We start from the raw sequence: 72,089 nt of genomic DNA, 5'->3' as shown, positions 1-72,089 counted from the left end.
AATACTCAATATATAATTTAAAGTTCCAGGAACATTTGGAACATTTTGCTTCTGAGCATCCTTTAGCAGTAGTTTGCTAGGCCTCCTCTACCGGAGACCGGGGCGGACTCATGAACGTAGCTATTTTAGTATGGAATAAGATTTTTAAGGCTCAATTATAAAATTGGACAGAGCCTCGTAATTGTTTAGAACGGCCCTAGTTACCATCTACATTGAAAAAATACATAGATTTTTAAGAGAGACATGGCCTCAAGCCATTGTTAGAGAGTGATAGCCTCAAGCTATTACCCTATCTTTTGTCAACCTTGCAATTTTCATTCGATATTCAAACTTCCATCTTTATTATACTTGCATTGTAACATCTGAAATTCAAAGGTAGATAATCAGTCCATTACAAAGTGTATGCTCTATATAGTATATCCTGTTACAACTTATAAATCTGCCAGTCATTTTAACTGGGAGGGAATCATTAGCTAATTTAATGATAAGATCACTAAAGAGACTTTCAAGATAAGGGAGTAAATAATTGGATACAAATAAATAAGCAATTCATCTGTTAAAATGGTAAATGAGATATTTATGTAAGGTTAGAGGATAATAGCTTGGTAAACTTTACATTTGTCTCCTCTAAAATTAAATTTTTCAAAGAGGCATTAAAACTAACTACTAATCAAATAGTTTTGAAAACAATATAGTTCCAGATTCAAAAGAAAGGTACCTGGATATAGGGATGAAAATTAAAATGCTTCCAAGTAGAGTACTGGCCATGATACCATTGCGCGACAAATCAACAACACTATTACCACCGTCACACCCTTTAAATCCATCTTCAGCAGGCATTTTATAAGAGAATGACCCCTACACGTACACATACAGCAACATGATAGAATGCCATGTATTAAGAGTGACAAAATGAAAATCACATAACATTAGAGAAAAATATCACAGCAATGTCCAGGATGCACACAGTATCAATAGTGACAAAATGATAGAATGCCATGCACTAAAAGAGACAACGAAAATCACAAAGCAATCAAGAAAACTTCACAGCAACATGATATATGTGTTTTATATGCTATTTTATCCCCCGTCCCACGGTCATTTTTATGCATACTTGAGCTCTTCGGGGCTATTTTTAATACTAATGTGTGGTTTCGAGTGTTCGAGTGTTCTGTAGAGTTTGGCATTTGTTTTGTAGGAATTTCCCCGATTTGTTGGTGATTTTTATGGTTTTCAGGCCACTACGAGATACCGAAGCTATGATCACATTCATGACCGTCGTTTGTAGCCCAAGAAGTAAATTTGGGCCACAAGTGTTTGGACCCCAAAGGAAAATAAGAAGGAAACTCGGCCAAGAAAAGACCGGGCCCGATCAAGCGGCCTATGGCCCGATCAAGCGAATGCTCATAAGGCGGTGTGAAGAAAAAGGCGGGCCCGATCGGGCGGCCCTTTGCCCGATTGGGCGCGAGTTTTTCCGGAGTTGTTAAGGATTGCGTTTTGAGTTAATTTTGGAGTTTAATATAAACTCTTTTGTAAGCTTTATTAGCTACGTTTTTAGATTACAATTTTCATTATTAAGCTTTTAGAGAGATTTTAGTGAGAGATTATTGTTGAACTCAAGTTTTCCCCTTTTAGTGCAATTTCATATTTCCTTCATTCGGTATTATTTCTCGTCTCTTTTATTGCTTTGTTTATCGTTTTGATTGTAATTGCTTTTGCTATTTTTGTGCTTTGATTTCAATCATGTCTTTTATATATGTTTTGATTAGTTTAGATTTAAATATGTGTGAGTAGTTAATCTCTAGGGTTCTTAGGGGATCCATGATTAACACGAAGGGATAATTTGTTATTATTGATTATTGATATTGCATGATAATTTCTTATTGGATTGCTTTAATTCTTTACAATTGGATTATGAATCGAGCAGATGTGATTTGATTGTAAAAGTATAGCAATATTATATTGAATTGATGAATCGAGCAGATGTTAATTTGATATTAAAGGTTATTTTCAATAAGAACTTAGAATTAATAAATTGCGAGAGCATGTTATATCTATGTTGATTAATAAATTGCAAGAGCCTGTTAATCATGTATGTTTGCAATATTAATTGTTGATTGTCATGTTTTATCCCGGAGTATTAATTGTTGGTGAATCTGTGACCCTAGGCTTTTTATTATTGGTTATTCCTTTAGATTGATTTCACACAAATCTTATTTGCTTCTTGATGATTTAGATTATAATAATTCATAAGTAATAGAAAAACGATGTTTTCCTATGGATTCGACCCTACTTCCCTATCTATTTTAGTTAGTGGTCTTAGGAATTACTTTTGATTGGTTGATACGACTTTAGTCTGTTAAAATTTGGCGTCGTTGCCGGGGAAACGGTGGTTTTAAGTCTGATTATTTTTGTTGTCTAGATTATTTTCTTTTGTCCCAAGAACGAAAGTTCTTTGAGACAGTTTTTTTATATTTGTTTGTTTACTTCTGTGTTTATGCCCAGAAGTTCTACATCAGGGAAATCAAACGTTCTTTTCATAGACAGAAAAATCTTTTTAGACTAGTACAAGCTACTTCCGAGGGTAACACACCTTTAGAACCCCCATCTGATTCTAGCGACACAGAAGTTTCTTCGGAACCAGAACCAGAAACCACACCTTGCTCCTCCACCAAATCTCGAGGGACTACAATTCGAGATTAAACCCCAGTTTATTACTATGATCGAAAGGAAGCAATTTGGCGGAGCTAAGAATGAAGATCCAAATCTTCCTATTTTGGATTTTTGTCAATATTGCAATATCATCAGACAAGCTGGGGTCACGCAGGACCAAATCAGGGAGATTCTTTTTCCTTTTTCTTTATGTGGTAAAGCTAAACTATGGTATAATGAATTGAATAAGACTGCTCTTGGTATTACTGACTGGAATTCTCTTGCTATGAATTTCTATAATAAATATTACCCTGCGGAGAGGAAAGCTTTGTTGAGGAGTTCGATCCTAAATTTTTTCCAAGAAGCGAAAGAAACTTTATATGAAGCTTGGGAAAGATTTAGGGATTTGCAGAGAGAATGACCCCATCATGGGATTTTACAGTGGTAGATAATCCAAGCCTTCTACAACGGGCTTGAAAATTCATTCAAATCAATCTTAGACTCAGTAGCTAATGGAAGATTTATGAATCTTCAAGAGGATGTGGCAGGAACAGTCATTGAAGAGATGGCAATTCATAATTCCCAATATGGGAATCCTAGAGGTTTTGCAAACAAAGGGAAATATAATGTCGAGTCTGTAACCTTTGTGCAAGCTCAATTAACCTCTATTTGAAATTAGATAATATTAGTACTGCTATTCCTGTTTCCGTAGCTAATGTTTCTACTGTTAATAATAATACTACTGATGCTTTTTGTGAAAATTGTGGAATTGTAGGACATTGGGCGCAAGATTGTAGGAGTTCTGTGGAACAAGTTAATGCTTTCCAACCCATACTCTAACACTTATAATCCTGGTCTTCGGAACCACCCAAACCTTTCCAACCGAGTACCAATGTGCTAAATCCTCCACCTCCACAACAACCACAACAACAAGCCCCACAGCAAGCAACCACAGCAGAAATATTACCAACATCCTAATCGGAGAACCCAACAACAAACTCCACCTCCACCCATTGATCCTGCCTGTGAGAAATCAAGACGATGTTAGCCAATATGTAAAAGCAGATGCAGAGTAGGGATGTGCAAATTGACTCGATCCTAGCACATAATAATATCATAGATAATCAAATTGCGCAACTTTCCTCTACTCTACAAACTCGCCACTACATCGTACAGATTACGCGAATGCAATTACTCTGAGAAGTGGTTCAAAATATGATGGGCCCTCTATGCCTAAAGATGAAGAACCTATCATAACAAAAATTGCTAATCCTGATTCTGCTATACCAAACACTGTTGTTACTAGCCCTGCAGGCTAGGGTAAAACTGAAACTAACTCTTCCGATGATATTTTGTAGGGTAAAACTCAAGATAAAGCTGGAGATATGCAGAGCCCCACCTAGAGGTTGTTAAGAATTTGCAGGTAACGGTTCCTTCACCGATTTAATTACAAGGTTCCTGCATATGCTAAATTCATGAAAGATATTTTGACTAGGAAGAGAGCCTATTAATCATGTTATGTTTGCAATATTAATTATTGATTTGGTGAACCTGTGACCCTAGGCTTTTTATTATTGGTTATTCCCTTAGATTAATTTCACACAAATCTTATTTGCTTCTTGATAATTTAGTTATAATAATTAATTAGGAATAGAATAACATTATTTCCCTGTGGATTCGACCCTACTTCCTTATCTATTTTAGTTAGTGGTCTTAGGAATTACTTTTGATTAGGTGATACGACTTTAGCCTTACACAACGTCCAAGAGGCACACAATATCAATAGTGACAACATGATAGAATATATGCAATTTTCAATGCCTAAACAGTTTCCATGAAACAATCTATAAAGAAGAAAAGACATAGTAATTACATGAAAATAACAATTCAGATGTGCAGCCTTAAACCAGAAAATGCCATTTTTCAAATAACGCCAAACCATTATCTCTAGAGATGAGACAAACATAAGAGCCATAGCGGCCCAATTGCATAGAATAAATGAATTGCTGCATACACTAATTTCCCTTCATCACCACTAAATTTGATAATTCTATTTGCTCCATTACCACTAAATATAAGTAAATGTAAGTTTTAATTTAACAAAGGTAAGTTTAGCAAAAATAAGCTTATGAGAATAGAGCCAATGTTGCTCCTTTGTTATGGATTCATGACTGACTTATTTTGCTCACACAAAGAAGACAGAAAATAGAGAAAAAGATTGAATCTTTCATTAATAATACTAAGTTTTTTTTAACAAACTAGTAGCTTTAGGTACCACTCTCCATATTAGTGAAAAGCAACCATTCACCAAGGTAAGACTTCTAAAAAACAATTACCTGCCTAATCAGTTCTTCTCTCTCACTATTTACATACATGGTTTCAATCCTAGGATGATTCTAGACTGAGCTTTTGTCTCATGTGCACAGGTGGTGTCTCTTGGTTCATTGCAAACTCTCACTTATAATAATTTGATGACATCTAAGTACAAACAATATTAGACTACCCGTATGCCCATCCCCTAGGTTGGTTCACTACAAGGAGCTTCCCGACAAAAAACACAACTGAGATACACTAAAGCACAAGGCACTGCAAGGTGCCAACAAAAGAGCATCTGAGTAGTCTTCAGACAACGCAGATCAAGAGGCACACACCACAGGATGCCTCAACCAAGTGCAAGGCTACCCTTCTTGCACATCTTGGAAGCTGCCTAGGAAAGGGATAAAAGAAAATAACGACTTGTGAGAGATTGACAGATTCAGAAGAATTTCCAGTCTTTAATCCATCTCATCAACTTGCTAAGGTATGGACTATTTTCTCGCTAGATTTTCTTTTCTCCCTCCCTTTCTCTATTATAGTAGATCATGTGTTTCCCACCGCCTCCCATTTGATTCTTCTTACTTTTCTTTTCAAACATAGCTTTCTTCTAAATCTTCATCCAGTTTTCTTTTTTCGTCAATAATTGCTGATAGAATAAACATCAATGGAAATCCCATCACTTCTTGACTTAGAGGAGGCAGTAGAGTGTAGGGAGAAGGACTTGGGCCAGATGCTGACTGGTTAGGAGGTTGAGGTCATGTGTACTTACCGCACTTGGCTTAACGCTTTAACCTTGTGAAACAGTCTAATAAAATGTTAATCCAGACTAATTCAAGGAGAATAACCGGAGAAGGAGTGAGCAATTTATGCACTTTGATACCATCCTTTGGTTTCACATCATCAAAATTTTCCTCAATCAGGACAAACAGTGGTTTTTTTTTTGTTTCTTTTGTTAATCATCTTCCAAGTACATATGTTTTAGATTTTCCATGATGATCCAAAATGATTTGAAGTCGGCTAACATGAATCGTCATAAGGAGTTGTACCATATAAAGGAAAGGGACATAACAATAATTAGTTGAAAGAGTTTGTAAACAGGTGAGTAAAGTGAGAAAAAGAAAGAGCATCCAAGAAAATATTAAGGGAGTTTTAAAAGAGAACCAAGAGTAAAATTCAAGAAAGTTTTAAAAGAGTGGTTAAAACATAGGGAGTAAAAAAAATAACATATAATGTTTGAGAAAACTTTAGCAAAGGAAATCAATACAGTTAATAAAACACTAATGGGATAAAATAATAAGAGTAAATACTAAGATAAATTTAAAAAGTATAGATATAAAAAAGAAATAAATAATCAAATCAAAATAATATTGTTTTGATTTTTTTTTTTTTATTTACAATAAAGATCAATACACATTTTAAAATAAACAATTATATGAAAGTAAAGCCTCATGTGAGTTGGCTCAGCTCCAAACGATCACCCAGTTTTGCTGCCCTAGGGTTAGTATCCATGAGAGCTAATGTACTAATCAGCCCTAATGTCTTGAGGACCAAGATAGCACGACTGCAATGTTTTTTCTTCTACAAATAAGGTTATACACCTTTAAGGGTATTTGAGGTATCTGAAATAAGGTTATACACCTTTAAGGTACTTGAGGTATCTGAAATAAGGTAATTTGGCCTAAATTTATTAAGGCCTGATCGATTCTGATATGAATCTTCTTGGTCTTATCTCCTAGTCTAAGCTTTGACCATATTTTAAAACTAATTTCTAGGAACATTATCATGTGGGGTCTCATTTGGCTCAACGTTAAATTTTAAACATCAATTTTCATTATTTCTACAAAAAAGTTATCAAAAATTTGTCTCCACAAAACATATATAAAATTACATAGTATGCAGGTACCATTGTGTCAGCAGTTCACATAGTATGAAGGTTCCCTTGTTTCAGCACTTCACAATTACACGGGCAAGTGCCAAGTCTAAGCATCACAAAAAGGAAATTTAATTTTCAGGCCAATCTAAATGGATATACATATAAAAATATATTTACTGCGGTCAGAATTTCTCCTCAACTACCTGCCCAAAACCTCAATAAAAAATAAAATACGATACTTCATAAAATAAATAAGTACACTATACACTTTTACAGATTAAACTATGTTTAAAATTATAGGTGAAACTTCTGTAAAAAGTATAGTCTCCGGAGGAATGCAAGGAATAATGAGAACAGATACTAAAAACAGCCTTTGACTTACCTTCTTGATGCTCATTGCAATCTCGCCTGTATAATATGAACAGCTCACTGTTAGGTTGCATTCAGGACTCGCATTGTCTGGGGCATTAGAGGAAACATGATGTTAATTGTCCTAAACATGTCATCTCCAAAAACAAGATACATTGAGGAAGAAAAAACCCCTACCTGATTAGCTAGATTTAAAACATTAAGCTTATTGCCTACAATAATGAAAAAATAAAGCTAACCTTCCAAATGAGTTGAGGATGTTAGAACAGCAATGCTTCCCTTACGATCCGAAACAAAGGCAGTGCTGGTATCAGTAAGGAGACAATCAGCAACTAACCTCTGACCAGGATCACAATAGATCTGCTCCAGTTTCTTTGCAGTCTTGTGTTTTTGGTCACGGAGACAAGTGTTAGCACATTCATAGAACAGTTACCAAAATAATGTTGAGAATCAATTTTTCATACCCAAAAGAAAAGGGAAATAAGAAAGAAAAGGTTATCACTAATCACAAACATACAATGGAGAATTTACTGGAAGAAGCCAGCAGTATTTACCTCATGATAATCATAAAATAGCACACCATCACGACAATCACCAACAGCAATCCTTGTGAAGTAAGCTGTCAATGAGACTATCATAAACCGCGTTCTTTCAACAGCATACCTTTTAAGTCTCTTGGGATTATCCTTTTGAAAGCCGCATACATAGAACTGAAAAATAAAAAGAAGATTGGATACTCAATATAGTCATGTACATCTAATAATCATCAGGATAAGAGGAAGGATAGCAATTTACAGCGTTGCCAGAAGAAGCTAAGAAGTACTCATCAAGGTAAGGACATATTGCAAGCACCACTCCAGGCCAAGTAATTGCACTAAGAAATTCTAGCTGCCAAGCTTCAGAATCTTCAAGCTTCGCTTCATCACAGCTATTATCATCTGGGCTACTGCAACGGCTGCTATTAGACATCCTTTCAGCAGTGTATCCAGCAGCTTCACAAACTGGCGAAATATGTTGCATAGATGAACTCGATTTCAAACGCATTGTCATTGACCCACTATCCGAATTGGAGAAGTGCTCTAGGCGGAACATAATTAATCGGCCCTTTGTACTGCCAAAGTTATGTCCAGTTAGGATGCACACATAAACAGGACATATTAAACTATTAACTCGAAAGTCATAAGAATCGGAAATGCAAAAGGGCAATTTTATAGAAAATAACAAAATTATCTCGAACCAGATCCAAGTGCAGTTTTAAAGCTGAACTTAAAGAACCCAAAAAAACAAAAAAAAAAAAAAAAGGTCAGAAGATAAGGAAATCCAAGATACGACTAACCTTTCAGCTTCTCCACTAGGCATTATAGCTGGCCCAGAAGATAAACTGGTTCCAACCAACAGAACCTGCTGATTCCCAACCTGCACAAACTCCATGCACTTTCCAGTTTCACCCACACCGAACTTAAAAGTAGAGACCACAGACCCACTAAGGGGATCTACACAGCATATATCAGAGGAAAACGGATCGATATCTAAATCAGTTCTCATAACGAGCAGCAACCTGCTCTCACTATGATACAAGACCTTTCGTGGAGTTCCACCCAGATGAAATTTCTGCACATTAAGCCTCTTACTATGCACCATCTCTACCTGCAACATCAAGTTGTTTCTACATTATTAGTTATCACCAGCAAAAGATGTGTCTAATTACAAAAATACTACTATTATAAAAACAAAAGTTGATGTTGCAGCAATATAGGTATGAGGTCCTACAATTAAATAGACAACAGAGCAATGTCAGAAGAAACAAATGTCCACGTATCTTTAAGTAAGGATATTTTAGACATAGGTCTTAAGATCAGCTTTAACCGCCAAATCACCAGACTGAATGAAGAAAGATTTTTCAGTGATATAAACAGAGAGGTTTTAATTTGTTTGAGGTAAATGACAGTTGGCTTTCATTTTGAGGATCCTTGTGTCCTTATCACAAGTGTTCCTATCAAACTCTTTATTCAATGACAGCTACACTCTTTAACAAGGCCCCATGTAAAAATGAATTAGCTACCAAGAAAATCTATCTGACTTAATTAACCCAGCATATGGACTATAAAGGGGAAAAAAATCTAATAACAGCCCTTACCCTGTTGATCCAATATACTACAGAAACAAACACTCACCAGATGTAGACAGTTCTCTGCTACAAATAGAAGTCCCTTTGGACATTCAGCTGAGCATACAGGAGTCACATAAGTTGAAGGTTCAAACGAGATTGAAATGTATGAAAGGCTGTGCCTAGCAGCTTGGACTAACCAAGGCCTGTCGCTGAGAGCAATAACATCAGCATCTAATGACTCACTGAGAGGAACAAGGAAAACAGGGGTAATACCAATCCGACGAATAGCAATTAATAGGAGATGAACAGGATCATTATCCTTTGGCCTTTCATAGGAGTTGACACCACTAAGCTGTGGACCAAGAACGGCTGGAGCTGATGCCTTTAACAAACCAGATTTTGAACACAAAGTGGTCCTATAACAGGGTAGATCAGATTCCCAGGATGTTGTAGGCCACTCAAAGCGTAACAACATTCCATTTCTTAACCCAGAGAGAATATACAGCCTATCAACCAGCACAAGCCTTACATCCTGCGGAATACACCCACTGATAGCGGTACCAGTCGTATTTGTCAGTGATATCATTCCAGCGGCAAGAACTCGTATGCCTTGACCATGCACATAAGATAGAATTTCCACAGATGGCTTGTGTGTACCAATCACAAATGGATTACCAATATCAAATCCAGCTGGGATAGGACCAGAATCTCTTCCTATACTGTGCATTTGTGGAATAGATATGCAAGACAATTCACTTTGAAGTCTAACATGTTGCATCTCACAGATTTCATAGTCATACAATGATAGCAATTTAACACCAAGAATTATAAGGAAACAAGGATTTGCAGTAGCAACAATTATCATCTTGTGTCCAACAGCTCCTAAGCTAATACCAACTTTATCAGGAGACCAGGAAGTACATGTTGGTGAAGACATCGGAATACCATCTGGATGAGCAACTGAAGTAGGCAAGCAAAGTCTGACATAATTTTGATCAATCTGAACCAATACATTATCAACAACAAGACCACATGCTAATGTACAGACATCAGGCTGAAAACCAACTGACTCTGTTACATCAGTGAAGCTTACACCAACTGACAACACCCTGGTTTCCTCAACAAAAGAAAGCACAAGAAAAGAGTGATTTGAATCTTTTATTCTCATCTTAACAGTCCATATAGCAGTTATTCCTTCATATATAGGAGCTGTCCTTACTAATCTTTCCAGACTTGCACCATTTCTGATTATCCTCAATGATCCTTCAGGAGCCACTCCACAGCAAGCAAACATTTGATCCTGCTTTTCATCGTGATAATCCATGACTGACATGTCTAGGATGGGAGCAATATTTTGAATCGGACCTACATAAGCCAGATATTCATCTTTCATTTCACCAACATCTGCCAATTTTAGGACCATGCCATTGTCCATCTCCACAATTGCTGCCAAATAGCCACCGGTGGTCCATAATAATGCTATACTAGGAAGACCAACAAAGAGACAATGAGATATGAAGACTTCAGGACCATCAGGGCCAAAAGTGATTTCAATATAAAAGTATTCCCCAGTATCCACCGAAAATATCATCCTTGGTTTCGTATTTGTTCCTGGTTCCCAACTCCATGAACTTACATACATAGGTACAGATTTAGCACTGTGCACATCCGCATCAATGCTCATGGGATCATTACCCTTATTAAAATCCATCCCATAATCCTGCAACTCTAGCAGAGCACGAGCAGCAATGAAGCCTTCATCGTCACCATCCTGCATCTTGAAAGGGTCTTCCATACAACTCTTCTCCTCACTTGGGTTGATTGGAGTACTCAGGTCTGTTCTTTGCACACAAAAAGGATTACAAGCATCACTAAGATCCATAAGTAAGATATCACCAACCCTAAATAAAAATGCAAGTCCCGGAGATCCATGAACTTCAGCAATAGTACAAGCTAAGGGTCCACTTTCCACAAACCTAGAAAGAATATGGATTGTATTCTCTCTGACATCCCAACCCAAAAGAAGCAGCTCATTCAAGGATGATTCCTTCCTGCAGATTATTATCGTTCTTTAAATTTGAGGGAAATATAAAGAATGACCTTGTCATCTCACTAGTAATCAAAATAACAAGATCCATGAGCATAGACAAAAAACAGCAATGTTTTCTTTTTTGGAATTTTTTATCATCATACCTGGTGACAAGAATTGCTAGTACAGGATTGTGCTCCTTGCTCAATTGGTCAGAATGCTTTGAAATAAAGCACATGCTCCAAATAGTTCCATTTATATATGATATTGGAGGTGTTGGAGCAGACTCTACACTTATTTCCTCTACAGGCAATGAATTGACCAAAATAGACTGGCTGGTTTGCTGGAGTTCTATGTCAATCAAATCATCCTCGGGTTCAGGAGGATAGGTTATTCGCTAGAACAAAGCAAAGGAATATTTCAACTTCATAAGAAAACCCCAAATAGAATATACTTAAATATAACAGAATAAACTTGCAGTACATTCCAGGATCAAGGATCAGCATATAGTAAACTCAAATAACTCTAATACCTTGTCAATCATATCAACATCGCTTGATTGTGAAACAGAAAAAAGAGCCACACGTTCTTCATAAGCACTAACGGCAATGTAACACCCTCTGGAACAAATAGCACAATTAAACACAAACACAATCAAAAACAAGAAATTGATGGAAAGCAGTAGAAAGAAGAGAGTAGTGAATTAAGGAGGACGAATGTGAACAAAGATTGAAAGAGAACTAGAATTAAGAAGCACAAGTAGGAAGAGAAATTTAAGCACAATATCAAGTTCATGGAGCACAAAATTAAAATTACAACCAGGAAATTGACACATGGTCATACACACAACACGTACACAAGATTATAGTATGCCAATGTATTAGTCAGGTTAACCAGATCAAACATCTAGGCATCCAACACTCAAACTAGGACTCTCGTGTCATTTGTGATACCAGTGAGTAGAGATGCATTTACTAAATAATCCTTCTAGTGCACCACCCATGGATAAATGGAAACCAGAAAAGCCCTCTGCTTTTAATTGACCGGTGATCCAGCATTGAATCCATCACGCTAGTTAAACAGTTAAGAGTGTAGCAAGAATCTAATTTTTGATGAGGCACCCTACATTTGAATCAGGGCAAAGCATGGCCTGGATATAGTCTCCAAATATGGCTATGAAGAGGTGGCAAAAATACATTGCAATAACTCCAAAGAAAATACTTACAAGGCATCAACAGCAAGCATTCTACCAATCTGGTGTCTTGAGTTGCCAGGGATTGAAAGTTGAACATGAGTCACTGGAAAGAACCTAATCAGTCAGCGGAAGCACAAATATAAGTCACCAACTAAACCATAATTAGTTCACAACAACGAGAAACTATAAATACATCCAATTTTTCTATTAAAAAGCAGAGGAGAACCCATAGAGGAAGGCTATAGATGAGAGTAGAACCTGTGCATTTCATTACAAAATGTTAGAAAAGAGAGCTTTCCAGAATCGGAAATGATAACCAACATGTCTTTCCCCATAACCTGCAGAAGGAATAAAATATGCATTCAATTACCCCGCAAGAAAAGAGATGTAGCCATTATGAGCATTAACACGAGGGTTCCTTATATCATGTAAACCTGTGAGTTATGTGTACGAAGTTTCTTAGTCCTGGGTAGAATAGCCATGTCTTTTATTACACCAAATACCGGTTGCTCGCAGATAGATTGCACCACGCCATCCTCACTCATTTCTACCAACTCAATAGATGTCTCCTGCACGATACAACCCATTTAGACATATTCTGAATAGACTACCAAGTGGCTATTCTTACTCAATTTAATAGACATGCATAAGACACAATTGCTTCATTTCTACATGGTAACACCTTTCTCTGACTTGTAAACAATCAAAATAGAATCACACGGAATATGCAATAAGACAAAATTTCTGCAAATGACCACTACATTTTACACAAATTGACAAAAACATCGTAGTAAAGAAACAAACAACCGAACTTAAAGAAAACACAACCTCATTTCACCATGATAAATATCAGTAGCGAATGAGAAAAATAACTAACTATAAATCAAAATCCTCTCATTGCCATTAAAGTATTATCACGAAAACAAATATAATTAAGGGCAACCGAAACAAACACAATGGTAGAGGTTTTCAATTTTCAACAAAAAGAAATAAAAAAACTTGTGTTTCATGATGCCAGTGAGTAGATGCAGTAACTGGGGAGTTTTCCCCCCTAAATTTTTAACACTAGTTCATTTTCACCACCAATACAAAGAACTTTTAACAGACAATAACACGGTTTTGGTAATCGATACAAAGAACACTAGATATGTCACAAACCAACCATTGTTAGCATGAAACTTAGTAACAATCACAGAAATCAATTCAAAATATTGAACTAAACCCCAATAAAAATTGAGCAAAACTGAATCAAAAATATAATCAAAACACAATAACAGGAATTAAATAATTCACTAAAATTAAAATCAAATCAAAGCTTGATTGAATTAAATTAAATAAGACCTTGCCGAAAACGATCTCATTGGAAGAAGGAGAACGAATATGGCCATGAACAACTTGAAGAATAACGGAGCTCGGAAGAACGCATTTAGCGAGATAGTGAGCGCCATTAGAAGGCTGAAATTCAGAATTTGATGCTGGTGTTGAAGATGATGATGATTCTGCTTCAGTGACCGCCATTTTTTTGGGAATTTCTGCAAGTTTTTTTAGGGTTCATAGATGATTTGATGTCGAATTCAATAGATTGACAAAAAAATTAGCTGTAGAAAAGTGAAAAATACGGATTTTTTATTTAATTTTGTAGAGATGAGAGAAGAATTTTTAGGGAAGAGAAGAATTTGGTTGGTTTTCTCACTCTTTTTTCCTGCTTGCTACGGTGTAGGAGTTTTTTTTTAAAAAAAATGCCAATTTTGTAATTTTGGAATACTCCCTATTATGGAGTGTAATAATATTAGTAATACTAGTTTGACTAATTTTAGGAATAAGATTAACGATTATAGTTTCACTAATAAATTCATTTCATGGAGCGATTTCCATTAATAACGCTAAAATGATATTTTTTATTATTATTATGAGCTTTGATTTTAAAGTAAATTCAATGTCCAATGATATCATTAGCAGATCTCTAAATAAAACCAATAATGATTTAACATATAAATTTGTCTTATATTCAAGTTATGAGTTTATATTTTATAATTGTTGAGAAACCGAGAAAATACATGTTCATAAGGCTAAGAAACATTCTTTAAAAATCAAGGGTGTTGTCGTCTTATTCAGATAATACGTAGGGGTAGTATTGTAAGTAAACCCATTGTAGGCCTAGCCCCTAGTACAAGCCCGAAAAAAAAGTTAGAGTAAGTGTTAGACAAGCCTAGCAAAAGAAACATGTGTAGTGGTGTACCCAACTTTATTGGGCTTCCAATATTTCAATAATTCTACTAGACCTACCTAGCTTCCTTTTATATTCTTTTATTATGAATCGTACAATTGCAGCAAAATTTAAAGGGTTTTTGCTTTGTATTTTATCCGTTTTTTAATATTTGCACATTTTTTTATGGCATTTAAGAAAAGTGGGATTTAATACACTAATGAGGTAAGAGCTTATTAGGAGTATAATTTAGTGGCCCATTAGCTTTAAATAAGGAAAATAGTACTACTTTTTCCAAAAATAACTTTTCAATTTTAGTGTGTTGCAGCTTGTTATTATTGTGACATTTTCATTTTAGGGAAGTATTGCAAGATTAAAAAACGGAGGAAGTATTTGGCTTAATTCATTATAATAAATTTGACAATTTTCTAATTTGCTTTAATTACTTTAGTAATTTAGTTGTGTACTTCTATATATATGTCACATGTTTAGTTTGATCGGCCCCCAAAAGAAAATTTTTCAAGATCCACCACTGTTGTAGGCTAGACGGATATGGCGTTTATCCCTTTCTTCCTCCCTTATTCCTCCTCTATTACAATCATCCCACCTCAAGCAACTTCATAGTAATGCGCCATCACCATCTATAGTGGTTAAAAAAAATACCAATTTTGTAATTTTGGAATGCTCCCTATTACGGAGTGTAATAATACTAGTTTGACTAATTTTAGGAATAAGATTAACGATTATAGTTTCAGCAATGAATTCATTTCCTGGAGCGGTTCCCATAACTAATGCTAAAATGAAATTTTTTTTTTTTTTCTTTATTATGCGCGTTGATTTTAAAGATAAATCCAATGATACCATTAGCAATTCTCTAAATAAAACCAATAATGAATTTACATATAAATTTGTCTTATATTCAAGTCATGAGTTAATATTTTGTAATTGTTGATCAACATTTAAAACGAGAAAATACATGTATGTTCATAAGGCTAAGAAACAATTCTAGGAAATCAAGGGTGTTGTCGTCTTATTCGGATAATATGTAGGGGTAGTATTGTAAGTAAACCCATTGTAAGCTAGACGGATCTGACGTTCATCCCTTTCTCCTCCTCCATTACAGCCATCCCACCTAAAGCGCAATTTCACAGCAATGCGCCTAAAGATTCCCCTGCCGCGAAGAAAGGCTTCGCATAAAAGGTTGATATGGCCCTACTCGATACTCTTTGTTACTAGGGTTTAGTTTTATTCTGCCACGAAGCGACATTGAGGGCTTGAAGCCATTAATATTGAGGAAGGTAGAAAAAGTGGAGGATGATGGAAGAAGAAGAAGAAGAAGAAGAAGAAGAAGAAGAAGAAGAAGAAGAAGAAGAAGAAGAAGAAGAAGAAGAAGAAGAAGAAGAAGAAGAAGAAGAAGAAGAAGAAGAAGAAGAAGAAGAAGAATAAATCGGCGAAAAGACGGAGAGACAGTGGTAGCTGTGATGGTTTTTGGGTGGTTGAGGTGGCTGTGATGATGGTGGAAGAAGGGTTTGTTTTATTAAAATAAAAATTGTAATAATAAATAAAAAATATAAAAAAAACAACACTTCAACACTGATTAAACAAGGTTTTGTTGATCAGATTGATCAACTGGGGTCGGCTCATTTATAACCACTACTAGTGATAGAGGTTTTTATTAATAAAACCGCTAATACCAATAGAGCCTTAGAGGTTATAAATAAAACATCTATTGGTATGGGTGATAGCAATTTTATTTTACGTAAAACCTCTATCGCCAATAGTGGCTTTAGGTTGGCAAAAAAAAAAAATGAAACACTTCATCGAGCTCTCGTGGATGTTATGTGAAGAATTAATTTTGAGATTGATGTCGTAGAGGTTTTATAAATAAAATGCAACTAATATGTAATATGTTCATTCATTGCAAAATTCGAGGCATTGCTCGAACACTCTAACTTCTCTCCACTATATATATATATATCTCTCTCTACATTATTATTATTTGGTTTAAATGTATATCAGATTTTTTTATTTTTTTACCAAATTGTCGCTGGAGTTATTTAATTTAACAAATTGTCGTTAGGGCTCTGTTTTATTTACCAATTTGGTTAATTAGCTGAAGTCTACATTTGATAAAAGTTATTGATTATGAAAGATTTCTCAAAAAAATTCTTCTAAAAGCACCTTTTTGCGAAAAAAAAAACCTTTTAAAATCTTTTTGGTTAAAAAAACCACTACGTTCATTTTTTTAGCAAGCAGAAACCTGTGTACTTAATTACTCTCTAATTTCCTCCCATTGCTTCTAATTATCCTCTAACCCGCCTAATTATTTAATAAATAAATTTAATTTATATAAAAAAAAAACGTCAACCCCTAAACCACCAGCCAACCACCCTTTCCTCTTCCCCCTACCCTGGAAGCAGCCCCCTACCCGTCAGACCCGTCACCCAAATCCCCACACCTCCGGCGTTCTACCTCCATCGCCGGCTGACCCTCCCTTTCGCCCTTATCTTCGCCTGTGACCACCCAGGCACCCACCCTTCTTAAACCCTAACCTAGAGATGTTCTCCCCTTCTTAATCCTAACAGCGAATGAGGCGGTGCTTTGGCGGCGAGTTTTGTTGAGATTATCTTGGGAAAGGGAGGGAGTTGAGGTGGGAGAAAAGAGAGTTTTGATGGTGGTGGAGAGGAAAGGTTTGGAAGTTTGGAAATGGTACAATTTAAGGTTGAGGAGTTTGGTGGAGGGGGAGATGGATGTGGAAGGGAGGAGAGAGAAAGTGGCCGACGAGGGTAAAGCTAGATGCAGTGGCGGACCAAGCGTTGTTCACGCTAGGTCATGTAACCTAGAAAATGTAAGGGTTAAAAATAAATGAAAGCAAAAATATCACAAATGCAGCTCTGTGTTTCAACAACAAATGTTTTGAGTGAAATTCTTTCCTAGATTGGCAGGGATCAAATCCCATACCAAAACCCTTTATGGTTTTTTTTTCCCTATGTTTTGTTTTTCTTTTGTTTCATTTGATTTATATTATTGTTTGAGCCTAATTGTTTCTACTTTTCATTAAAATCAAAGAATATGTATGTTTTTTTATTTTCATTAAAATCAAAGCATATATATATATATACACATATATATGGTGAGAAGTATGCTTATTGTGATAAGGTGAGAAATATATAGATACAACGAAAATACATAATACATACATTAAAAGTATTTAAGAGATACATTATTGATACATCAAAAATATATTATAACTACATTATAGATACATCAAAAGTATTTAAGAGATACATTAAAAATGCATCAAAGATACATAAAAAATACATTATAATCACATTGGTATTTGGTAATGTATTAAATAATAGATACATCGAAAGCATATTATATATACATTGTAAATATCAATTAAATTGAGAGGAAGAAGCGAGCCATGAGTTTTGTTGGGGGACGTGGTAGTCGTCCCAATAGAGCACCCATTGTCAGCAACAACATTACAATTTGCAAAGTTAAGCCATCCATCATTATGTGAATTAATGCACATTAATGGAAGTTCGAAATAATTAAGCGAACCTCAAACTATCAGATCAATTGGGGCTAATAACAAATTTTAAAAAGGTATCGTAATATATGAAACAAATTAGCTATTGTAAGTCACTTTAATTAATTTGATTTAAAGTATGCAAGAGAACCTGCACAGCAATATTTTTATACAGATAAAGGCAGAGACGACGGTTGCAAAGTGGTTACTTCCAATATTGCGATGCGACGTTGCTGATCAGAGGAGAGAGAAGAAGTGTGAAGGATCGATGGCAGTGGTTGGTTTCTCCGCTGGAGTGATCGATGAACAACATTTTTGTTTCTTAAATAAAGTTTGTGATAACTACCACTTATGCCATTAATGAAGTGCGTTAAATATCAACCATTGGAATTGATAAATCTAAGGGTTGTAATTGTTTCTCACACTTCTCATGATAAGAGCACTTCTCACATGAACCTAAATCTATATATATATATATAGAGGAAGGCTCATGTAAGAACCCTCCTCTATATAAGAACCCAATTTTATATAAGAACCCAATTTTATAAGAACCAATCTCAGCCGTATATTAGTTTTGATCCAACCATCTAAAATGATCCTTTAGTAATGGCATTTCTGTAATTCTTCTTTTATGTTCTAATTTTTTTTTCCCACTCCTATGTTCTAAATTTAGTCTACTTATGTTCTAATTTTTTTTTCTTATGTTCTAAATTTAGTCTACTTATGTTCTAAAGTTTTTTTCCCTATGTTCTAAATTTTTTTGTTTTTTTTTTCTATGTTCTAAATATTCTTTTACCTATGTTCTAAATTCTTTTGCCTATGTTCTAAATTTAGTCTATTTATGTTCTAAAGTTTTTTTTTCCTATGTTCTAAATTTTTACTACCTATGTTCTAAAGTATTTTTTTCCTACGTTCTAAGTATTTTTTTTTTACATATGTTCTAAATTTTTTTTTCCCTATGTTCTAAATTTAGTCTACTTATGTTCTAAAGTTTTTTTTTTCCTATGTTCTAAATCTAGTCTACTTATTTACTACTCATATAACTTAGTGCTAATTTAATTTGTTTTATTGGTTTTTTTTTTAAAAATAAAACATTTGAAGTTTTTTTAGTTATTTATAAAGATAACCTATGTAGGAATTGAACCTACATCCTTTATGCATTTGTATAGTGCTCTTCCAATTGAGCTAATAGGTTTTATCATATGTTCTAAATATTATTTGCATATGTTCTAAAATTTATTACTTAAGCTCTAACTTTTTCAATCTAAGCTTTAAATATATGTATATTCTAAATTATTTTCCTATGTCCTACATTTTATTGTTTATGTTCTAAATTTTTCTGTCCATGTTCTAAATATATATCCTATATTCAAATTTTTTTGTCTACGTTCTAAATTTATTTCCTATGTTCTAAATTTTTTCTGTATGCTCTAATTTTATCTTATGTTCTAAATTTTTTCTACCTGTTTTCTAATTTTTTTTTTTCCGTACGTTCTAAATTTTTTCTATCTATGCTCTAAACTTTATCCTATGTTCTAAATTTTTTCACCTTATGTTCTAAATTTTTTCACCCTATGTTCTAAACTTATTTTCTATGCTCTTATTTTTTTTTCCAATATTCTAATTTTTCAATTTTTTTTCCTATGATCTAATTTTATTTTTTCAATGTTCTAATTTTCTATGTTCTAAATTTTGACTATGTTGCAAATTATTTTCTTATGTTCCAAATTTTTCCTATGTTCTAAAGTTGTTCGTATATTCTACTCATATGTTCTAAAGTTTTTTCTTTTGAGGAGAGAGAAACTCAACACCAACAAATATTGCGCCTAAAAATACAATACCCAAAACAAAGTTTAGACTAATTAAATCACAAACTATACATTATAACTAATTACTCAAACATAAACTAAAATAAAAAATGCCTTCAAAAAAAATGATGATTATTAGAATTATTACCTAAAAGTTGTCAAGGTCTTGTCGTTCATGACGAGAGAGAGAGAGTGATTATGTTGAGAATTAGTAGCATAAGAACGAAGTAAATTATGAGATTGATTATATTGAGCTTCAATTAAAGGCAACTGATCAATTCGTGTTGCAACTCTTAAACAAGCAACATGAGCCGCTAACAGCTGTTCATACAGCGGATGTGTCGCAATTTCAGCTGTCTATGCTGATCGGAAAACGCCATTTCTCCGCCCATCAAACCGCCAAAACCACCACCACTTCCGCCTCCCATCATCCCTAACCCCTGTTCCTGCATTTTCTTTTGAGAAGAGAGAAACTCACAAACGTTTAGATTGAGGAGAGAGAAAGTGAAAGCTAGATTGAGGAGAGAGAAAGTGAAAGCTTTATGAGTTTGAGGGTTTGTGATTTGTTTTAATCGTGGCTGTTCATATCAATCTAATCTTACGATTAAGATTAGTTTTTATATAACTAGAGTTCTTATATAAGGAGGGGTTCTTACCGAATATATATATATATATATATATATATATAATATATATATATATATATATATATATATATATATATATATATATATATATATATAGGATCATGTGAGAACCCCTCCCTTATGTGAGATCAGTTCCTTACGTGAGAACAAATTTAGACCATTGATTACATTTCATTTGAAAGTTGAGATTAATTGGTGAGTAATGGCATTTTCGTAATATTATGGAACATATACCCTTAATCTTATTATTCGCGTCATTTGCTTTATCTCTCCAAAAACATTCAGTATCCCTTCATATACCCATCTCTCTCTCTCTCTCTCTCTCTCTCTCTCTCTCTCTCTCTCTCTCTCTCTCTCTCCTCCATTGAAGCAGATTCTTAAGACTTGTTTCCTCCATTGAAGCGAAATCTGAGCTTTCTCTCTCCCATTGAAGCGACCTCTAAGCTTACTCTCCTCCATTAAAGCGATTTTTAAGGCAATCATCACATATTACGAAAAATAAAAATAAAAATAAAAAAATTCCAATTGAAAATGTCAAGATTAATTGAAATTCATAATAACTTACTGGTTTGTCGATTAGGAAGTTAATGTTGTTGATTCCATTTGTTATTTGTGCTGTTTACTAACATCCATTTGTTTTCTTTAGATTTCAAGATATTTTTTTTTTCATTTTCAATTTTTGTAAAAAAATAAGAGTTAATTTGATGAACTATAGACGAATTTGAAAAATTGTAGATGGATTTTGAAGTAATTTGCAAGTATTATGGATAATTTGATAATTTTTTTAAAAAAAATTTAATCACTTTTTAAAATTTTTTTTAATGCTTCCAATGTTATTGAATGATTTTGGCAATGATGAACTACTAAGGTGTTGATTTGGTGATTAGGACAATATAATTTTAATTGAAATGTATTACGGAGTATTATCTAATTAAATATATCGAACTAGTATTCAAGTCTGTAAGATGCATGAGTATTAATTTGCTAGTATTACCCATTTACTTTTTCTTTTGGTTATAGTGATAATTTGCATGATAATTAAAGACTCAAAACTTGTTTTTTGTCCTCCTCTGCTTTATATTTGCATAAATTGTCAATTATAAAAATCTTCTCTATGCATTCTACTCACTTTAATTTCATTATATATGAGCAGGATATACATTGATGGATGGTTCCTCTGTATCGTTTACTAAGTAAAATTTGTGGCTTGCTATTTTTAATAACTTGTACAAGCTACTGAATGTTGGCGATCTAGTTAGCTTTTCAAAAAATTAATATTAATTTTTTGCTCATTTGTTAAATGAGCAACCACTTCAATGATCATTTATCAAATGAGCAAATAATACTTTGCTCATTTGTCAAATGAGCAAATGATTCTTGCTAATTTGTCAAATGAGCAAACAATTATTTGCTCATTTGTCAACTTACAGGCCATGTTCCTCTCATCTGACTATCATATATGTCCTTTTCACTAACGTTATAGAATTTCTGAGGGAATTGAACCATCCATGCTTTGATAGTTACATATAATAAAATATTTATTTGCTCATTTGACAAATGAGCAAATAATTATTTGCTCATTTGTCAAATGAGTAATGTAATTCTGTAGTTTCATTTTATTGCTTCATTTTATGTGTTAATCTTGTTCTTATAACCTTTGGTATGTTAATGTAATGGTAAACATTTTCTAAAAGTTGAACTTTCTTCATTGATATTTACAAAAAATTACAGGTTATAGAATTGCAAAACAATTCTTTGCTCATTTAACAAATGAGCAATTAATTTATTATTTTTGGTCATTTGTCAAATGAGCAATTAATTTTTGCTCATTGAATGAGCAAAAAAATTCAACGCTCCTTTGTCATATGAGCAAACTATTTAATGCTCATTTGTCAAATGAGCAAATGATTCTTGCTCATTTTGTCAAATTAATGCTCATTTGTGAGTGTGTTTGAATGTTTTAAATACGTTAGCCTACTAGCTCAAGGGTAGAGCATTGTGCAAAATGCGCAAAAGATATGGGTTCGAATCCCACGTAGGTTCATTTATGTAATGTGGAGACACAAGTTTGTATGAGAGTTTAATTGTAACAAAGTTTATATAGTTATAAATCATTTCAAACCATTTTTTTGCTCATATAATTTAGTACGAATTTGATTTTTTTTTTTTAATTAATTTTGTTTATAGAGATAACCTATGTAAGAATTGAACCTACATCCTCTATGCATTTGCATAGTGCTCTACCATTTGAGCTAATAGGTTTATCATATGTTTTAAATCATTTTCTATGTTATAAATTTTTAATCAGCTTATTTGATAAATCAACAAAGAATTGTTTGCTCATTTGATAAAACGAACAAAGAATTCTTGCTCATTTGATAAATGAGCAAAGATTTGTTTGCTCGTCTGATAAATGAGCAAATAATTATGTGCTCATTTGATAAATGAGTAAAGAATTGTTTACTCATTTTGTATATGGACAATGAACTTTTGCTCATTTGACAAAATGAACAAAGAATTGTTGCTCATTTGATGTTTGCTTGTTTGATAAATGAACAAAGAATTGTTTTCTCGTTTGATAAATGAAAAAAGAATTGTTTGCTCGTTTGATAAATGAACAAAGAATTGTTTGCTCATTTTGACAAAATGAACAAAGAATTGTTTCTCATTTGATAAATGAACAAAGAATTGTTTGCTCATTTGATAAATGAGCAAAGAATTGTTTGGCTCATTTGATATATGACCTAGGAATTGGTTCTTGAAGAGCTTACACCTGAAACTACACTCAATTAGCATGTAAATTACAAAACTACAGCTAATTATTAAGGAAAACCTTAATGTACACCTGAAAATGGAATATATCCTAGCTATCAATAAGGTATCATCTCCTATGTGTACTCTAACAAGAAATTACCTCGACAGTAATGAATATTGAACATGATGCTAGTAGGGGGAGTGGGGCAACATCACCTAATAGTCTAATAGTTCACCAAGGTTAAACACTGACAAAAGAGCAAGAACACTTTTCATCCTAATTTCCACAATAAACTTGAAGAGCTCCAGCTCTGACAATAACGATCTCCAAACAGAAAATATATGAGAAAAAGGAAGTATTGCTCCTTTTTTCTTTCTTTATCTTATTACCTGACAATAATCTTTTGATTGGAGACTGATAGAGTTTGCTATTCTGGCAGATAAAAGAGGAGAGCACAATGAGCAATTCTACCAACAGAAGCATTTTTATATTATCTGTTTTGTTATATACCACATTATATACCCTTTAGAAGTCAATTCCCTTCAGCTACATACTTTGTTTCTCACTTTGATTAGCTGAAAAAAAAAAAAGCCAGCATTTCGTTTATGGCTATTTTTTCTACTCAATCTCAATTTTGGCATACCCCTTCACCATCTTACCCCTCTTAAAATGAGATCGGACCAACAGCCCACCACTGGAACTTGGAACTTTTTCTTACACCCAATCAACTTTTTTAACACAAACATACACACACATGAAACAGAATCATCAACGAGTTTCAAGGAAATGTGTATCATATATAATGCAATGCTAATTTATAAGGCATATTTCAATGAGTTCAAGGTAAAGGAGTATCATAATTCATATACCTGACGAAATAATACCCAAGCATAACATGTATAGTGGATGGTCTCTGTTATTCCCAATACACGCCAAGTTGACTTCAAAAGCTCAAGTATCTCTTCCACTTCCTGTATAACAGATGGGTTATTGTTAACAGAAATGCATTAAAAAAAGATATACATTATACCAGACAATTCAAAAGATCAAACCAAAGAGAAATATTTGGTAAACTAAAAGGTAATCAAGTGACATGCTTGAAAGGTGACAGGCTAAAGTTGTATCACCTAATCAAAAGTGATTCTTAAATCCTCTAACTAAAGTAGATAGGGAAGTAGGGTCGAATCCACAGGGAAACAATTTTCTATTATTCCTAATCAATTATTATAATCTAAATTATCGAGTAACCAATTTGTATTGTGGGAATTAAACTAACAATTAAACTAAGCAAATTAACTAAGGGAATAATCAATAATAAAGGGTCTAGGGTATAAGTTCACCAATAAATAATACTCCAGGGTAAAACATAATAATCAATCATCAATGCATAAATTAATCAGATTATAAAGGGCTTTCTCTACGTATTGTAATCACAAAATAAATCTACCAGTATTAAATCGCATCTCTCGAATCTTGACTTAACCATTTATAAATTAACCTGCCTATTGAAACTAAGCCTAAACATCAATTCTCATCTCTCGAACCTCGAATCAATATTGCATAACTCATACAATTAAACCAGCGCTAATTTAATTGCAAAGCAGTAAATCAATTAATAGGAAATTAACCAAAGCATTAACAATCAACAATAATAAATTACCCCTTCATATTATTTATGGACCCCAAAAACCCTAGAATTAAACTACTCACACATAATTAAATCTCCACTAATCAAACCAATAAAGCAAGACATAATTAAATCAAAGCAATTAAATTACTGAAAGTAAAGAGGGAAGAAATCGTTACCAAAATTATAGGAAATAATGAATTGCATAAATCAAGGAGTGTAGAGAGAATAAAAGTATCAAGAACAAGCTTAAACAAAATCTGGAATTGAATCTAGGGAGAAAAGACGTAATCGTCAATGTGTAAAAACGTAAAACAATCTTTGGAAACAAAAAGTATTTATACTAAACTTATAATCCTAATTAAAGAAAAAGATAAAATAATTAAAAATCCTAATAAAAACACGCGCCCGGTCGGGCGAGGGCTCGCCCTGTCGGGCGCGCCTCCGAGCGAGCTCCCAGGCAGACTTGGACTTCTTCAATTGGGCTGTTTCTTAGCCCAATTCGCATTTCCTCTTTGGGTTCTAAATACATGGTCCATTGCCCTAGACTCTTCTTCTTCGCCGAGCCCTTAATCACCGCTTTGATGACTCCTACCGGTCCTGGGCCTCGGAATGTGGTCATATAAATGCGGCCTTACTCCAATGCTCGTAGTGGCTCTAATAAATCCAGGAAAATGCTCCAAATCTGCAATTTCCTATAAAACAATACCAAATCTACGAAAACACTAGAAATGCATATTAGTAACAAAAGTAGCTCCGTAGAACTCAAATAAACACAATTATGACCATTGGGACGGGGAATAAATATATATATAAAATAGACTTATCAAAATGCTAGGGAGGCCTACTGCCTACATTTATAAGAAATAAATTAAATCAACTATCTCAAAAAAATATGGTCTCCATTTAACTCAAAGATTTTACATGAGTATGGTTGTATAAATACAAATCTCCATAAAAGCAACATGAACCCAAACTGTTGCTCATTTAATAAATGAACAAAGAATTGTTTGCTCATTTAATAAATGAACAAAGAATTGTTTGGTCATTTAATAATTGAACAAAGAATTGTTTGCTCATTTAATAAATGAACAAAGAATTGTTTGGTTATTTAATAATTGAACAAAGAATTGTTTGCTCATTTGACAAATGAGCAAAAAACTGTTGCTTATTTGATAAATGAGCAAAGAAATTGTTGCTCATTCAGTCCAATTAATCAATTCCAATAAATTTAACCTAAATATATCAGTTACACTAAAATAGTTTGCATAGATTTGATTGAAATTATCAGTTTATAACATCAAGTTTGAAAATTTTGAATCCGCAAAAAATCAGAAAAAAGAAATTGGAATGAAAATAGGATAATATACACACATGCATTATGTTGTTTATTTGCTCCATTTAATTCTGTTTGCTCATATTATTTTTACTATATTACTTTGCATATTTAGGTTTGCTCATTTTAATTTTGTTTGCTCATTTTACATATCTTCAATTGAAATTATCAAATTTATAACATTAATTTTCGAATGACTTGACAAAAAATTACCAAAACAAGAACATTCAATAGGAAATTTAACGAAAATTAACAAAGATTAACATGCAATATGAAAATGTTAACGAAAACCCTAAATTGAGAACACTCAAAGTCAAAAATCAAGCAAAAATTAGAATAACAAACTCGAATAACCAAATTAAGAGCATTCATATTCGAAATTTCAGAACACTAAAATCGAATGTTAGAACATCAAATTAAAAAATTTACTAAATTAAATTAAGATCACTCAATTTGAAAATTTTAACGAAAATCTGAAAATAAAGAGCATGAAATTTGAAAATTACTAGCCAAAATTAAGAACATCACTTACTTGTTTATTGTTCAATGAAGCTTGTTGATTCTTGTTGTTGCTGAAATCTGACATAAATTGAACGGATTTGTGCTCAAAATCCTTGAATCTCATTGAAATTGTGATTGGAGCTCATAAGTTCTTCCGCCTAAGTTCTTCTGATGAGCAGTAAGTAGTTTTCTATAAAGGGGGAAAAGTTTGGTTTTATTACTATTTTGCAATATAGAGGCGCGTTTGATGTGAGTTATTGATGACGTTTGATCCAAAGGCCTAGATTTGTTCTCATATATTAGTAGTGTTCTCATATAAGGACCTGTTCTCACCGGATCCTGACGCTACATACATATATATATATGTATATATATATATGTATGTATATATATATATATATGTATATATATATATGTATATGTATATGTATATGTATATATATATGTATATGTATATACATATACATATATATATACATATATATATATATACATATATATATATATACATATATATATATATACATATATATATATATAGAGAGAGAGAGGAAGACTCATATAAGAACCCTCCTCTATATAAGAACACTATTTTATATAAGAACAAATCTACATCGTTGATATACTTTGATCTAACCGCACAAAACACTCCTTTACTAATGACAATTTTGTAATTTCCACAAACTTTTGTTTTAACTTCCTCGCATCCTATATCACTCCTCTCAAGTCACAACTCTCATTCTCTCTCTTCCCTTAACATTTTCAGCTTTAATATTCCCCCAAATGACATGTTTCATCAAATTCTTCATATAATTCCAGGAAATTCTTGATATATTATAGTACAAAATATCATGGATTATCTTCATCATTTTTTTCCAGATTTTTTGGTTTATGGATTTTTTTCCAGATTTTATGGTTTATGGTTAATTTCAAAGGTATGTTGTTAAATTATGGTTTTGTTCAATTTTCTAATTTTTAGTAGTACTAAATTTTGTTGAATTATGTGTTTGATTTTTATGTTTGAATTATAAATTTATTGGATTTTTATACTAAATTTTGTTTAATTATGTTTTTTATTTTGTTTTTGGTGGACATTTAAGTCCGTTTTTGCTCAATTATTTCAGGTAATTGTGTTTATTTTTTGGACATGTAATGTTTCAATGTTTGCTAGCTACTTGTTAAATAATGCAATGTAAATGTTTTGTGTTTTTAGGTAGCAGTTGAATTCTAATCAACTTAATGTAATGTGCACACCAAGTGTTTGATAAAAGTCTCTGATATGATATAAGTAGGAAGTAGGAAGCTAGTGACTACTTCTTATCTTAGACTAAGTGAGATATGGAGTTTGTGATTTAATTTGAATCAGTTATACTTATAGTTGATTCTAGTCTTAAGTTTAGGTATCTTACTCATTGCGGTAGCTCAAAAGCTTATTGATGGGCTATACTCTGATTTATTAGATTTGAAGGTCTATGCTGTATCTTGATGCTGATTGATGCTAGTGGTTGGTTTAACTTTTGATTTGGTTCTCATAAGGCGTAAGATGTCTTTATAGTACTTGCTTCATAAGAGGTCCTTTTAGTAATTGGTTCTCTCACAATAAGAGTACTCCTTTTAGGCTGGCATTGTGCATGTTCCGAATGTTTGTATTAGCCTCCTTAGTTAAGTTGGTAAGAAATTACATCCTATAGACCTATACTCTATACTTGTTCTTTATAGATATTACACCTTAATAAAGCATTGTGTTATAAGTTTTGGTTCGCGTAGGGGTCAATGAATTCAGTAGCAAATTAAATGATGTTTCATTTATATTAAACCTACTAGCTTAATGGGTAGACCATTGTGCAAATGCACAAAAATGTGGGTTCAAATCCCACGTAAGTTCATCATTATAATGTGAAAACGAGAGTTTGTGTGACTATATGAGAGTTCAAATATAACAAAGTTTTCCATAGTGATTAATCATTTCAAGCCAATATTTTGCCCATAAATCATTTCAAGCCAATTTTTTGCTCGTACGAAACATAACTTAGTGTTAATCTACTATACTTTTTTTTTTTTTAAATATATGTTTAGAACATAAGCAGTAAATTTTAGAACATAGAAAAATGTTGAACATAGGAAAAAAAAGTTAGAACATAAGAAAACATAAGCGGGAAAAATTTAGAACATAAGCATAAAAAAGTTTAGAAAGTAGGAAAGGGGAAACCATATAAGCAAAAAAAAAAAAAAAAAAAAAAAAAAAAAAACATAGGAAAAATTTAGAACATAAGTTGAAAAAATTTAGAACATAATAATAATTTAGAACATAGGAAAAAATTTAGTACATAAGCTGAAAATAAAATTTAGAACATAGGCTAAAATTTAAATTTAGAACATAAGTTGAAAAAATTTAGAATATAGGAAAAAAAAATTAGAACATAAGAATAATCTAGAACGTTGGAAAAAATTTAGAACATGAGATAAAACTTAAATTTAGAACATCGGAAAAAATTTAGAACATAGGCTAAAAAAAATATTTATTAGAGCATAAGAAATAATTTTGAACATAAGCAGGAAAGATTTAGAATATAGGAAAAAAAAATTTAGAACATAGGAAAAACTTTAGAACATAAGCAGAAAAAAGTTTAGAACGTAGGAAAAAGTTTAGAACATAGGGTGTTGATAGGTTCTAGTCGTATCACCTAATTAAAATGAATTACCTAAGTCCTCTAACTAAAGCAGATAGGGAAGTAGGGTCGAATTCATAGGGAAACAATGTCTTTCTATTCCTAAATAATTAATATAATCTAAATTATCAAGTAACCAAGTTGTTTTTGTGAGAATTAAACTAAGGAGAATAAATAAACTAAAGCAAATAAAATTAAGGGGAAATCAATAAATCAAAGCCTAGAGTATAGGTTCACCAATAAATAATATTGCAGGGTAAAGCATAACAATCAATTATCAATGCAACAATTAATCAGATCATAAAGGGCTTTCATTACGTATTACAATCACAGAATTAATCTAGCGCTATTTAATCGTATCTCTCGAATCTTGACTTAACCATTTATAAATTAACCTTCCTATTGAAACTAAGCCTAAACATCAATTCTCATCTATCGAATTTCGAATCAATATTGCATAACTCATACAATTAAATAAGACCTAATCTAATTGCATAACATTTAATCAATTAATAGGAAATTAATCAAGCACTGACAATCAACAATAATAAATTACCCCTTCATATTATTTATGGATCCCCACGAACCCTAGAAATAAACTACTCATACATATTGAAATCTAAACTAAGCAACGCAATAAAACAAGACATGATTAATTAAAGCAATTAAATTACTGAAAATTAAAGGGAAGAAATCGTTACCAAAATAAACGGAAGTAATGAATTGCATAAACCAAAAGGGTTGTGAGAAGAAAATACTAATCAAAAGTTTAAAACTAAAATATGGAAATTAGCTAATGAATGACGTAATTGTTTCGCTTAACAAAAGCATATTTATACTAAAGCTAAGAAATCCTAAATTAAAACAAAGTAAAAATCGTCTTAATCAACCTTCAATAACACGCGCCCGGCCGGGCCCGCCCAGCAGGATGCGCCTCCGGGTGGTGAAAGCTTCTTTCTTTCTGCCTCGCCCGGCCGGGCGCGCCTCAGGGCAAGGGCACTCCCCGGTCGGGCGAGCTCCCGGGCAATGTGGAGTATTCGATTGGGCTCCTTCTTGGCCCAATCCGAATTTCCTCTTTAGGTCTTTATAGCTCGATCTGATGCCTCGGTCTCTTCTTAATTGTCGAGCCCTTAATCACCGGTTTGATAACACCAACGCAATCTTGGGCTACGGAATGTGGTCATATGAATGCGATCCTCATCTAATGTTCGTAGTGGTCCAAATAAATCCGGGAAAATGCTCCAAATCTGCAATTTCCTATAAAACAATACCAAAGCTACGAAAACACTAGAAAACGCATATTAGTAATAAAAATAGCTCCATAGAGCCAAAAATACTCCTAAATATGACCAAGGGATGGGGGTAAATAAGTATATAAACTGGACATGTCAGGTGTTCTTATATAAGGAAGTGTTCTTATATAAGGAGGTGTTCTTACCGGATCCCTCCCATATATATAAACTAGTTTTGTGCCTAAGCGATGCGGCCTAGATGGTTGATAAAATTTTAAGAAAACATTTTTACTTGAATGTTAAATACGGTCAAATAATTCGTTTTGATAGTGTAGGATATTTAGACATACAATATCATATGACTTATATTTATATAATAGTGTAGGAAATTAAATAATAGTGTACGAAATTTATATAATAGTGTACTTTTTGTAATTTTGTTTTGTAAATAGATATCTATGTTATTATTGACTTGAAATTATTTTTTATTGAACCTAAATTATTTTTACTGAACTGAAAGTATTTTTACCAACTAAAATTATTTTTACTGAATAAAACTTAATTTTACAGATTCTCTAATATCTTATTATATAAATTAAATAACAATGCATTTTGTATGCGGCTAGCCACACCATATCTATAACACTGACCGAGTAAACCCTGTAATACTAACTGAGTAACCTCTAACACTAACTAAGTAACCTCTATCTATAACACTGATAGAGTAGCCACTATAACACTAACGAAGTAACTCTTGTATAGTTGGTGACACGGTTTGACCAGCTACGTATAAAAGTTTGTGATTAAATATATTATAAATGGATCTTATTTTAAAGAAATTTTTAAAACGAATTTGGTAATGGAAATAGAATTGAGTTATAGGAAATTTATTAAAAGTTATGATTAATTTTGTACATATGAAATATTAGAATTCTATTGATAATAAAACTCTATATAACAATTTTATCTTATAAAATCTATCCAAAAATCGATTACTTAGCATCATATACGTAGGCGACAAATAGATATTATTATGATTTGATAATATTAGGGCTGACAAAAGCTGACATGACCCGAAAAACCCGACCTAAAAATAGCGGGTTTGGGTTGAGATTCTTGACCCGAAAACTTAAATGGGTCGACACGAACCCTACCTGATAATTAAACGGGTTAGGTTAAGGTTGAAATTTTCAACCCGAAAACGACCACCTAACCCGAAATAATAAGTTAGATAGCCAAAAAATAAAAAAAAAAATAAAAAAACCCGAAGTAAACCAGCCCAAGCCCATATTTAGGTTCTAATAAAAACTAAAACCCTAAAATCCTCTCACAGTCTCATTCCTCTTAGCCTTACTTCTCACAGCCATAAGAAGCTCTTTCTCTCTCCTATTTCAATTTTCCTCTCAATTTTCTCTCTCTTCAGCCGTGGAGATCCATATTGCAATTCAAGAGTAAGGTAGGGGCAGACAGTTCCCAGACTTCCCATGCATTAAAATTATGGAAGAATGAGAGGTGGCGGTGGCGGCACTAGTGATAGTATCAACTAGCAAGGCTTAAGTTCTAATAAGTGAAATTAAAGGACGCAAGGGTGTGATGAAGCTGATGTCTGATGATGTTTACAATACTATTCTCATGTTTTTGTTATATATCCTATAATGTATGATTTGTAAGGTATGATATTTAATTAATAAAAAAATTGGGTTGTAATCGTTAATTAGTAATTTAGGATTGTTACTTTGTTGTTTATTTAGGTTTGAAATGAAAACTTATGAACTTTTTTACAAAAATCAGTTTTAGGTCTCAGGTCAATTTTGGGTTGACCCGAACCCGAAATTATCAGGTTCAGGTCAACATTTCCAACCCGAAAAAGTTAAACGGATCAGGTCGGGTTGGGGGGTTGCTGACCCGAAATTAGGTGACCCGAACACGAACCCGACCCGACCTGATCCATTTGCCAGCCCTAGATAATATGACACGTTAGATTAGATTTGATAGATTTTTTTAGGATAAAAAAAGTATATACAAAATAATTTATAATTCTTTTCAAAAAAAAATTATTTTTTTATTGACCATAGAATTTTTACACACCACATATTATGTTTAATATAAAGATCCAATTAACGATGTAATTTTACAGCTATACAAATAACTACGTAATTATAATTATGAATATGACCATATATCATTAATTTTTTTAGTGTACCATTAATTTACTATCAAAGCTTTTGAATCAAGTATTCATCATATTTGGTTGTAATATTTTTGTATATGTTTATGATTTTGTTAATGAAATTAAAGAAGTAAAAAACTACTAAAATTAAGGCACAACATAAACCGTACAATACAAGGGAATCTTCAAGTGAATTCAGATCAATGCTAGTAAGGTATTAGAACTTTATGGGTTTTACAAAGCCTCCGTAGCCCATTTACCAGCCATATATTACAAATGATCCAATAGGCCAATAATATAATCTGTTGATGATTTTACATGTTAAAAAATAATTATTTTAAATTTTTTTTTTGGCGCACTCTTCTTTTCACGAAATTATACTTCCTCTGTTATTTTAATGTCCCACTGAAAATTAGCACATATGACGACATAAAACTTTGATAAGCAATATCTTAATTATATATATATATATATTTATGTATAATTTACAAACATTGGACATAGTAGACCAAGTGAATATAGTGAAACTTACAAAAATAGAAAATTATAACAAACTTGAAAAAATAATAACAGGTTGTGTTTTTACTTTCTTTTTTGTATCTAACATTTTACAAAAATATAAATACTAATAATAATAGTTATTATTATTGTTATTATTATAATTATAATTATAAATAATAACAATAATAATTCAAAACATGCCCATAAATAAGTACACTCTTTAAAATGGGTATCCAGGGCAACGCCTGGGGCACATACTAATCACTAATAAATAAAGCTGGTTTCGCAGGCAGGTCACGAGACAACGACAGCTGGCATTCCAGTTTTTTGCCAAGTGTCGCACCACGTATGCAAAAAATTAAATAGATGTTATTATGACACATATGATGCCAAGTAAGCGAATTTTGGATAGATTTATTAAGATAAAATATTGTATAGAGTTTTATTATCGGTATACTTTTAATATTTTATATATACAAAGTTAATCAGTTTTAATAAATATCCTAGAACTCAATTCTATTTCCATCGTAAAATTTGTTTTAAAAAATTCTGTAAAAAAAAGATCCATTTATAATATATTTAATTTATTTAAAAAATAATAGAGAATCAGTAAAAATAAGTTTTGACCAGTAAAATTAATTTTAGTTTAATAAAAATACTTTCATTTCAGTAAAAATAATTTAAATTCAATAATAATAATATAGATATTTATTTACAAAACAAAACTACAAAAAGTGTTTGGGGTAAAAATTACCCCTGCCACGTGGCCCAATGAGGGACCGACACGTGTCACCCCCATACAGGCCTAGAAGGATCCGATCAGAGGATGCCACGTGGCATTGTACCACCAATGGGGGAGCAGATTCTCATCTGCTATAAATAGAGGAAGCATCCTCATTTATTGGATATTCATAAATACATACACAAAAACCCGAGCAATATTAATTGCGGAATCTCTCTGAATCAGTGAGAAAAACCTATTTACGTTCCGCACGTTTACCCATCCGAAATCATACTAACTTGATCGTCGGAGGCGGAACTCCACCCAACCGGAGTTTCGTGGTTTTGCAGGTACAGACGTCAGGCGCGCATACTCAGTATTGTAACTCTCCCGAGGGACTCCAAAAAACCCCGAAACATCTAGCGCCATCTGTGGGGAGAGTACTACTGAGATGGCATCAAACACTGTACCGAATGCAGAGGACAGTCGGCCTACGACTGACCATACGGGTCATGAAAGTGGCAGTGGTGACGACTAAGAAGTCGAAACCTACATGGCCCCAGACGGATCATTTCGTTCCAGGCACACCCGTCCAAGGAAACAAGGGAATGGGGCCAAGACAAAGCTGGTCCTAGCAACCCAGGTGGCAAGCCTGTTGGACAACCCCAGGCGGCGGAGGGTGCTGCCCCCGTCACCAGAGACGAGCTCATGAAATTCATGACGAGTTTCAAAGGGGAAATAAAGGACATAATCAAGAAGTCAACTGGTCCAAGCAAGGGTCAGTCGGCAAATAAGGCTTCTGGGAAGAAGCAAATCAAAGACCGGGTGCCTACTCCTCACCCTAAACCCAAGGGGACGGATGGGCCCCTGATCGACCTCTCTAAACTTCGTTTCCTTAAATCAGGGCAACGAAAGGCCATCCGGCATACACAGCCGAATGGGTCAAAGAAGACTTTCTCTGACGCCCGGATGTTCATCCAGGAGAAGAGAAGTCAGAGCATGTCTCAGTCGGCCTCCATGTCGACATACCCAGACAGTTTCCAAAATGCTTCAATGAAGCATTCGGAGACGCAACAAGGGAGTCAGTCGCATGGTGTGTCCGCACAGACTGGTCCTCACGTGATCCAGCAGGCTCTGTATGTGCCCCAACAGCCATACGCCCCGTATGGATCTCCATTCATGCAGTCGGCTCCCTTTGGGGATCAGGCGGCATATCAAGTCCAGCCAATGGACTGGCAGCTCCGGCTGCTAAACCTTGGGGAACAGCCTTCGGCTTTCTCCCGGGAAATAACCGAGGCGGCACAGCCGGCCAAGGTTAAAAATGTGTTGGTTGGTACCTACGACGGTACCACCAACCCGGAAGATCACCTAATGGCATACACCAACCTCATGTACCTACAGGGGTTGGATGACGCCGCCTGGTGCAGATGCTTCCCGGCTACATTGAAGGGCATAGTCCAACGATGGTTTGGCAACCTGCCGGCTGGGTGCATCAATAATTTCAAGACGCTTGCATACCTGTTTGCGTCCAACTTCTCCATAAACATCCCTGCCAAAAAGACAAGTCTCGACCTAGGGGCTATACAGCAAGGTGACAAGGAGGGACTTCGGTCCTATGTCAGGCGGTTCAATCTGATGAGAATCCAGATTCAGGGGCTGTCTGACGAAGTTGCATATACAGACTTCTTTAAGGTCTGAAGGATGGGTCAACTTTCAAATTTGACCTGGTCCACAAGAGGGTAGCTACCCTCCAGGAGGCGCTGATGGAGGCTGAAGCTTATATACAGGCAACTGAACTGTGTGTCATCAAGCACCCGCCGGAACCCAAGCGGTGCGAAAGGAGAGATAGCCAGCCTACCCAGCCGGCCAAAAAGGAAGAAAAGAAAAGAAAAGAAGTCTGGGTGGTCAGCCGTCCCAGAAGAAACAAAGAAAGTTGGAACCGTACGTCCCCAAGTACGAGTTCAACAAAGACTGCTCCTCCATCCTCATGGAGATAAAAGACCGGTTGACAATCGAGAAACCGGTTGCAATGAAGAGATTTGTCAAGAACAGAGACAAGAGCAAGTATTGTCAATTCCATGAGGATGTAGGCCATGACACCAATGGTTGCTATAGCCTCAGGCGGCTATTGGACCGTCTGGCTGATGAGGGGGTTCTGAAGTCTTACCTGGTGAAATCCAAGGGTAATCCCAAGTCAAGCGGTGGACAACCGTCCAAGAAGCCGGCTGCAAGCTCTGAAACTGATGAAGAGCACATCTTCACAATAGCAGGCGGCTTCGCAAGCGGAGGTCCTACCATCCAGGGCACCAAGGATAACATCCGGAAACTGTCCAACCTAGAGGATGAGGGCCAGGCGTAGAAAGACACCTTCCCTGAGGTCTTCATCTCTGAGAAGGATCGAGGCATGGTAAGGTGGCCCCATGATGACCCTATTGTCATCGAATGCAAGGTTGCCAATCAACGAGTTGGTCGGATCTTAATTGATACCGGGAGCTCGTCTGACCTGATCAGCTACCAGTGCTTGACGAAGCTCAAGTATAAGCCTAGTAGTATGCACAAGGCTCCTCACCCCCTAGTTGGCTTTGGGGGAGAGGTAGTGCATCCGGTGGGGAGGATTGACCTACCCATCCGGCTAGGGGACAAAGAGGAAGGACGACACATGGTCGTCAAGTTTTTGGTGGTTGAGGAATTGACCGCCTACAACCTAATTCTAGGCCGTCCCACCCTCAACGAGTCTAAGGCAGTCATCATCCCATCTCTCATGCTGATTAAGTTTGAGAGGGATGACGGGTCAGTGGGTACCCTGAACGGGGATCAAAAGACGGCTAGGGAGTGCTACCTCTCAGACGTCAGGGGCTACTGCAGCCGGTCATACCGAGGAACCCATTGACCTCGAAGACAAGGGATGACGGGTCAGTGGGTACCCTGGATGGGTTTATGCTGATATTTGATGTGAATTTTGTTCATTAGGAAAAGAGAAAAGATACGATATATGTGCTGGTTATCTCTTGTAGTCTTGTTATTAATTTTTAGGTTTGATCAGTGTTATTCGAAAGGGTTTAGTTGTCGTAGAGATGATGCACAACATGATTAAAATGGAAGGATATAGTTGTTGTAGAGAAAGCAAACTGGTGTTGTATGTATTTGTAATTTGCTGGGGATTAGTGGTTACTCCCACCGTCCCTATTGTTTTGCCCCATTGGAAGGGTTGGACTTTGGGAGGAAAAAAACATATGTTCCTTGTGGCAATCAATTGTCATCTGTTTTTGTAGTTACTAATCCTACATGTTGGAAATTAGAGCATGCACTATTCTTTTCATGCTGTAATCTTTTATGTTTGTGTCATTCTTTGTATTGATTTGAGCTTGAATTGATCAGAAAACATATGCTGTTGTGCTAGAAAGATGATACTTTTACGCTGCTTGAATGTAGCATAATTCTAGACAGGGACATTGATGACCTAAAACTAACACAAAATTCGCTTGATGGGGTTTTGTATTGATATGAAGTTTTATTTGTGTCGTATGATGTGTTAGATCTGCATGTAAAAAAACATTTAGTAAATAAAACATAAACATATAATCGTCGAGTATCCCAAATTAATACAATGTAAGTTATAATTAGAAATACTAATTTAAACATAGGATTTTAAAAATTAAGCTAAAAATTACCCGGCCATTGATGACCAAAAACTAACACAAAACTACTAACACAAAATTTGCTTGATGGGTTTTTAATTGATACGAAATTTTGTTTGTGTTGTATGATGTGTCAGTTTATAATGGTAGGTATCACAAATTTTTATTTAATTATAATTAATGAACAATTTGTATTTCTTATCATAAATACTATTAAAACTTATCTTATAATGATAGGTATCAAACTTTATTATAAGTGTTTATCATTTAAATATATTATTTAGTGTATTTTTTTTTGGATTTCTTATACTCGTAGTATTGAATTAATAAATTTATCTTTTACTATATTTTTACTTTATTTTTTTGTCATTAAAATAATTTAATTCGTGGATTATAATCTACGTGGCATTAAAATTTTAGATATATCAAATGTAATTCGTTACTTTTATCTAGGTGGCGACATAATTTTTTAATTCAAAAATAAAATACAAATCTTTCTTCTTATTTGCCGAAATAAGTATATTTCTTACGTGGCGCTCCGAATGCTCTCCAAAAATGCCTATTTTATTTATTATATTAATTAGATTTTCTCTAAAGTAACGAAATAAAAAATAATTTTATAATACAAAATGTAATTAGTAATTAAGCAAGCGAATAAAATCACAAATTTATCAAATAAATATGTATTTAGTAATATATTTTAATTGGAAAAAAAAACGTGCATCATATGAATTTCATCTAGTTAGAGATTAATTAAGTGAATTAGGGGCACTAGATATCCTATAACAAAAAATTTTCACAATAAGATTTTATTTTACTAAAATATTTAACATCAATTTAACCAAAAAGCTTTTAAAATATATTTTTTTTTTCCTTAAAATGATGGTACATACAACATACAAAGTACGACTTGAATTTTCCCGTTATTTTTTTTATTGTTTTTTAAAATTAAAAAAAAAAACACCAGTCTCTCTAACATCTGCCCAAAGCAGCAGCAGCCATCATCGCCGCCTTGCAAATGGCGACAGCAACATATCCTCCACCACCACCATTTTACAAGCTTTACAAAGATTATTCTCAAAACCCTAAATCTGCTCCTGAACCTCCTCCTCCTATCGAAGGCACCTACACCTGTTATGGCGCTACTTACACCGTCAGTTTTCTCTCTCTTTGATAATATCTGATTTTGCGTGATTTTTTTTTGCTTATTTTGTGAAGTTATTTGTGTAGTTGTTCATTAATTGAATTTTGAGATTAATTAAGGTTTTGATTGATTGATTGAATTATTTGTATAATTTGAAATTAATTGTAGACTGATGATGTGCTTCCGAGTTTGGAAGATCAAGGTGTTCGACAGATGTACCCTAAAGGGCCTAATATAGGTATGCTTTTGTTCTGTTAATTTTGTCGTATATTTGGGTGTTTTCCACATAATTGTTTGAATTTGGTTTTGTACATTTTCTCGAAAATTGTTTGATATTTAGAACAAAATGGGGGAAATTGGACGAGGGAGTAGTAATGCTGATGGAAGTTGTGGGATCCTGAATTAGGAGATACTTGATTCTGTGGCTGCTGGATGGGTTTATGCTGATATTTGATGTGAATTTTGTTCATTAGGAAAAGAGAAAAGATACGATATATGTGCTGGTTATCTCTTGTAGTCTTGTTATTAATTTTTAGGTTTGATCAGTGTTATTCGAAAGGGTTTAGTTGTCGTAGAGATGATGCACAACATGATTAAAATGGAAGGATATAGTTGTTGTAGAGAAAGCAAACTGGTGTTGTATGTATTTGTAATTTGCTGGGGATTAGTGGTTACTCCCACCGTCCCTATTGTTTTGCCCCATTGGAAGGGTTGGACTTTGGGAGGAAAAAAAACATATGTTCCTTGTGGCAATCAATTGTCATCTGTTTTTGTAGTTACTAATCCTACATGTTGGAAATTAGAGCATGCACTATTCTTTTCATGCTGTAATCTTTTATGTTTGTGTCATTCTTTGTATTGATTTGAGCTTGAATTGATCAGAAAACATATGCTGTTGTGCTAGAAAGATGATACTTTTACGCTGCTTGAATGTAGCATAATTGATCAGTTTTCATGTCATGTTTTACTATAGTCATGAACTGTCACATGAGATTGTGCTTCCGCCATATAATTGTCATTCAATATATGCCTGAATAGCTGGTCTTACTTTTCCTATACTTTGCTTGTAAATATTAGTGTGCCTAATGATGTAATATAGATTTCAAGAAAGAATTGAAGACGCTCAATAGGGAGTTGCAGCTGCATTTGTTGGAGTTAGCTGACATTCTTGTTGAAAGACCATCACAGTATGCTAGGAGAGTGGAAGAGATATCACTTATGTTCAAGAATCTTCATCACCTGCTCAATTCACTACGTCCTCACCAGGTACTATTCTAACCGTTGAGTTTTCTTTTCTTTTTACTACACCTTTTTAGTCTCCCTGTGCTATGTATATTTATGCATTTACTTTATTATTCTTAGGCTAGAGCAACACTGATCCACATTCTAGAGCTTCAAATACAACGCAGAAAACAAGCTGTTGAGGATATTAAAAGGTATGCTTCTTAAAATGCCATCCTTTGATTTATTTTACCTGGAGGCTGAAAATAGAAGTTTGTCAATCCCTTCACCATATCTCTACTAAATTCTCTGTAGAAAAAATTACTATATTAAGAGTGAAGAATTAGAGTAGGTCTTGTGTATGATTTTTCAATTTGCATCTAGGGCTTGATGATGATGTTATACTTTCTAATAAATCAATAGTTCTTGTTCTGTGAGGGTACTAAGCACATATTTTCATTTTGCATCTGGAGTTTTCAAGATGATGATATACTTTCTAATTGGTCAATCTTTCATTTTTGTGTGGGTAACTAAGGTACCAAATGCATGAAGGTTACACATTAGCTAAATCAATCAAATCTCACAGGCTTACACCATCCAAACATCCAAAGAAAGGCAAATGGATTTTAAGACTATTAAGTACTACGAAGCTTCTAACAAAAAGTCAATGTGAGGCTAAACCTTTTGGGAAGACTTTTATAGGATTCTAGCTGTGCACCCCATGTGCATGCATCAATGCCATCCTCTTACCAAATAGGTTGCTACCTATCAACAAACAATAGAAAATTTGCAAATTTCTCATCATTTGTTTTAAAATTTGGTCTTAGTGTCACTACTAGAATAAGGGTCTTCAATGACGAGATATTTCTTCGTTTAAAGCCACAAAATCTTTGTTAAAACTTATAACGACATAAAGTATTTTGCCGTTTTGTAATAGGTTTCGTCGTTATTGGTTTTAATGACGATCATTCCTTTCGACGTTTATAATTAACGAGAATCTAAAGACTTACAACAACGCCTAGAGCCTTAATCCCAAAGATGAGGTCACCTACATGATCCTCTCTTTTTATTCCCTTATGTCAAATGTCATATGCTCCTACAATTCTAACTTCTTTATGTTTTTAACTCCTTCCATCCTTGTCATCCTTGGTCTTCCTATGCCACTTCTTCTGAGATCCCCTTGATCACAACCCTATACTTTCCTTATCTGTGCATCTTTTGATTTTTGCCTAACTTGCCCAAACCAATGCAATTAGTTCTCCCTAATCTTATCCTCGATTTTGGCAACTCCAAATTTCCTCCTAATATCTTCATTTTTAATTCTATCCTTAAAGGCGTTCAACATATGCATCTCTAATACTCCTATCTTCTGGATATGATAATGTATGCCCAATAGAATTTTCCCCTTTAACTTCAAAGGTATGCTACATCACACAATATAGAGTGCTCTTCATTTGGGTTAACCTAAATTAATCCTTTAGGGTTACATTTACTTTTTTGCAAAATTGTCTCAAGGTATATAAAACACTTGCTCATGGATACTTCCTTACCATCCAATGTTTCTATATCCCTACTTGACTTCCTTTTAGTGCTAAAATTACATTCCATGTTCTTGGTTTGAGCTCTGAGTCAAAACCTTCGAGATTCTAAGCTTTTCCTCTATTGCTTTAATTTGGCATTAACCCCAACTCTAGTCTCATCCACCAATATAGTATCATTAGCAAAATCCAATACTATTACAAATCATGTGTAAATTCGTTTTTCTTGCCTTATAAATTTATAATACTCCATCATTTGCATTATCAAATGTATACCTTCCATGGTTGAATGCCTAACGTAAACCTAGTTAATATTGACCTTTTCCAAACCTTGATAGCAATATCATATGGGCCAAACTTCTTTCAGAAGTTTCATTCTTTTGAATGCCTATACTACTTTACACTTTCTGAATTCTTTGTTTATAATTGTAATTGATGTCCTCACAAGTGACAACCACCCACAACTCATGTAAGTACCTCCATATTTTTTAATGTTCACATCTTGTACCAATTTTTTATTTTTAATATATATATATATCCTTCTCACACTTTACCAAGGAGAGGTCTTTGCATGTCCTCTTTCAGCTATCCTGTATATATCCCTTTCGCCTTCCTTGAATCTAGTATGTGATAAAATATACCTTTTCTTTAGCTTGTCAAACAACTTCTTTCTTTTGCTTTATAACCTTAAAATCCTTTTATTTTGCAACATTCTCGTCATTTCTTTATTTTCCAAGGGCCAAATAACATTTAATTTCTTCTTAATTGTTGCTTTACTGTTCCATCACAATGTATCTTAATTCTCTATACACCATTGCTTTTGCCTTTGTTTTACTTAGGTCCTCCTTGGTCACTTTGCAAAAATAACTCTTTATCTTATCTTCAACCACGTAGTGAGGCGCACCTTAGCGCTGAGGAGCAAGTGTTAGGGGTCATGCGCCTTTTGTGGTCTAGGCGAGGTGATTTTGAGGCGCATAGTATTTTCAGAAAATTTTATACAATTTATTATATGAGCCTCAATAAGGCGTGCCTCTTGGAAACGCCATGGTGCACCTTAATCCTTTTCATACATTCCAACCAAGTCCAAGATCCACCTCTAAGCTAATCGACTTCTTCTTTTCGGGTAACACTTTGGCCTTACCTTCTTTTAAGTTCCACCACCTTATTCTTGGGTCACCTTGAATTGTGGTAGTCTAAAAAATTAACCTCATATCATCTGAGACCAAAACCTCGTGGTGAGTAGCTCCATTCTCCCCTTCGGAATAACCTTACAATCCAATTAACTACGCCTATTCATACAATAATTTATCTGTGGTGCATTTGCTTCGTTTTGAAGTCACTAAATGAGAATCCTTTTGCTTAAACCTATAGTGTTGCCATACATTAACCAAAATATCTTGTTTATAAACCATGAAAAATAAAATTACACTAAAGAGATGTAGGAAAACTTTCCTTGTTTTTAATAATTGAGACCTTAAGTTTTGCAATAGTCATAAGTTAACTTTGACCACATATTTTACTAATTTATTGAAAGCAATTGTTATTAAGTAAGATATGGTTGAACTAGTATCTATGTATGTTTTCATAATCAACTTTAATAGATTTCCTAATAGATAATTATGGATATTTATAGTCAAAGTTGTGTATTGGCAAATGTGAAAGTAGATTTTTTGGGCTTGATATATAACAATATCCTTGATCATCCTCAAATACTCTTAACCATTAGCATTAGCATAATTAAAAATTCCTTATGTTATTTATCCAATGTATCTTTAAATCATTTGAGTTTTTGTTGAACCCCTAGAACTCTCAAGCATCTTGATGCGGTGTTTTTTAAAACGCCGAGATTTTAGCTAATTCAACCGATACGACTAAATTTCGCCCGAATTGACCGGTATTATCTCATAGGTTAATTTCCAATGAAGTACTCCCCCCATTACGTACTAATCATAGCACTTTCCTTTTACATCCGTTTCATAGTAATTACAACACTTCCTTATTTAGTATGGTCCCACTTATATTTTATTATTTCTCTCTCCTACCAACCCCACTTAACCTTTTTTTTTTTTTAATTGTTTCTCTCCTTTTAACAACTAAATATACCCATACCAACTATACTTTATATTATTAAATTCTCCTTTTGATCCCCACCCTATATTTTTCCTAAAACTATGTGCAACACCTAGTGTTGTGATTATTACAAAATAGAGGGAGTACTTGCTTTTTAAGGGAAAAGAAAGGAAAAATATGAAAAAAAAAATGAGGAACCTCCATTAAAATCGAGAGAGTTCTTTGTTAAACTCGAAGAGGAGGAAGAAAGTACTTCAGCAGGTGAGAGAGAGTGAGCCGCAGGGTATTTTATTCAAATAAACTCCCTAAGGCCCTTTTTGGTTGGAGGAAAAGAAAAGATAGGAAAGCAAAATTATAGCTTCCTATGTTTGGTTCTAAAAATTAAACGTAATTTGATAGGAAATGAACGGAAATGGAAAGGAAGCTCCCTTTACAAAAACTTCCCATCCTTTCCTCCCAAAATTGGAGGAATTTGAGAGCAAAGAAAGAAATAAAATCTATCAAGCTTAAAATTAGTTTTATTTTCTTTACTAATGTCATACTAAATAATAGATTTCTCTTTTTTCCCTTCCTTTACTAATATCAAACCAAACATTAGATGGATATAATTTTTTTCCTTTCCCTTCTCTTCCTTTCATTTCCCTTCCCTTCCCTTCCTTTCCCTTTCTTTCTTTTACTAAGATTGAACCAAACAAAGCCTAAGTGCGTATGTGGGGATAGTGGGGCACTTAGGGTTTTTATTTTATTTTATTTTATTTTATTTTATTTTATTTTAAATTAAACATCCCCATGTGGGTCAGGCGAGAGAGAGTTGCTAAGTTTTCAATTTAGTATTGTACAACTGTGTACTACTCCTAACTTATAAATTATAAAATTTATATATAAAATAAAGTAAAATTCTAGAATGTAGTTTTTGGCATAAAAAATTTTTAACAAAATTTTGCCACTACAATTGCGACCCACCTCGCGACTAACGCATCAATTCCGTTACCGTGATACCGTGATACCGTGACTGTTTCCGCGATCGTGACCGAAAACACATTTTTATTCTAAGCTCTCAATTTTAGTGTTCTCATTTTTATTTTTTTTGAAGTTAATTCAAACTTACAAGAAACAAGATTAGAATGAAGATAATGTCTCACTAAGCACCTCAGTGTAAATTGTGTAAAAGTAAAGGAGAGTTTTGGGATGTGTATCCTACACTGAAAAAAAAGTGAAAGTTGTGTCCACTTTATAAGGCTAAGGGGCTACTCCCCTCATTGCCATATGGTTTTGAGGTGGAACCTCATTGGACTTATAAAGTGGACACTCGTGACGAGTGTGGCCCAAGCCGTTTATCATGGTATCAAAGCCATTTGATCCTTAGGGCTTATGAGGTTACAAAATATGAGAGTTCCTCCATAAGTAAGTTTCCAATGTCAACTTCAAATAATTTTTCACTTTTTATTCCCACATTCAAAAGAGATAATTATTATTCATGGGCTATCAAAATGAAATCATACTTGAAAGCCATGAGTTTATGGAAGCAATTGAGAGTGATGTTTATCGAACTACTCTTTCACTAAATCCAATAGTTGCCCAAATAAAAAAATAATGATGAGGATATGGCAAAAATTGCAAAGGCACTTTCGTGTTTACACTCGGCGGTGTTGGAAGAAATCTTTACGAGTATTATGGGTTGTGATACTCCTAAAGAAGCATGAGAAGAAAATAAGGAGGAGTATGAAGGAAACCATCAAACTAAACTCATGCAAATTTGGAACCTTAAAAGAGAGTTTGAATTGATAGGGATGAAAGGTAGTGAAGTTATTAAGGAATAGGGGAGTGGGCTAGTGTCCATTGGAAATCAAATCAAATTACTTGGTGGAGAATTTGACAATCAAGAGTGGTGGATAATCTTCTTGTTAGTCTTTTGGAAAGGTATTAAACTAAACTTTCTTCAATTGAAGATACTATAGATTTCGCAAAGTTGACAGTTTCGGAGTTGATCAACTCACTCCATGCAGTGGATCAAAGAAGGACCATGAAAAATGAAGATGGCAAAAACAAAGTGAAAAAGCTTCGTTAGCAAAGTTTCCTTATCAAAATGGGAAAGGTAAGTCCCTCAAATGCAACAATTGTCACACAATTGGTCATGAGGAAAATATTGTTGGCATAAGGGGAAACCTAAGTGTTTTAATTGTCAAAAATCTCGGCAAATGGCAAGGAATTGTAAGTCCAAAGATGAAGAGCAAGAGATCATGGCACTAGTGGCCGTGAAAGAGAATTTGTTTTTGAGTTGTGGGTGAGAAGTGCTCCAATATCCAAGGAGTATGTTGATGAGAAGTGCATCAACAAGTCAATTGTGTAGGTGATGAGAAGGGCATTACATTATTGTAGAGACATATTTTATGATTATCACAAACTTTGAAGTTAGGGGGTGTGTTGAAGTTAGTGCTTTAAGTTGGTGGTTAATTAGCTTCCTTAGTTTTAGGATAAATATCTTTTGTTAAGAATCTGTCAAAATAATAAAATCATGTGTTAAATAATTGTTAGTGGACTTGTCTAGTAAGTATTTGACTATGTTAGTGGAGTATAACGTTGAGTAATGTTTACCTATTTCTTTGTTAGTTGCTTTATTTTAGGTAATTAGTTTCACTAACTTTTGATTTAATGAATGAATGAAAATGCAGTAGGTTTGTTTCCAACGTTTTCCTTGCTTTTGCATTCTTAGATCTGAGTTGTGAGCCGGGTTGGGCTGAGTTGTGATTTGGTAGTATTATGGACATCTCACATATGAGAGGGAGTGTTCGAGCCCATGAACAAACCCACATGTGAGTGGAAGTGTTGTCCCTCATAAAAAACGAGTGTAAAAGTAAATGACAGTGTTTGGATGTGTATCCCACATTAATGAAAAGTGAAAGTTATGTTTACTTTATAAGGCTAAGGGGCTACTCCTTCATTGCCATATGGTTGTGAGGTGGAACCTCCTCTGACTTATAAAGTGGGCACTCATGCCTGTTTATCAAATTGCAACCTTTGAAAAGAATATATCTTAATATCTTTGCTTGAAGATAAAGATGTTTATGTGGCTCTTTCTTCTTTTTTTAGTTGCTTATGAAGGTTAAAGACGTCAGAAGTTTCAATACCAATAGTTGCTACTAAAAAGTGAAAAATTTATTAGCATTAGAAATCTAAACAAACAAGAAATTCAATGGGGATTGTGGAAAATCAACAAAAAATAATTTTTCCATTTGGTTAGAAAAGGAGAAATTCATATAATAATGAATATGAATCACGCTCAATAACTCAATAACGAAACTAAACTTACATATCTCCACCAAAGAAGCACAGGCAAATCCTCCAATTATGACTAAAAATAATTTGATGATAACTGTAGCAAAGTACCTCGAAAATGGAGCAGAGTATAGGGTTCGTACTTTGTAATTTGGAAGTGATTGAACAAGAATCCGTGTCAAAGAGACGATTAAAGAAGGCATACGAACAATGTGATCTTTCGAGCCGTCATAATCGAGTAATTTCAGAGTGACGAGGAGTTCTTGGAGTTTAGTGTAAGTTTTCTGTTCTTTTGTTCCTCCCCTTGATTTTTCTTTTCTTTTTAATACCTTGCAAACTCCGTACCGCGGTGTGGCTGCGGTGGAGCATCATGGGCCGCGACCTGGTTGCGGACTACTCTGTCCTTGCGGCAGTACTCTTCTCTCTCTATTTTTTTAAAGGAGATCATCAGGTACCCAGCCACAGGCTGGTCGTGGCTGGTTACTGCTCGCCGCGGGGTGATTGTGGACTGATCTGCCTATGCTGCTGTGTTGCTTTCATGGTGAGTTGATGATCGTGGATAGCAGCTTCGACAACTGCAATCACACAAACACATAAGCATACACAAAGAGGGGGGAAGTTAAGGAAAAGCCAAAAAAAAAAACAAATCTACCTAACCTAATAAAAACAAGAAAAAATAAAACCCCAAAGCACTACTAATCTACTTGCTACACAAAACGTCAAACAGGTAATTAAAAAAAAGGAAAATCTTAAATTCTAGTGAAAACTACTAAATAAATAAACCAATGCAGAACAATTTAGTGCTCTGAGAAGCTTATCATATGTTCCCGCAAACATCTCAGAAAATATTATGTAGAAAATATAAGGAAGAATATAATAAATTAGTCCTAAAAGTCTACTAAACCTAGAAAAATAAAAAGTGAAGAAAAAACTATGCTCACAAGAAAAATAACAGGAACAATCGTTAATCTCCTTCGATGACACATTATCAAAAGCATGATCATAAGCATCATTCAAAGGGGGATAAGAGGGAAGTGACGGAGGAGGTAAAAATGGAAAAGAAGACAAATCAGTCCTGTAAAAGGGACATGAAACTCATCTACAATAGAATTAACAATCAAGGACTCATTAATCACCTTACTCTCAAGTGTATTTTCCTCTATAGGACTTTCAACCAAAGGTTCTTCATCCTCTAAAAGATTCGTGACATGTATCTCTTTCTTTATTTTATCACCATCCCAATAATGTTTATTTCTTATCCACCCATCATCATCATCATAAATATAAGGAAGTGGTCTTTCATCACATAAAGAATCATCATGATATGTAGAGTGATAATAAGAACAACGAGAAGGGGTTTTACTATGTGTAGGGATGGATGGATTATGTAAGATAGGCCTACTAGTTAAAGACATCTCCCACTCATAGGTTTCCTTAGCCAACCACTCAATTAAATCCCTGGGCTAGAAACCATCCGTTACACATTGATTCTATCAGTGTCCTAGTTTCTTCATTAAATCCCTCCTAAAACACTAGGCACATATCCCATTGTTCAATTCCATTATTAAGACCAACATAATCGCCTAGTCTACTATAATACCTCCAAAACGCCTCATGCTCAAATTGAGGAAAATAAAAAATAGCCATTAAACAAAAAATAAAAAAAAAGTTGGATAATATATACTTCCTCCGTTCTTTTTTACTTGACGTGTTTCTTTTATCACGCTTGTCGATGCATAACTTTAACCATTAATAAATTTAATTTTCTATAAGTAAAAATTATAAAGGTTGTATATTACGATAGTACTTATCTAGACGAATCTAACAAGATCTCACATGAACAAAATTTTCCTTACATATAATTCACAAATGACAGTGAAAGGTGAGTTGGTGAATAGTGTAAAAGTCAAAGCGGGTCAAGTAAAAAAAAAACAAAGGAAGTACAATTTAGTCTCACCAACAATAAAGGTTAACTATATAAAGCAATACCGTCTCCCCGGCAACGGCGCCAAAATTTGATAGGCGTGTCACGCACCCAACAAAAGTAATACCTAACTAGACCTCCTAATTATGTTGTAGGGTAAGTTGATCCCACAAAGAGAAGGTTGTTTAACAATCAACTTTTACCTATGACAAAACTAAATAAGAGATAGAATGATGGAATTAAATAACTACGACTACTCAAATATCAAACACAAATAAAAAATAATAAAAACATCTAGAATTACTTATCACCACTAGCATAATCAATACAAGACAAATTCCTACCCCAAACAATTAATTATATGTTCACAAGGAAAGGTACGCCCTATAAAATACCAAAGATCTCTCCTGAGTTGTCAATGGCTTCCCTAATTAACAATCAAACCTACTTCCGTGAAATCATGCAAATTAAAGACATTAAGTCCGGCACCCTACTTCCTAATAATCTGTTCTACCTACTTCCGTGGAGAATTTCATACCCTTAATTGATCGATTCAAATCCGTCAAAACCCAACTCTTGTTGCGATCAAGACAATGGAATAATAACAATACCAATTATCCCTAATCTAGTATTGGCATAAGCACAATCAATTAAGCATGAACAATATAAACAATTAATTGAGAATTTAAAAGAACAAATCAAGTATCAATCATGGCTAGGGTTCAACCTAACCCTAGAATAATAATCTATACTAACATAATAAAAGAAATATAATAAAAGAAAGAGAAGAAGTAAATATAATAGTTGAATTAATAAAATAAAACTAGAGAGAAAACTAGGGTTCTAAACTAATGGCTAATGAGGTTATGAGATAATAAAGCCAAGGAGTATTTATAATAAAGCTAGGAGTTTAAGATAAGTAAGACAATCAAAGAGCTAAATCGTCCACACACGGACATGCCATGCAAAGGCACGGACGTGCCATACAAAGGCACGGACGTGCCTCAATTCGCTTGTCAAGGCATAGACTGCGCGCGTAGCTTGACTTAAAACGGTCATAACTTGAGATCCAGAGCTTTGTTTGAGGCGTGTAATATATCGTTGGAGAGCTCTTGAAGTCTACTTTCCAATGCAATCTGAATCACTCCAATATCATTTGTATATCAAAAGTTATGGTCAAAATAGTGGACGGGACTCATATTCGTAAAGTCTTTCATCAACGCCTTTGCTTCTTTATATCCTTATTTCCTCTCGAAGACATGATTTGAGATCCTTGAGCGACGTAGCTTCATACTCCATGATTATTATACTCAAGATTAGCTAACCATAATCCATTTGCATCTAAATCACTTGAAATTCATCAAAACACACAAATGGAGAGGAGTAGAGCATAACCTAAGAAAATAAGGTAAAAATACACCTTAGATCTCTAAATCCATAAGCAATTAAGTGTAGATAAGCACCTACAATGTGTACAAATTAGGACTTATCAGTTAGGCATAGCTAGTACAGGGAATGAACAATTTTAATCTAGAACAACTTAAGGCATCAGTTTTTTGTCTGAAATGTGCATATGGCTGATAAGATTCTTAATCTCTACTGGCTTAATTTGAATTGTTATAATTGTCTATGAAAGGGTATCATGGTGACGTTTTTGTTAAGCTAGTACACAATGTCAGTACTTTGTTATTGGTATTACACTAGGTGACACCATTAATTCATGGCTTATGAATGTCAACTTTATATCTACATTATATAGGTTTAAGTCTGATATTTGAAGCTACAAAATTATAAGCCTACCTATCTCTTTGAATTTATGATATTAAAGAGTTTCATGGTTCTGCAAGATTTGATTGTTCCTTGTCTAAGCCTGAGTGATATTCAAAGCTGCAAAATTTCTATTTACCAATGCCCAACAAAGTAATCTAGTGCAAAAATTTATTCTAGCTATCACATATATATGATAGTTCCGTATCATAATTTCAGCCTGCTGAAAAAAAGAACTAGACTGAATGATACAACAAAATAAAAACAATTAAATGGAGTATTTCCATTGAAAAAAAAATAAAAATTAATCGAAATTACACCCAGCCCACAAACTAGAAATAAAAGGCAATTTTGAGTAATTCAGAAAATTAATGCAACAAGCAGAAAAAAATTGAGAAACCAGATTGTAAAAATAATAAAATTGTATGTAATGGACCCCAACAATTAAAATAATTGTCAGATTGAACAATTCAACACATTAAAAAATTCAAGAAAATCCTAAATTGATACCCAAAACCTAAATTTGACTCTTATACAAAAATATAAAGACGAAAACATACCAAAATGTTGATAATTATCTTCTTCCCTTTTTGATTTGAAGCGACTACAAAAATCTTAAAGCTGCAACCAGAAAAATTACCCAGCAAAAGTACGAAGCTCATCATCTTTAATTATATATCCATAATTACACTTCAATGGTGTGAAGTTTCTGCACTTCATAACTTGAATTCTACTAAGGATTTTCAGGGAAGTAGAGCTAGGCTTTGTGTTTAAGATAGTTTGCAGTGGGATTCAGAAATTGAATAGGATGAGCTAGTGGGCTCATGAAATCTTAATACCTTGTCAAATGAATTCATAGTGTTTATAAAGATGGACAAATTTTAATATCTTTCTTTTTTGTGATTATATTAATGACAGTTATATTATAATTCACGGAAAATGTCTAAATTCTCGTTATAATTGCAAATCAATGCTCTTAACGCTAATTTATTACTTTAATCATTATTGAATTGTCATTCAAGTTTTAGCAGTGTGTTTTTAGTATGTCCGTAGGATTCTTGGATTACCAGGGAGTAGATGTTCAGTTGAATTTCATCCATTAGCATCTTACTTATATACCTTTAGTCTGCAGGGAATTATTCCATGAATGAATAAGGCGAGTGTTGTTTGAGCTTCACAAACCACATTCTGTGTTGACATCCTGCATTTCAGCCTTTTTTGAGAACATGACTTGTCTAACCAGAAAATCTCTGCTCAAACCAGAAAATTTTCTAAAAATTAGACCTTTTTATGTTTACCATTAGTATCTTCATTGAACATATTCTCTAATTAAATTCCTTGACATTTGACACCACATCGGCATATAATCTAATGCCTCTACCAAAACTTCCTTGACTTTTGATACTACATTGGCAAATCAGCATATGATTTAATGCCGCTACCAAAACTTCCTGCCTTGGGTGGGGTTTGAGGGAAGGGAGGGGAGGGTGCTGACTAAACGTATTGTTATTCTGTTATAAAAAATGTTGTTTTCTAATTGACTTTGAATTTAACATGTTTTAGCTGCCTGTTGCTTTACAACAAACAATAGTGCTAGTAGTATAGTCCTAGAGTTGGGATTGATGTATCTGATTTTAGCTATTGCTCAAGAGAAGCTCAATGAAACTATATTTGGTTTAGCTGCGATTGCTGTATCTGAGTTCAGATCGATAATGCTCAAGATAAGCTCAATGAAACTGCATCTGGTTTACCTGGGATTGCCAGGTGTCTGCTGGGAGCCTAGGAAGCTAAATGTGGAGTATTGTCTACATCCAACGAAATCAAAGGCAACTGAATCTGGTGTTGCATGCTACAGACGTACTATGTAGGAATTGGAAGCAACTTTCCATAGCATGTCACCGCTAGAAAATGTGATATAGTAGCAATGGATTAAGGCCTTTGAATCCATTTTCAATTGACTTGTATGAAGTAGAATCTTTTCTGATTGCCAGTTATGTTCCTCATAAAATAAGATTCATGTCATTGTATATTCAATGATAACTTTTGAATCATAATCATATTAACCTATATTAGTCTGTGCTTGTAAACCTATCATGATGGTTCATGGTTGGATACTTGGGTGTAACAAATTAAATGATGTGTAATAGTAGTTTTTGTACTTAAGTGATACTTCACTACTATATACACTGTTGAATTTAATACTCTAGGTTATAAGTGATGATTGATGATATATGTATTATTGATTTTGTAACTTAATTTGTGTAGGAGGCGAGAAGAGGCACAAAAACTTCTGAAGGAAGCACTTGGAACTTTGGAAGGACAGTAGCTCTTTCATAAAAGAATTTTCAATGAAGTGATTGTGCATTATTCAACACTGATTAGCACAGTATGATGATCTTGATCTCTACTTTGCTTCTGTACTGTGGTTGCACATAAGAAAACTTGGGAGGATCTACGCAAACCAAATCAATGGCTGTGTTACTGGATGGATACGTTGATTCTGTGTGGGAGTTTACTCATGATGGTGATTATCCCATTGCTGATATGGTATGCTTGTGAGGAAATTAACATGAAGAATCTGATGATCTTTGTATATTAGGACTAATATAATGATGTTACTGTATCCGGACTACTGGTAACTGTATTCCCATAAGTCTGGAATTGATGATATCAATTAACTAATCAGCTAAACTACCACTAGACACTAGTATTTAGTAGTATTACGAATCCCCCTGGGCACATAGGCCCTAATTGTTTGGCTTGCAAATAGGAGGGCAATCTAGGGTTCGGCGGTACATTTTTCTCTCTTAAACGTACAATGGTACATTTTTGTGTACTATTATGAATGTATAATGTACCGTTAAAGCATAAATTGTATGAATAGTCTGGAATTGATGATATAAATTAATTAATCAGCTAAACTACCACTAGACACTAGTATTTAGTAGTATTACGAATCCCCCTGGGCACATAGGCCCTAATTGTTTGGCTTGCAAATAGGAGGGCAATCTAGGGTTCGGCGGTACATTTTTCTCTCTTAAACGTACAATGGTACATTTTTGTGTACTATTATGAATGTATAATGTACCATTAAAGCATAAATTGTATGAATAGTACTTTTTGTGTACTATTATGCATGTAGTGGTTATTTTTGCCATCATATTTTCCACCCTTATATTCCCATTATTTGCAAAAATGTCATCCTATATGCAATGTTAGTAAATAGAGGCTATGCGCCAATAGTGAACCGTAGTGTTAAATCTACAAGTAATTTATGTGCATTGTAAAATGATCAATTATTACTCTTGATTCTTTTTGTTCTTGTTTCCCAATTTGGAAGGTTTAAAAAGATTTCCCCATTTGGAATCATTCCATATACTTGTAAAAAATTTCTTTTCGGTTTTATTTTATTTGATGAATGTGCTAAAATCTATTATAGAGTACGAGTATATTTTTCTTTGTCCAAAACGTTTTCCCAAAGTAAGCTACGTTTACAAAGTAATTACCAAAATAGTTGTGTGGCAAAAGTATTTACGAAATTAAGCTTCCAGGGCATAAAACGCTGTCTAGTTTTTTTTTTTTTTTTTTTAAAAAATTCAATCCTAAAACCGCTGTCCGGTAGTTGTTGACTTTTTTTTAAACTTTTTTTTTGTAATTTCAAATTTTGAAATTTTTTTTTGAGAAAAACGCATAAAACGCTGTGTGAGACAGCATTTTATGCGTTTAATGAAACGCTGCCTCAGGCAACGTTTTATGTTCAACATGAAACGCGGCCTCAGGCAGCATTTCTTGCGTGTAATACAGAAGCAGCGCTTCAGTTTGCTGCATTCCACACAAAATCAAACATTCATCCCAAATTCGCATTCCCTCACTTTTCCCTCGACCCAATTCACTGCCACCTCCTAACTCCGACCACTCGTCGACGACCGGACGCCGGAATCTCGGAGAAAGTTGCCTCACCTCACCCCGTATTTGGTATGTACTCAATCTCTCTTAGTTTTTTAAATTCTAGGGTTTATGTTGTTAGTTTTTAATTTTTTGGAATTGTTGTAAAATTTTGATAATGTTGAGTTGTTAGTGTTAATAATGTTGAGTTGTTAGTGTTGGTATTGTGGAATTGTTAGTGTTGGTAAATGTTGAATTGTTAGTGTTGATATTTTTAGTGTTGATATTAGTTTGGATATTGTTGAATTGTTGTTGTTGGTTATGTTGGAAATTGTTGATAATAGTTGATAATTATTAGTTTTTGAACAATTGTGATAACCTACATTGTTGTGTAATAATGGTGGTTTAAGGGTTCTTAGTAGTTATTTTGTAAAGTATGTAAACATTTTTTGTTTGATTGTGGTGATTTAGGGATGGTTTAACGCCTTTTAGTAAAATGTATTTTGGTTGTTATGTAGAATATGGCCGGACAAAATGTAGTGTTGTTATGCCGGTGGGGAGGTGAAATTCTGTGCGATGGATCAAATGTTGAGTATAGTGGAGGAAATATGGAACCACTAACACTTGAACCGAACATGACAGTGAATGACTTGATGAATGAGGTTCATAGTAGTATTGGTTCAAACCCTATGAATGTTGAACTGAACATTAAAATGAGGTTTGATACTGGCCATGGGGTTCAAGTGTTACCTGTTTCTACGAACAGAAATTTGAAAGCTTTGAGGAGCATTGTTGCAATGAAGGGTGTTCCCAATGAGATATATGTAGAAACGGTGCCTATATGTACCCAACAAAGTACTCGGCCAGAACAACAAGCTACATATGTCTCCGATCACAACACCGCGTCCTTCCAAGTGCCCTCAAACTACATTCCATCGAATGAATATGGGATGGGACCCTTTAGACGAATGCTGCAGGACGATCAATTTCACATGCCGTTAAGTTCTCATATAGCTTCACCAGTGCATGCGGGGGGATGTGGGACAATGTTCGGCCAACCCGGTCCTTCGTCCTCGAACAGCGTGGCACCTTCACCGATGCAATTGCATAGTTATTCGCCTATGCAAGGTGATGTTCAAGCATCACCGTCTTGAGAAGAGCCAAATCATTTTGATGATATTGTGAATAATGAATTGTCGGTGTATGATGTGTATGTGGAAATGGATGATGAGGACGAGAACGGAGTGGAGGATGATGAACCTGTACAGATGGAAGTTGGCGACCCCTTGGTTAGAACTCCCATACCTTGGTTCAATGAGGTAAACTAGAACTATGAAGTTGATTAGTATTGGGCCGAATCGGGTAACCATACATCGTTTGTTCCCGAGGGAGAATTTGAGAAGGGAATGTATTTTGAAAGTAAGAAAATGCTTCAAGAAATGGTGAAGATGTATTCTATACAGAGGAATCAATTCTACACCACAGTGACCTTGAATGATAGTGTCCTTCATCTGCGATGCAAGAAGAAATGTGGTTGGATGATACGGGGTACTAAATCCAGTGAGCACTCGCGTGGTTTTACCATAGTCACGTACAAAGGCCCGCACCGGGAAACATGTGTCACTGAAGTACTATCTACTGATCACCCACACTTGGATTCATCCATAATAGCAGAGTATGTGAAGTCCTTTGTGCGGAAAGATCCTTCCTTGAAAGTTGAATTCATACTGGAACTAATCTCCAAGCAATTTCATTTCGATGTCCCGTATCGGAGAGCGTGGTATGCCAAGGAGAAAGCTATAGCTGAAATATTTGGGGATTGGGAGAGTTCTTACGGCAGACTTCCGCACTTCATGCAAGCACTCCTACGGTCAAACCCGGGAACATGTGTCGTATGGAAACACAAAGCTTTGGTGGACGGTGTGTATTACAGCAACATGGAAGTGTTTGAACGAGTGTTTTGGGCCTTCGGTCCTTGTATCGATGGCTTTAAACATTGTATGCATGTTATCTATATCGATGGGACGCACATGTACGAGAAGTATAAAGGAACACTGTTGGTAGCTACAAGTGTTGATGTAAGCTTCCAAGTATTTCCTCTAGCATTTGCGGTGGTTGAAGGGGAAAACACTTCCAGTTGGTCTTGGTTCCTGGTTGTATTCGGGATCGTGTCATGCAATGAATGTCCTAATGTTGGATTCATCCAGCCGCGAGCCTATCACAGATTTTGTGTCCGCCACATAGCTTCTAACTTGAAGACTCACGTGCGAAGTAACGACATGAGAGATATGTTCAAGGCTGCGGCGTACCAAAGGCAGGAAAGAAAACTTCAAGCTGATCTGTGTTTCATTGGTGAGGCATGTACCAAGGCCATGGAGTAAATTGCTCAAGTCCCGTTCACTATGTGGTCTCTCTTTCACGACAATGGTCACAGATATGGGATATATACTACAAACTTCTCGGAAACATTTAACAATGTGTTGAAGGGAGCTCGGCTTCTACCGATCATGTCCCTTGTCGAGTTAACCATCCACAGAGTTAATAGGTATTTCACTTTGAGAAGGGAGTCTTCCGAGGCTAGGTCTGATCGGGGACTTCCATACCCCTCAAAGGTCATTGCGATCCTGGAGAAGAACACCGCAAAAGCCAGATATCATAGAGTGGATGCGTATAATCGCCGTTTGCATATTTACCAAGTGACAACAGAAAGGAGAGAGCAAATTGGTAGTAAAGGAGGACACAAACATACTGTTAACTGGCAGTTGATAACGTGTACATGCAACAAACCGAAGGTATTCCACCTCCCATGTTCTCATGTGCTAGCAGTCTGTGTGACATATTCACTATCGGAGCGGCCGTGGGTGGACCCTTTGCTGCAATCGGCCGCCTACACGAACACCTATGCACCACAGTTCTGGCCTATCCCTTGCGAGACGACCTGAGCATAGTGGGCACAGTACGTAGGCCCTAAACTCATTCTGGACGGCACCATGGTTCATGGAAAAGGTCGTCCAAGGTCGAAGCGCATACGCAATGAAATGGATGACACCAACCGGCCCCCGACCAAATGCAGTCGTTGTCACCAGCAAGGTCTCAACCGAACTACTTGTCCAAGTAGACCGACGTAGGACCTAAGTTTATATTTGTTATTTGTTGTAGTAGTATGTAGTAGTGTTGTTTTGATTATTTTGTACCAGATTTTCTAAAGTCTGTAAAATTGCAGTCACATGGATGATATATATTTTCTACTTTGGATGTTGTTAGAAATTTTCTGTCTTTGCCTTTAAATCGTCCACCTTATGCTAAATTGCTATTCCAGTTATTGTGTTGGTGTTTGGTATGTAACGTTTTCAATGAACAGATACCATGGACGGACATGATAGGACACCCAGACCCGTTGACCCTTCTGTCCTGACTCTGCAGGACACACATCGCAGCGTCGACGTATGGAACCAGACGGTAATATTTCATCTGTTACTTTTCTGGATTCATTGATGTACTATATAATATTTATTACAAACGGCCAATGCTTTTTCAGGGTGAATTAGCGAGGACACTGATTTGCAGGCACTGCACTACCTGGGTTCTGGGCGGCTGGGTTGTCGATGAACGCTGTCTTGCGTACGTCGAGTACGCTGGCTTTGGCGGTATTCATCGGATGGGGTTCAGGGAGATCGACCGGCAACTTGTCACTGCGCTGATGACGTCACAATTCAGAGATACGCTCGAGCATACTTGTTCCTGCTCATATTCGTCGTGTTGTTCGGGAACAAGAGCGGGAGCCATTTGCAGCTATTTACCTACAGTTGTTAGACCACGACTGGGATCATATCCGTGGATATAGCTGGGGTAGTGCATGTTTGGCAATGTTGTATTGCCACCTGTGTAGAGCCTCACAGAGTGGTGCACTCGAGATCGGTGGACCTCTGATCGTGCTTCAGGTAACCAACCTAATTTTTCACAAGCTATTTAGGCAATGACTAACGTCATACTTAACATAGTTTTGTATTTTGCTATTGCAGTTATGGGCTTGGGAGAACATCCACGTAGGAAGACCAGGTATGCCTGTTGTACATCGTCTGGGTCAGCAGGACCGGGATGACCAGTATGAGCCGTATATCGCTCCACTGCTCCCTGCAGCTGATGAGGCATACGGTTGCAGGTTTGTAACATTTTTCATTCTTTTTCGCCCCCATACGGTTTCATTTTGCTAACAAACAAAACAAATTTGTTGCCATAGGTGGGTGGTCCCCAGACTTACACAGGCACATGCGGCGACAGGTCTTCCGTACTACCGAGACGCCATTGATCGACTCACTGAGCATCAGGTGGAAACTTTTAAGATATTTGTAAACAATTATGTACTGTGCATATTGTATATGAACTAACTTAATTAAAATATTTATTTTGATGTGTTATTGCAGATCACCTGGGATCCGTATGTACCGGAGTTGGTAGATACCGTGCCTGCACATCTACTGGATCATCAGGCAGAGTGGCGTGCCAGGGTCCCCCTGATTTGTTTCGAGGTCGTGGAGAGTCACCTTCCCGACCGCGTCATGCGACAGTTCCGACTACGCCAGCTTATTCCCCAGCATTGTGACACTAGTGTACGCCTTCACGACATTGACCGGTGGGGAAAGGGGGAGATAAACTGGTCACTGGAGCATTGACAATTCCTTCAGCTATGGGAACAACGACTGGATTATGTCGTTCGAGGTGATCCGATGCAGGGCGTTATGGATCCTCACGATCCGTATATGGTGTGGTACAGGCGTATTACACGCCGTTTCATCAACCCCAGCTACACACCACCGTCCACACATTACCATCCAGCATATGACGTCATTAGCGGATATGTGAGTTTCTTTTATTCTACTTATCGTCCTCATTTTTTATTTTTTTATATATCATGTAAGTGACTGATCGATGATTACTGCAGGCGGCGGATATGGTGGGGATGTTTGATGCACTGTCACTCGTCCTTGCAGACGGACCCACCAGAGCCCAGGTCGAGCGGATGCGAGATATGTCCATGAATTCCTTACAGAGACATGGTCACGGTTATCTCGTCCACCAGCGGGACGGTCAAGATGGCCACTCCTTCCATTCACAGTTCGACCCCGGCCAGAGTAGCGGTGGAGGTGATCATACGACACCCACAGACGTTGAGGAGTACATCATCCACAGTATTGCTCCCACCGGGACCCAGGAGACACATCGTCCAGCCAGCTCACTCCCCCACCGCCCCGAGACCCATTAACCACCATTTCTCATTACAGTCGGCGTCGTAGACGGACGGACGACAGTCAGGGAACCTTTAGCCCCAATTGATAAGTCAGAATAGTATTGTATGGTTTATTTGTTGTAGACAAACATTTTCTAGAATGATGTATATAACGATTACATTATTAATATAATACATGTTTGTTGAATGAATCTGTGTGTAGTTTGAAGTTTAGTTTCTTTATTTATCCAAATCGGACTTATGTCAGTCAAAATAGATTCTTCTAGGCCGATATATATCAAACAACAGACATTTGGGATCCATAATTAGAAACGGGGTAGAAGCGATGGCCCGTGGTGGTTAATGTGGTGGTTCATGGTGGTTTTAGTGCTGTTGGTTGTTGTGGGTGGTGGTCGACGGTGGAGGAAAGGTTGGGGCTGGTGGTGGAGGTGGTTGAAGTGTTGTTGGGGGTAGTTGGACTGTTTTGAAGTGCATAACGGTGGTCGAAAGTGGTGGAAGGTGGTGGTCGACGGTGGGGGTTGGTGGTGGGGGTGGTGGTTGACTATGGTGGCTTAATCAAGGCAGGGGTGGTGTGCTGGGGCAGAAATTAGAGAACAAAGGCTGCTGGCTGTTGGTGCTGCAGACTGTAACACCCTAGAAATTCCTTCCCTTTAAAATACCTGTTTTGTCCTTTTTAAAATACGAAAAAGGAAAATCTAAGATATTACCGCCACCGTGAAAACGGCTAAGGCAATTATCAAAGACACACAACGGAAGACAACCTTTAAAACTATTTAGAAGCAAGTCAACTTTAAAAGTCAAACCAAACGAAAGTAAAAGTCAAACAAAGTCAACCTACAACTTGGAACCATTGTAGGCCCTTAAACCAAAACACTTGAAAATCCTTTTGCGTTAGTCTCATAATCAACATAAATAATAATAATTCAAAGCAATAACACATCATATTCTTATAAGAACTAAGCATGATTCCCTCTTCACTCAGGCCCATCATGAGTATGCTTCATCACCTGAAAAGCTTCTCTCTACTTGTCCCCACTACTCGCCATTAGAAATGGGTCGTCGTAGGGATAAGGTAAAGACAAGGCCAGACAAACACACAATACACACAATCAGCAAAGTTGAGTACATAAGCGTAATTAGCACACACTAACATGCTTTCATCCTATCAACATACAACTTACCTCGATGCACCTGTTTACAAGCACACAACATTCATCACTTGACTCGACTACTAATTAATATTTATTTAATTTTTGATTACACATCGAACGGGTTTCCAACCAACTACTTGCCTCAAATAAATTGAGGTAAACTACACCGGGAGCTAACCGGGTAGGCAAATGTCACATGAAGTGGCTGGATCCTGCGCATAATAAATAATAAAAATAGAAAGTACAACGTCCTGTACCCCCAGTAGGAGTTATGGTCAAATATAAAGTCACATAACCTCCCCCCCCAAATATGTTCATACTCAAGATATATACGTTCCAAGAGTTTTGGTGTGTAATCTCTTTCACTTTACGTGATTTACAAATTATTAGACTTGGTGATGACTCTCAAACACAACACAACCAAACATTACAATTCATTCAAGCAATCAAACAAACTAGTTTAATTCTTGAATATTTAGTGACCACATAACTTTAGTGTGGAATCCTTTTTAAAGTACCTCGGTGTTAAAATAACACCTTAAGTGCATAAGACACCGCAAATCCTATCCCTCGGTGTTAGAAACACCTTAAGTGCACATAGGCACCGCAATATAATTTATTTATGTGTACTAAGACACTTAAATAGCTCTTTCCTCATGCTTATAGTATCAATAAAAATTATATGAACCATAATAAAATTCCTCTTCCATAATCCAAACCAAGATAAACATCCAGTTTAACCAAATATGCTTTCTAACATGCCAATAATAAAAGTATGGTTCAATATCAATATGCCAATATAATTAATTCGAAGCACCAAATCACCATAAGTACTTCATAATCACAAATCATTCACCATCATCAATCCAAATCACAATTTCCATCCAATACCTATCATGATACTACTTGGAATTAATTAAACAAAACCTAGCATGCTTCTATACACTTAAACTTTACCAAGTACGCGAACGTACCTTGAATACGATCTCAAAATAGCCACGATTACACAGAGTCACTCACTTGGAAGTCTCCTACAAACCACAATTATAAAGGAGTATTAATACCCTTCTAACACAAAATTCCAGCAATATATACTCTCTTTAAATCACTCAAAAACCCCTTTAAAATAATCTGAATTTTTATTTAAAACCCTTACTTTATTCCCAATTAAATGGGTAATTAAAGATCTTTTCAAGAGACTTAAATTAGACTTATATATAAAAATTCCAGCATTATTAAAACTTATAAAATTGCTGTAATTTGGTTTAAAAACATTAATTTTAATAATTTCAATCAACCACAATCAAATTCCATCCATAAACATTAATTTAAAAATCTAGGGTTTCCAATCTTGGGGCTTTTTAATTAAAAACCAAAATCTGAAATTTATAATTAAAATACTTGTTATTAAATATCTTAAGAATCATCACAAAACCCAAAAACAACAATTGGATTTAGGGTAGATTTAATTAAAATAAGAAAAACAACATATAAAATCAAAAACTGCCCAAAATCATATATAGAATATTGTTTACACACGAAAACACTATATTTTTGTAAAAATCGGACGAGTTAGAATTTAATCGTGATTACATCGAGATTAAGAATATTACGAACGGAGAATACGCAACATGCAATCACCTGGCCGCCGCTGCCACGCTGCTTGGTGGCTGCTGCCACCGGCAAAGGTTGGTGGTGGTGGCCGGCGTGTGTGGTGGTGGTTAAACAATAAATAATTAAATTAATTAAGTAAAGGAAAAGGGGAAAATTAAGGGGAAAATAAAATAACAGGAGAGGGAGAACTTACCTTTGGGTGAACTCCACCCTAGGCACATAAGGGGTATTTATACCCTCTCTCTCAATCCTCCTACTCACTTCCCTTAGTAATCCCTTTCCTAATCAAATTAGGATTTGACTTTCTTTAAAACTTTAACTTTTAAATTATTTAATATAAAATAATGTGCCCCAATATTTTAAATCATAAAACTCAATATTTTCAAGATTATTAAATAATAAAATATATTTTTAATTAAAATCATTCTTTTTGTATTGAAGAAACCCTAAATAATTTATTTCATATTGTTTAAATATTTCAAGAAATACTTATTTAAATTTAAAATACGTATAAAAATACGGGGTATTACACAGACAAGCAGAGAAATGCTGTCCCAGACAGCGTTTTATGTTGTACATAAGACGCTGTCTCATACAGCGCTTTATGTGTTTATTAATTTTTTTCTTTTTATTTTTAAAAAACAGAAATTACAAAATTTTAAAAACAAAAGTCAACAACTAAAAACGCTGTCCCATACAGCGTTTTTAGGTTGATTTTTTTTTTTTTTTTTTACAAAAAAACCAGGGCATAAAACACTGTCCGAGACAGCGTTTTACCCTGGAAACTTAGTTTCGTAAATACTTTTGCCACGCAACCATTTTGGTATTTATTTTGTCAATTGGGCTTAGTTTGGAGAAAAGTCCCAATTATTCACTAATTGAATATCCAATGCGTGGGATAAAGGAAATTATCTATTATTGGGTACGACCGTACGAGTATAAAATTAGAGTATTTGGATCATTCAAACTGTCTTTTCTCACCTTTGCTCCACCACTCACTCTCACTCTCGCGGTATTAATGCCACCTCCCTTCCCGTTGCCACTGTGACCACCACAATTTTACTATTATCTTCCTCCCTATTTTTTTTAGGATGCCCATTCGGTCCATATGAGCTTAGCTCCGACTACATCCGGATGCGAGCTGGGTTGCACACCTGGTCACCTGGCTTATGATGGGTGAGTCTCCTAAGAGTTTCTGCATACGGCGAGGTTTGAACCTGAGACTTCCCTTAAGCAACATCAAGTTGATTACCACTTGAGCTAACTCTTATTGTATCTTCCTCCCTATTGCTGCTACCTTGCTTCCTCATTCTTTTTGTTTCACCACCACATTGGTAAAATTTGAGATATTAATGGATAAGGATTTTGCTAACAAAACGCCTCTTAATAGTTTAAAATATTTCTTAAAATAGTATTGATTTGGGAATACATGTCAAATCATAGGTCGATTGATGTAAATAATGTTCATTTCGATATTTCTACTTTTAGTTATCTTATCTAACGCTCCCATTTTAGAAGTGTGTCGGGTGGGTTTTTTTTTAAGGTTTTTGAGTTTTGTTTGAGTGGGTGGGACCGTGGGAGGATAATTTAGGTTGCGTTGGTATGGTTTTGGGATAGTGGGGCTAGTTTTGGGGAAGTTGGGACCTGGTTTCATTAAGTGGGTTGGTTTTGGGTGGGTGGGAAGGGTGATTTTGGGTGGTTGGATAAAGTTTGAGGAGGTTTGGATTAGCAATGGGTGATTATTTAGAACTTCTAGGATTATACTTTATCCCTTCAAAATCTTGATTAGACTTTGTGATATTCATATGACATTATGACATATAGTTAAATTTTGGGTGGTTGGATTTGTACATTTGACAAATGTAATAAGAGAAATGTGTAAACTAATTTGAATTAAGAGAAGAATTTATAAAGAATCTAAGGTAAGAATACTAAATTACATCAAATATTAATTACAGTGATAAGTGTATGATTTTCCACATATATATTTTCTTAAAATAAACTATTAAAAGAGAGATTTGTTCCTCATTACTTATTAGGTTTTGGCACGTATATTAAAAAATTTAGAAGGGTATGATGAGACTATGACTCTATGAGGATTGTGAGAGAAAAAGAGTTAGCAAAGAGGTTCACTCGAAGAATATTTTTTTTTATTATTTTTTTTATTTTAATGATTGAATATTTATAAATATCATTACCCCTTAAAATAATTAGACAAAGAGAGAGATGTATTATTTTCAAATTAATAATATAATAATGGTAAAATTAGAAGTTTGGGAAAGCTTAAAAAAGAAAAAAGCTTAAAAAAAAAACAATAATCAAATTATTGAAAGAGTAGCTTTCAACAATCACCAAATTGGTAGTGAATATAGTTATCAAATATGAGATAAACGTGGTTTATCAAATTGTCATCAACCACCACCCAAAGATATACAAGTATGTGGTTTATCATATTTCATAAACCTCATTTATGTTATGAAAATAAGGTATTGAGACATTGACATAAATTAGGATAAGAAATGTAAGGTGATGAAATTAAACGAGGTACTAGGTACAACATTGGAGAGCTATGTTTGTCACTTTGATATTTAAGGAGTGAAGGGCCTATTGTCAAAATTTACATAACTGCCCAAGGTATTGTACATCTATATAGACAACTTATGAACAAGTGATACATACAACAACAACCAATATTAGAATTGATTTGAATCAAAAAAAAAAAAAAAAAAAAAAAAAAAAAACAGAATTGATATGCGTAGTACGGAATATAATATTATGGAAAGAGGTGCTTTTAGTTATCTTAAGCTGGTCATCATTGCAGTACTACTGATGAGTGCTACAGATTCGTCTCTTTTTGATAAAATTTTATTTTATTTTCTTACTTAGGTTGATTATCTAAGCTCTTTATGCACGGAATACATGCATGATTTTTTATTTTATTTTATTTTATTATTTTGAATACATGATCGTAAATTAAAGAACGAATTAGTTCCAGTGAAAGCACGAGAAAATACAAGTTTCTCACTTTGATAAACTAATTGTGTTTATCTAATGGCAAATATGTAAATATTCTGCCTTGATATTTGTTCCCTTATAGCAAGACTCGCACACACTTCATGTTATTTAGAAAAAATAATAGGGGGCGGGGGGGGGGGGGGTTGGGGAGGAATTGTAGTATCCTCCTCATGTAATATGGAGCTTGCAAGTCACTTTTTGCGGAATCAAAAGAAACTTAATGCAAGTAGAGAGATAGTGCAAGAGAGATGTTACGAGGAAAACCGATTTTACGAGGAAAACTTCCTAGGCTTAATAGGAAGTGAAAAACCTAGGAAGTGAGAGTTAAAGTGAGAGTTAATAAATCTTTATTAGCTTCTTCCATAGTAGCCAACTAGCCACTATGTGATCATATTTTGCTGGAAGGCTTCTTAAAATTTTTCGGACTATTTTTACATCTTGTCTCTATTAGAATGAATTTTATTAACTAAATTTGAGACAACTAGCCATGCATGATCGTAGGAAGTATTATTGTTTCATCCAACCCACGATAGATTAAGGATATATAGGGCATAATAATTGTCCTTTATCCGATTTTGCTTGAGTTGCAACTTTTTTCCTTCACTCCAAGCAGCTTCTTGCTTGAGCGGCATTATTGGGTTGTTCATAGCCATTTTGTACCAACTCCCACAAATCTGATCTTGTGAGATAAATACGGACTTCGTTTGCATTGTCATTGTTGGTACTTTTCACCCTTAAATGTGGGTACCCAATTAACTTGGGGGGGTAATTGCATGTATTTAAAGGCGAAGGCGAAGGACTAGAGGAGGCCATGTTAAATTATGTGGTGTTTAGGTTGTATAAGTTGATGTGGATTTTGTTTAGTGTAATGGAGACTTGGGGAACCAGCTGGCTCGAATACCAAATATAGGAATTTTTATGTGTGGAAGTAGTAGTGGGTTGCTTGGTTTGCTATTATTTGGAGAGGAAAATGATTAGTGATGAAATAGTTGACTACCCTGTTATAAAGCATATTCCTTGAGAACACATATTAATGTACAATAAAATTCATTACTCGTTAACAGTGACCCAAAGCAAGTAAGGATTTACTAAAGAAAGGGAAATTTGTTTTTCATGGGGGCATTTTCGTAAATAAATCAACAGCTTTTCATTATTGTGGGCCTTACAATTGAATAAAGTTGAATAAAGTTATTAGTTTATGTACAAAAATGTCATGTGAGAAAGAAGCTAAGTGTACGAAAACTAACATTGCCCTTTGAATTTACACCATCAGCATACTCAACAACTAAATCACGTTGAACTATGTCTACCTGGAGTAAGTACATCACCTTTATAGCAACGTTGTCAATATATAATCAAATATTGATCAAATTTAACTCTACAAAATCACATCTTAGTGTACAATAACTATCATAGCAGATTGTAGTACAATATTATCCAAAAGTTTTGGTAATTTTATTTTTAAAGTAGATAAGCAAATTGTAGAAAGGTTCGATAACATGAAGAAAGCATAAATGCATAATGATAATAGAGTTGGAGTTACCGAATGGGGCGAAGACAATTTGCTTTGCGAGATGACTCAAAATTGAAGGTGTAAATCGGGGATGTTGCTTATTTTAGAAAAGTCTGTCCCATTCGGTTCATCGTATCTTTTCTTCAATCCATTGCACCACCTTATTTTAAGCATTGTGAGGGAGGGGAGGATTGCTTCTGGCAGGGATTCCAGTTTCGGAGAACAAGTAATAGAAAGTGACCGCAAAGACTTGGGGCAATGAAGCCACTCCGGGTGGGGTTTCATATTCTCACAACCTTGAATAAAGATACTTTGAAGGGAAGTCAAGTATTGAATGCCCTTTGGTAGATCTATCAGTTGTGGAAGTTCACATAAGCTCAAGTAAGAGAGGGCGTGAAGGTCTTTCCATGGAAACCTTTCCTCTTCTTCCAGTCCCAGGTTAGGGCATCCCCGAATTTCAAGTTGTTTCAAGTTGGTGAGATGCTCTATTCCTCCTCCCGACAGACTCTTTAAGTTTCGGCAACGTAAAAACCATAGACTACGAATGGAAAATGCATACTTCCGATGATACTCTTCTTCAGCACTCGACAAACTCTCCACCTCCATATCACACAATATGAGTTCATCATTGCTTCGTATAGACTCCCCAAAAAGGGACTTAATTAATCCTAAATTGTCTGTTGCTAGAAGCCACAAGTCAAAAACATCAACACCAGCTGAATTACTGTCGTTGCTGTCGCTTGAAGACGAGGCAGAGAATGAGGAGGCAGCAGGGGTGGTTGCATTTGCCTCACAAAATGTCAGTGCTTCATTCAGGCCCCACAGTCTAAAAGTTTTCACACGTGGACATCTGGGAAAAGACTTCAACCCTGGACATTCTACAAGGGACAGTTCTTCAAGTGACGGAAACGAAGGTGCAACATTATTATCAGACTCCATCAGCTCTACATTGGGCATGTCTCTGAGTTCAAGAGATTTCAGATGCTGGAGTTGAGTCATTGCTGGCAGATGTTGCAAATCGTGAAAATGCTGCAGGGAGATTCTCATAAGTCGTGGGAGAGAGGTTGCCAGTGTGGCTGCCCATCTTGGCAATGTCACGCCTTTATATCCAAGTATGTTCATTTCTATTAGATCACGGTGGGGTTCCAGTCTTTCTAGCAATCTTTCATCTACAATTGCTGCTTTTTTGTGATGCCATATACCATTATTTTCAATCGTCAAAGCCTTGATATGTTCCTTGTTTACAAGATATGCTTCTTCCTCAGGATCCATAAAATCGTATGTGTATCCCTTTTCAAAAATAACTTCAAGTGTACCTCTAAGGTTAATTAGAGGTATCAAATCTCTAAGTTGACCCATCTGGCCTTTCTTAGAACTTTCTGGCCCCAACACAAACCTTGTAAGGGTATGTAGACCAGTCATACTATCCATTCCAATGGGCATATGAGTCAACCTGAAGCAATTTGTTATGTCCAAATGCTTAAGATTAACTAGTTCCCTCAAGTCCTTAGGCAACTTTTCTAGGAGAAAACAACGTTTTAGGTTCAATACTTGCAAATTATAGAGTCTACTAATTGACTCGGGAAGCGTCTTCAAATTCTTATTGTAAGAGAGATCAAGATACCTTAAATGCAAAAGGTTCTTTATTGTACTTGGTAAAGCTTTTATCCTAAGCTTGTGCAAGTCCAACACCCTCAAACGCCCGCAGTTTGCTAATATTGTGGACACTTGTGATTCACATTCCAGCCAACGATAAGAATGCCGGAGAAGCGTACGCAATCCACTCAATTTGCTACAAGTATCACTTGGACTAAGCAACAGAGAGCGCCTAACTGAAATAGCGAGATGACGAGGTTTTCTATCAAAAGGGCTTTTGCTAGTGTCCTCCATCAAGTACGACTCCTTTCCTGCAATTTCTTGTGCAAGATCATGAATCAAATCATGCATTTTACAAGAATGTATTTCACCATGTCTAAAATCATGGTGTCTAAAGTATTGGAGAAAACATCTCTGCAATAACTTTGAAAAATACTCCTCACCAACATCTTCTGTTGTTTGCATATCATTGATAGGTTCAAGATACCCTTGTGCAGACCATAGACGGATCAATAACTCTTTCTCAATCTCGTAATCCTTAGGGAAGAGTGCACAATATATAAAACAACTCTTTAACTGTGGCTCAAGGTAATTATAACTAAACTTCAATATTGGCATTATGCTCATTTCACCTTGGCCCATTTTAGACAACTCAATTCCCTGAAATGATTTCCAGAAGTTTCTGTTCTTTTGACCATGCAACGTGCTCCCCACAACCGTTATAGCCAAGGGAACATTTGCACATTTTTTAACGATGTTTTTACCAAGGTCCACAAGGTCATCATCAATCTCTCTACTCCCTCGGTTAAATGCTACTCTCTTAAACAAACGCCAAGAATCATCATCTGACAAACCTCTTAATGTGAACATTGGATAGTCTCCTATAGCTCCTGCCACCCTTTTTGAGCGTGTAGTCACCACAACTCGGCTTCCTCTCGCAGCTCCTCGCAAGAAATTTCTCAAGTCGAGCCATTGATAACGATGTTCGCTCCACAAATCGTCTAGAATAAGGAAATTTTTTTTCCCTTCTATACGACGTCTCACTTGTTTCTGCACCCCATCAGCTCCTATATCACCATGATCTTGCTCAGTGGCCGACTTCAACATCTTACAAAGGATTTCATTCAAGATAAACTCATCAGAGACACAAACCCACAACTTCAAATCAAATTCGTCATTAATTCTAACGTCATTGTACAAAAGTTGAGCAAGAGCAGTTTTGCCTAGTCCTCCCATCCCGACAATACTCACAAAAGAAACATTATCAACCGAAGAATCCGATTCTCTCAACAACATACCCATAATTTCCTCCTTATCAGTGTCTCTCCCAATGATACTATCTTCATTGACATCAGACCAAGTTTCCTCTTTTCTCTTAACTGGCCTAGACACATCACTAAACCCAAACTGAGTACGATCATTAGCAACGGCATCTAGCTTCTTTCTAATCTCCTAAATTTCTTTAGATGTCCTCAAGCCAAAAAGCAACTGATTTTCACTAGAAAAGAAAGTGCGTACCTTTCTCGAAATCTTACCACCAGGCATCCTTTTCTGTTGCTGAGCAATCGTGGCAAACTTGTCGAACAAATCATCAGCTTCATAGACAGCATCCTTGAGCTTGTTAACCCACTCCAACCCCTGATTGTTGAGCTCAAGATGCCTGGAATCCGCATCAAGGAGGACTTTCTGGATGGTTTCGATGGTGCCTCGGAGAGTCTCAAGTTGCGAATCATACTTAAATTTAGAGCATAACTCTTTCAATTCCTTGCATTGTAATGCTGCAAATAGAGTTTGCGCAACACCCAACACCATACCCGTGGCCGTCGCCATTTTCTTGATTTTTTTTTAATTTTTAGTTTTACTTATTTTTCTGCAAAAGAGAGGATGAGAATAATTATGAAATGGTATGATATAAAACTAAAACTACAACTGGCTTTTCCTTTATACAACTACTTGTAGACGTGGGAAAGTGTTGGGAAAATTCGTTCTCTATATTTTGGCCAGTTTTTCCACAAGAACAATGAATAGATTTCTCCATATACCAACAAGTGCAATAATTAAGGTTTTAGGATAGAATTTAAAATAAATTAGTGGGATGGTATGATAATTTAACATAAGCCAAAACAAAACAATACACGTTTAATGCGGATCTGATTTCTTTGTTTATTCTGTTGCACATTCAATTCTGCGTAAATGACTCATACGTAATTAAATATTATGCGTGAAGATAATCAGGAATCAAGGTAGTATGAACGAGCTTTGATTGCGTATTATTATCATATCGATTATTAATCAGTCAAACAAACATTCAAATTTTTAATTAAAACGAATATCAACTTATTGCCTTATTAAGCATTGTACAGAAATGATGGAATTTCATCATCATAGGATGCTCTAATGATATACTTGTATATGATTGTATTTATATGAACGTTTCCCCCAAAGTTTTTTGACTTTGGCGGAGCTTGATCTTTTCTAATAATAATGCCTCGCTTTTGTGATAATTATTATTTTTGATATCCATCTTGGTTTAGTTATAAATTTGTGTTTAAGTGCAGCTTCACTCTGCGTCAATGACTAGGTGATGGTATAAAATTTTCCGAACAACAAAGAGCACTCAACTACTAGTCTAGTCTTATAAACATATGGTAGACTAGCTGATATAAAATTTCCTGAATGGCGAGAAATCTTTACTCTAAAAAAAATAAAATAAATATCAAAAGATTACTTAATTTAGTCAATTTAGTCAAATTGAGTCGCTTACTTAATTTAGTCAATTTTTTTCGTGGATAGATCCGACGCTTTAATAAAATAAAATATCCTGAATGGCGAGAATTCTTAGTTGGCTAGTGGGGGAAATCGGGTTATGGCACAAAAGGCTGAGATCGATCAGAAAAAGGCTGAGTAGCTGCCGGTACTTCCTGGTCGGGAGTCGGTCCCACAGGTGGCCGATCATCGGTCCCTTCCTAGGAGAGGGTTCCCAAGCTACCAACGAAAGTCGGGCGAAGAAGCGGCTCCATACTGGTTACAAAACTACCTTTATAGAATAGATAGGCAGGGAGGGGCAATTTTTCCAATTTTCGGCACGCCGATTAATTGGACCGTTACCCCCTCTAGCGCCCTGGGGGGGACCTTGCCCGTGCTGAAGACGAGCTCGTCTTCAGCTGCAGCTCAGTGTTTGATCGGCAGATCCGCATTAGAGCTGAAGGAGACTGTCTTTCTGGTTGGACTGAGCAG

At 35.1% G+C, this 72,089-nt stretch overlaps 4 protein-coding genes across 5 annotated transcripts in view; 2 read left to right on the top strand and 2 right to left on the bottom strand.

Moving 5' to 3' along the window:
- LOC110704804 (pre-mRNA-splicing factor prp12-like) overlaps positions 1–14,307 on the bottom strand; it is a 17,255-nt gene extending 2,948 nt beyond the window's left edge. The window contains exons 1-13 of one of the 2 annotated variants that reach the window (XM_021882620.1): positions 13,886–14,307; positions 12,979–13,113; positions 12,803–12,882; positions 12,575–12,658; positions 11,882–11,969; positions 11,514–11,746; positions 9,385–11,371; positions 8,547–8,857; positions 8,006–8,321; positions 7,765–7,920; positions 7,450–7,591; positions 7,224–7,300; positions 719–858 (exon numbers count right to left, since the gene is read on the bottom strand). In XM_021882620.1, the coding sequence (XP_021738312.1) occupies positions 719–858; positions 7,224–7,300; positions 7,450–7,591; positions 7,765–7,920; positions 8,006–8,321; positions 8,547–8,857; positions 9,385–11,371; positions 11,514–11,746; positions 11,882–11,969; positions 12,575–12,658; positions 12,803–12,882; positions 12,979–13,113; positions 13,886–14,062 (3,926 nt within the window). In that variant the 5' untranslated portion in view covers positions 14,063–14,307. Of the gene's footprint in view, positions 1–718; positions 859–7,223; positions 7,301–7,449; positions 7,592–7,764; positions 7,921–8,005; positions 8,322–8,546; positions 8,858–9,384; positions 11,372–11,513; positions 11,747–11,881; positions 11,970–12,574; positions 12,659–12,802; positions 12,883–12,978; positions 13,114–13,885 lie in introns of those variants that run through there. The other variant, XM_021882622.1, reaches the window with a different exon arrangement.
- A 24,499-nt stretch (positions 14,308–38,806) lies between these two features.
- LOC110704803 (mediator of RNA polymerase II transcription subunit 7a-like) lies at positions 38,807–53,986 on the top strand. Its single transcript, XM_021882619.1, has 5 exons — positions 38,807–39,043; positions 39,203–39,272; positions 40,134–40,300; positions 40,397–40,470; positions 53,096–53,986. The coding sequence occupies exons 1-5, from the start codon at positions 38,909–38,911 to the stop codon at positions 53,154–53,156; spliced, it is 507 nt and encodes a 168-aa protein (XP_021738311.1). The 5' UTR covers positions 38,807–38,908; the 3' UTR covers positions 53,157–53,986.
- A 1,949-nt stretch (positions 53,987–55,935) lies between these two features.
- Positions 55,936–57,096, top strand: LOC110704736. Its single transcript, XM_021882544.1, has 2 exons — positions 55,936–56,034; positions 56,179–57,096. The coding sequence occupies exons 1-2, from the start codon at positions 55,936–55,938 to the stop codon at positions 57,094–57,096; spliced, it is 1,017 nt and encodes a 338-aa protein (XP_021738236.1).
- Positions 57,097–67,322: 10,226 nt separating this feature from the next.
- On the bottom strand, positions 67,323–70,682 carry LOC110704735 (putative disease resistance protein RGA3). The gene is made up of 2 exons (XM_021882542.1): positions 70,371–70,682; positions 67,323–70,304 (listed from the first exon to the last, which is right to left on the bottom strand). The coding sequence occupies exons 1-2, from the start codon at positions 70,680–70,682 to the stop codon at positions 67,323–67,325; spliced, it is 3,294 nt and encodes a 1,097-aa protein (XP_021738234.1).
- Between the last annotated feature and the right edge of the window lie 1,407 nt (positions 70,683–72,089).

This window comes from Chenopodium quinoa, unplaced genomic scaffold, assembly GCF_001683475.1.
Source record: "Chenopodium quinoa cultivar QQ74 unplaced genomic scaffold, ASM168347v1, whole genome shotgun sequence".
Classification (NCBI taxonomy): domain Eukaryota; kingdom Viridiplantae; phylum Streptophyta; class Magnoliopsida; order Caryophyllales; family Amaranthaceae; genus Chenopodium; species Chenopodium quinoa.
The sequence above is the reverse complement of the archived record's forward strand: the minus strand, read 5'-3'. Positions and strand labels throughout refer to the sequence as shown.

Coding starts and splice junctions, on each gene's coding strand:
- LOC110704803 (XM_021882619.1), top strand. CDS start 38,909: ATGGCGACAGCAACATATCCTCCACCACCACCATTTTACAAGCTTTAC. Junction 39,273..40,133: donor CCCTAAAGGGCCTAATATAG/GTATGCTTTTGT, acceptor GATGTAATATAG/ATTTCAAGAAAGAATTGAAG. Junction 40,301..40,396: donor ATTCACTACGTCCTCACCAG/GTACTATTCTAA, acceptor TATTATTCTTAG/GCTAGAGCAACACTGATCCA.
- LOC110704736 (XM_021882544.1), top strand. CDS start 55,936: ATGGATGATGAGGACGAGAACGGAGTGGAGGATGATGAACCTGTACAG. Junction 56,035..56,178: donor CCATACCTTGGTTCAATGAG/GTAAACTAGAAC, acceptor TATTCTATACAG/AGGAATCAATTCTACACCAC.
- LOC110704735 (XM_021882542.1), bottom strand. CDS start 70,682: ATGGCGACGGCCACGGGTATGGTGTTGGGTGTTGCGCAAACTCTATTT. Junction 70,305..70,370: donor GTGGTAAGATTTCGAGAAAG/GTACGCACTTTC, acceptor AAAGAAATTTAG/GAGATTAGAAAGAAGCTAGA.